The 72,089-nt window shown below is 36.0% G+C and overlaps 4 protein-coding genes across 4 annotated transcripts in view; 3 read left to right on the top strand and 1 right to left on the bottom strand.

Moving 5' to 3' along the window:
- Window positions 1–4,445, top strand: part of LOC132304974 (uncharacterized) — a 7,256-nt gene extending 2,811 nt beyond the window's left edge. The window contains exons 2-3 of the mRNA XM_059802668.1: window positions 3,420–3,684; window positions 3,814–4,445. Of these exons, the coding sequence (XP_059658651.1) occupies window positions 3,420–3,684; window positions 3,814–4,445 (897 nt within the window). The remainder of the gene's footprint in view (window positions 1–3,419; window positions 3,685–3,813) is intronic.
- A 12,938-nt stretch (window positions 4,446–17,383) lies between these two features.
- Window positions 17,384–44,649, top strand: LOC132303260 (protein S-acyltransferase 11). The gene is made up of 4 exons (XM_059800448.1): window positions 17,384–17,714; window positions 23,251–23,473; window positions 34,591–34,889; window positions 43,954–44,649. Exons 1-4 carry the CDS (start codon window positions 17,706–17,708, stop codon window positions 44,446–44,448), a joined length of 1,026 nt encoding a protein of 341 aa, XP_059656431.1. The 5' UTR covers window positions 17,384–17,705; the 3' UTR covers window positions 44,449–44,649.
- Window positions 44,650–46,567: 1,918 nt separating this feature from the next.
- LOC132303259 (uracil-DNA glycosylase, mitochondrial) lies at window positions 46,568–61,971 on the bottom strand. Its single transcript, XM_059800447.1, has 7 exons — window positions 61,479–61,971; window positions 60,733–60,977; window positions 56,316–56,474; window positions 53,284–53,314; window positions 49,422–49,557; window positions 47,904–47,987; window positions 46,568–47,068 (listed from the first exon to the last, which is right to left on the bottom strand). The coding sequence occupies exons 1-7, from the start codon at window positions 61,786–61,788 to the stop codon at window positions 47,002–47,004; spliced, it is 1,032 nt and encodes a 343-aa protein (XP_059656430.1). The 5' UTR covers window positions 61,789–61,971; the 3' UTR covers window positions 46,568–47,001.
- Window positions 61,972–64,857: 2,886 nt separating this feature from the next.
- Window positions 64,858–67,746, top strand: LOC132303258 (protein COFACTOR ASSEMBLY OF COMPLEX C SUBUNIT B CCB3, chloroplastic). The gene is made up of 2 exons (XM_059800446.1): window positions 64,858–65,056; window positions 67,020–67,746. Exons 1-2 carry the CDS (start codon window positions 64,940–64,942, stop codon window positions 67,545–67,547), a joined length of 645 nt encoding a protein of 214 aa, XP_059656429.1. The 5' UTR covers window positions 64,858–64,939; the 3' UTR covers window positions 67,548–67,746.
- The last annotated feature ends 4,343 nt before the right edge of the window (window positions 67,747–72,089 follow it).

Genomic DNA, 72,089 nt, shown 5'->3' with positions numbered 1-72,089 from the left:
TTAATTAGGACTAATTACTTTATTTTATTCTTCAATGATTTATTTTATTTTATTGAGTGCTAGATTAATTATCTTATTTTAATTAAGTTATATTTCGTGATTATGTATGATGATTGATTGTTTGTGTGGTTGATTATTGATTGAATTATTAGTGTGTTGATTTTATTGGTATTGTGTGACTTAGTTGTAAATTCTTGTTTGTTTATGTACTTCATGTAATTAGTTATTTTAATTTCAGTATTTAATTAATTATCTTATTTATTTAAATTAATTGGATTGGGTTTAAGGAAAGTTGGACCAAAAGACGTGGTCTTGGGCTTGTATGAAACCTTATTAGGATATTTAATGAAGGCCCGTGGTTATTTAATTATTTAAATGATCACTTTTTGTATTAATTATAAATATATATATATATATATATATATAATTAATTAATAATTGTTATGGAATATATATATAGATATATATTTATTGATATATATATGTATATATGATTTAATTAACTAATGGGTTAATTATGGAAGGAATATATATTTATATATATATATATGTAATATAATATATGTTTATAGATATAAATTATTTAAAGGTTATAATTTTAATTCATAATACAAGCTGGAATAGGATTTGGAATTTAATGTGTATAAAATACACATAAAGCTTTAGGGTTAAAGGTTTTACACGTTAGAAAAATAAAATAGACAGAGAGAGAGGAAGAAGAAGGGCTGACAATGAGGAGGTCGGATCTGAAAAGGAGGACGTCGGAATTGGAAGAGATAATTAAAGCTTGAAGCGTCGGTTTCGTTTCGAAACCTTCAGGCGAGTTCTTCTCTAACTTTCCTCTTAGAACTCATAAGGATTTCATGTTAAGTATCAAAATTTAAGGTTAAATTTATTGATTAAATGATGGTTAGAACGGAATATTTAAAATATGAATTATTATATTTTATTTTTTAGAATTTTGGATTTTTATTGTTGTATATATGTGTTGTATATTTTGTTTACATCAATCAATAGGCTAGATCTAGACCCAAGAGGGTTAATTAGTGTTTCTAGAATTTATGGGAATTTTCTGTAATTTTCTGGAATTTTTCTGGTATTTTTCTATTTTTTTAAAGGAATTTATTAGATTTATTTTCTTTATTTATTTGAAATATATATATATACCCTATTTATATATTTTATATATACGGCTTATGTATCGGCGTATGAACAAGGTATCATAATCCTATGTGGCGCGGCATACAGTAAGTTGGTGGGTAAACTGATCTGGGCCATTGAGTTGGAGTTGATGATTGGAGGATGATTTGGTGTGTTGCGGTTCCATAGAGACTCAGTGCACCACATAAAGGGATCCTAGATTAGATCTGATCAAAGGAATAGGATCTGGTGCGGTGCGCACCATCAGAGTTGATGCACCAGTGAATCATAGTACGCCACGTGTCATACTTTAATCCAGTGCGGTTGCGTTCACAGTAACCATTGAGCTCAACATATTATTATTCCTGTTTTGTTATTCAAACTTGAAACAGTTATAACTTAATCATTTTAAATCGAAATTGGGTCATTCTTGAGCTCAAATTCAAGGATTTTTCGTCCTCTTTCCAATGGTACTAATTTCATTATCAGATTCTCATCCTAATAAGAGATATTTACGTTTTAGTGAGACGGTGTCGGAAAACTATTTAAACCGGTATGGAGTATTTAGGGGAAACTATTTCTGACATATTTAGTAGCATTAATTTGTGTAAATATAATAAATTAATAATTTATTATGGAGGGAAGTGTGTGTGGGTATATATATATATATATATATATATATATATATATATATATATATATATATATATATATTTATATATGCGTATATAGTTTAATTCGTTTATGAGTTGTATAGAAGGATGAATATATGTATATATATATATATATATATATACATATATGTATATTGATTTTTTAAAAAAATTAAGGATTATTAAGGAAGGTGTTAAACACACATATATATATTAAATAATATATGTGTAGGTATATATATAAATATATATCATTTAAAATGATTAATATTATCATTCTTATTTGTTGTATCTTGATAGGTTGATTATTAAATCAATAATGTGCGTATAATATGCATGAGATAGTTATGTATGATTTAGCGTATTGTTAAGTTTCAAGTGATTCATGGTTAAGATGTAGGCATGGATGAATTGCCAAAGGATTAAAAATATTACATAAATATTTGTATGAATATAATACATACATGGGACGCATGGATGAATTGCTAATTAAATGTATGAATAAATATACCTGTGGAGGCATGGTTGAATTGCCAATGTATAAATATATATACATGGAGGTATGGTTGAATTGCCAATGTATAAATATATATACTTGTGGAAGCATGGTTGAATTGCCAATATATAAATAAAAATATTTGTAACGGCATGGTTGATTTGCCAAAGCATAATTACGTTATTATGTGTTAGATGATTAAAATATCATCTATGGTTGTTGTATGTATGGATTGGATTAGGGTTAGATATTCTTAAATGAGAATAGTTTAGTACTTACTGGTTAGTGTATTATTTTACATTAGTAAAATAATATTGGGGAAGACGTGGATGATTTGTCAAAACTTGGGTTTTGGATATGTGATTTAAACAATTAAAATCATTATCGGGTTGGGATTAAATAGAGTATTTCTTTTATTATAATTTGTTGTTTAAATGATTAAACAACTGACTAGGATGGGATTAAGGTCAAAGGAGTTTTTATAAAATGAAATGGTAGATTGGTCTAGGTATGAATATTATTTTAATAATTATTTAATAGGTATGGAAATTTAATAAACCTATTAATGGATGTGATTAGTATAGTATATATAATTATATATAGACATGTATATCGTGCTTTATTAAAGTTAAAACTTTATTAGGTTTGGTTTTGATCAGAGATGATCTGCTTATTAGTTTTCAGAGGCCTGGTAGAGTGAACTTGCTCGTAGGGTTTAACCCACGATTTATTTTTCAGGTTATTAGAGGTTCCAGTCTCGAGGTTGAGGATCCGCATCTGGGAGACTGTCATTCGTCTATTCATCTTGTGTACTTTTAAATAGTATTGGATTATTGGATAATGTTTTAAGGGGTCCTTGAGTTATGGGATTTCCGAATTGTAATTGTTGGAGAATCATTAAGTAATATTTATTTATTAGTTTTCTTCAGCGGTTTATTTATTCTTTATTATTCTTCTTTGTATTTTGTGCTTGTTAAATACTTAAATTGTTTTGATATCCCTTGATTTTGTGCGCGGACTTGATCAATCCGTGTTCCAAAATTAGGGGTATCACATATGCAAATTACACTCCTTTAAATATGCCAATAGATCAAGTTTTCCTGCAAATCTAAGATGAACCATATCTGAAGTGGCCACCAAAGTTGAAGTCGGATCTGACGAGAAGACCTCGTGATAAGTACTGTAGGCTCTACAAAGACCATGGGCACGCCACAGAGGATTGCTTCGACCTTAAGGATCAGATTGAGAGTTTGATCCGAAAGGGACACATACGAAAGTTCACTGTAGGGAATGACAAAACCGACACTAATCCACCAAGAGCAGGTCGAGATAACCGCCCCCCTGATCAGCAACCAATGGGAGAAATCAGGCTCATAGCCGGGGAATGTGCAAGAGGTAGGGAATCAAGCTCAGCGCGTAAGACCCATGCCAGGAGAATGCGAAGCTAATCTAAGGTGTGCGAAGTTGGAGTACAGATTCAACATCGAAAAATACCTCGTCTAGGTGCCTGTTATCACATTTTAGATGAAGATATTAAGGACGTGCAACAACCCCATGACAACCCTTTCGTTGTCACCATGATGATCGCTAACTATAGTATTCGACGGATCTTGGTTGATAATAGAAGTTCGGCTGATATCATTTTCCTTGATGTATTTGACAAAATAAAGATTGGTAAGGAGAAACTCAGACCTACTAGGTCACCATTGGTGGGATTCTTGGTAGATAATGTCTATCCTTTAGGAGCGGTCATTCTTCCAGTCACTATAGGAACCAGCCCAAAACAAGTTACTGTCATGGTAGACTTCCTGGTGGTGGATTGTCCATCTGCTTATAACATCATCCTAGGAAGGACGACTTTAAACTCGATGAGGGCCATCACTTCGACTTATCACCTCTTGATGCGCTTCCCCATAGAACATAGCGTAGGCGAACTAAGAGGAGACCATACCACTGCTAGAGAATGCTATGTTACATCTCTCAAAGAAAAGAAGCAACAAAAGGCCTTGATTGTTGAAGAAATTGAAGAAAAAGAGCGAGACCGAGCCAAACTAATTAAGGACTTGGTGGAGATATGCCTAAATGACAATGACGTAACAAAAAAAGTGAGTATAGGGTCTCTGCTCCCCTCAGATCTCACGAATGTTCTTGTATAATTCATCAGACATAATCAAGATGTGTTCGCATGGTCACATGAAAACATGCCTGGTATTAATCCAGCTACAATCGAGCATCGATTAAACACGGATCCCACATTCAAACCTGTCAGGAAAAAACGAAGAACATTTGTTACAAAGAAGAACATGGCTATATCAGAAGAGGTGAACAAGCTTCTGAAAGCTAATTTTATCCAAGAGGTTAATTACCCTGACTAGTTGGCCAATATTGTTTTAGTAAAAAGGCCAATGGAAAGTGGAGGTTGTGCGTAGATTTTACCAATTTAAATAAGGCGTGCCCCAAAGACAGCTTCCCTCTGCCAAGAATCGACATGTTGGTAGAAGGAATGGCTGGCCATGAATTGCTCAGTTTCATGGATGCGTATTCAGGGTATAACCAAATCTCATTGCATCCATCAGACAGAGAGAAGACATCTTTCATCACGGACAGAGGTGTATATTGCTACAAGGTGATGTCTTTTGGGCTCAAAAATGCTGGTGCAATATACCAGCGGCTAGTCAACTTGATGTTTAAAAACCAAATCGGAAGGAATATGGAAGTATATATGGCTAACATACTCGTAAAAAGCTTGAAAGCTCAAGACCACCTAGATGATCTACAAGAGACATTCTAAGTCCTCAGGAAACACCAAATGAAGCTCAACCCAGGCAAATGTGCCTTTGGTGTCTCCTTTGGGAAATTCTTTGGTTACATGGTAAACAGGAGAGGGATAGAGGCCAACCCCGAGAAAATCTAGGCCATTCTCAACATGCGGTCTCCAGCATCGACCAAGGAACTTCAAAGACTGACGGGAAGAATCGTTGCTTTGAACAGGTTAATTTCTAGGGCAACTGATAGGTGTTTACCTTTTTTTTCGTGTGCTCATGAAAGCTTTTTCATGGACACCTGAGTGCGACCAACTTTTACAGAGCTGAAGGAGTATCTCACTTCACCACCGTTACTATCACGGGCGATGCAAGGAGAGCAGCTGTTTTGTACTTAGCAGTTTCTCCATCGGCAGTAAGCTCAGCCTTAGTCTGCGAAGATGAGGGAATCCAAAAACCAGTATATTATACTAGCCGTGCATTCAGGGGGGCAGAAGAGAGATACCCAAGGATAGAAAAGTTGGCATTTGCTCTAGTTGTCTCTGCAAGGAAACTCAGGCCTTACTTCCAAGCGCATACAATTATAGTATTGACAGACCAGCCACTTAGGCGGGTCCTCCTCAAACCTGATACTTCGGAGCGACTCACGAAGTGGTCGGTAGAACTTGGAGAATTCAATATCCAATACAAACCCAGAACGTCTTTAAAAGCTCAGGTACTGGCAGATGTTATAGCAGAATTCATACCAGAAGATGAGCACAAGCATGGCTTAAAGGAGTAAGAAAAAACTGAATCTACTTGGACATTATATGTAGACGGGTCAATCAATGCCCGTGCAAGTGAGGCAGGGCTAGTAATTTTCTCCCCAGGGGGGGAACGCATCAAATTCGCACTCAGGTTTGGATTTAAGGCAACTATCAATTAGGCGGAATATGAGGCCCTCCTGGCCGACCTCAAGATGGCTAAAGCCCTAGAAGTCAAGCGACTAATAGCGTAAACTAATTCTCAACTGATAGCTGGACAAGTCCAGGGGGAATATGAAGCCAAGGATGAGAAGATGAAGACCTATCTGCATAAGATAAAAGATATCAAGAGTTGTTTTAAGAAGTTTTCCATTCATCGGATCCCCCGAGAAGATAATAAGCAGGCAGACACCCTAGCTCGACTAGCAACCGCAGAGGAAGATAAAGCCATACCTGTGGAACATTTGGATGAGCCTAGCACAGTTTGGGATTGACGACAGAAAATACACCAGGTGATCCAATGCATGGAATGGGCAGAACCCATTATCAGGTACATAGAGAACGAAGAGCTACCCCAAGATCTCATAGAAACACAAAAGGTCAGGATGCGTGCAGCAAAATATTCCCTCATTGGTGGGGTTCTCTATAAGAAGGGATTTTCTCTACCCTACTTACGTTGTGTCTCCGTTGATGAGGCAAACTACATTCTAAAGGACAAACATGAAGGCCTTTGTGGAAACCATGATGGGGGCAGATTACTAACGCATAAAGCTATCCGACAAGGATACTTTTGGCCTACTATGTAGAAAGATGCACTTGATTTTGTGAGAAAATGTGACAAGTGCCAAAGATTCGCCAATGTCCCAAAATGACCCGCAAAAGAGTTAACTCCTCTTACAGGGCTGTGGCCTTTGGCCCAATTGGGAACGGACCTTATCGGCTCCTTACCCCCAGGGAAGGTACAAACTAAATACGCAATTGTGGCCATCGATTACTTTACCAAATGGGTGGAGGCTGAGCCATTAGCTCATATTGGAGCGAATGAAGTAAAGAATTTTTTTGGAAGGCAATAATCTGCAAGTTCGGAGCACCAAGGGTGATTATGATAGATAATGGGAAGTAGTTTGATAGTGAACAATACAATCATTTTTGTAATGAGCTTGGGATCAAAATTCGTTTCTCTTCTCCTGCCCATCCCCAAGCCAATGGGCAAGTTGAGGTCACGAATAGGATGATACTGAAGATGATCAAGACGTGCCTAAAAAAGGCCAAGGGCTTGTGGCTTGAAAAGATACCTGGAGTTTTATGGGCCTATCGCACTACCGTGAGAACCCCCACTGGGGAGACCCCCTTTGGGTTAGCTTTTGGAAGTGAAGCGGTGATCCCGGTAGAGACAAAAGTTGCCACCTTCAGAACCAAGTATTTTGAACCTTAACAGAACGAGATGGAACTGCGATTAAACTTGAACCTGGTAGAAGAAAAAAGAGAGCAGACCCAAGTCAAGGTTGCAGCTTACCAGCGGATGGTATCTAAGTACTACAATGCTTGGGTCAAGCTAAGGAGGTTCGAGCCAGGAGACCTGGTGCTTCGCGAAATTACCTCGGCTACTAAGGAAAAGGGAGAAGGAAAGTTAGCTCCCAACTGGGAGGGCCCCTATTGAGTAACCCAGAGTAACAGACCGGGGGCATATTGGTTAAAGACACTTGGTGGAAGCTAACTTTCCCACCCATAGAATGTTAAACATTTGAGGAAATATTACCAGTAAGTACTTATGCCAGGCTATAGTTTTTTATTTACTTTTATGTGATCTCACTTTTAAAGTGATAATATGTTTTTAGCTTCAATAACGCGGACCAGTATTTAATGAATACTGATGATCGACTGTCGAATATTATTTTCGATAAGGTTTTTTTAATAAAAATAATTATTCGTTTTTATTTCACATTTTTCTACTGCTGACGATATTACTATTGATTTTAATAAGTTATTAAAGTACTAGTAAAATGTTAAGTCCATTTCTTTATTAAAAGAAATAATTGACATTCCCTTATTAAAGGGACGAACTGAGTGAAGCTCGTAAAAACACATTCCTTCAGAAGAAGGACGGGCTGAGTGAAGCCTGAAAAAGTGTTCGAATATTTCTTTAAGAAAGATGTATTCAATACCATAAAGGGAGAGCCGCATCAATAGAAAAGAAATTACGCATAAAGAAATAATAAATATGGAGCAACATCATGAAAGACAAAATGTCAAAAGCAACACAACTATTTTCTAAATTAAGAGAAATTCTGAAAAGTTTTTAAGGGAGCGACATGCTAAGAAAGTAAAAAACCTAATATATATATATATATATATATATATATATATATATATATATAACTATTACTATGGAACTCAATCTTCCTCTTCGCTCTCAACTTGAATATCATACATAGAAAAATCTATGTCTGGACGATCTTTGCTGACAACGGCTTTGAACTGGTCAAAACCGTCACAGCAAGCCTTGCCTATGAGCACCTTAAACTCTGTAATACTCCTAATTTTAAAAAAATAGTATCGGTATTTATTTATTTGTTTTAATTATGTTTTTAATTGTTTAATTGATTATTTGATCAATTGCTTATGTGTTTAATTAAATTAAGTGTTACTTGATTAATTGACTATTTGTATTATTTGTTTATTTGATTGTGTACTTAAATGATGTGTTTGATTAATTGTACTTAATTGTAGATTAAATGATTAAATATTTTATTTTATTTTATGGTTATGGTTAGTAGTAATGGCCAACCAATTAGATTCCATGGATTATTTGGATAAGAGGTTTGATGGGTATGAATAATTATCCATGGATAGTTGTATATGTATATATATAGATATATATGTATATACATATATAAAAGGAAAAGTAATTTATTAATTACTTTTATGGTAACTTTAGTATTAATTTTTAATCTGATGTATATTTTATATATTAAGGATATATATAGATTTTATACGTATCATGTTTTAAGTTACCTTTTGATATTATGGTAACTTAAGTATTATTAAATAATCTGTTAATAAATAATCTAATGTATATATTTTATTTATTTAATAAGGATATACATAGATTATATACGTAACATATTTTAAGTTACCTTTTTAATATTTTAATTTTATTTATTTTCTTTATTAAGTTGACTTGGATTGGGAAAAGGAATATGATTATTATTTAACCTATAAATACATAACTATAGGTTGGAAAATGGGGTTAAAAATATATCACGTAATATATTCTAGAGAAAGAGTTAGAGAGAGAAGGGGGAAGAAGAAGGAAGGAGAAGAAGATCAAGGAAGAAGAAATTTAACTTTCGATCCGAAAGTTTAAGACAAGTTCTTCTTCTATCTCTCTCCCTTTGATTTGTGTTTCTATATATGCCTAAGAAATTCCAGGATTTCTCAAACACATAAAACTAATTAATTATGCATGTTTAATTGGATTAAAACATAGATTTTATGAATTTGGTTCATATTTGTTCTTGTTTTATGAATTGATAAATTCATGGATTTGATTTGATTCCTTTATGAATTTTTACATGTTTAAATGATGTATTTTCATATCTGTGGATTGATGGAACCTATAAACATGCCTTAGAATTCTTAAACAGTAAAGAATAAATTCACAATAGGGTTTCTGGGTTGTTTCACGTAATAGTGCTTGATTCGCTATTACAGTGCTCGTGCCTTGGAGGCAAAGCTCGAGCCTGAAAAGAAAAGCTCAAGCAATTAGGTGAAAAGCCCGAGTCTGAAGAAGGAAGCTTGAGCCTGGGATGTAAAGCTCGAGCCTAAAATAGGAAGCTCGAGCATGAAGTAGGAAGCTCGAGCCATGGATAGGAAGCTCGAGCAATTAGGATAAAAGCTCAAGCCTTACCTGGAGAATTTACATAAAAGCGTTTAAATTAATCTTAATTGATTTTGAAGGGTCCTAAACATTAAATAAGGACTAGGGATGAGTTTAAATAAATTTTAAATAAACTTAAATGCAACAACACATGCTATTTGAATTCTTGGAGGAATGAATGGATTTAATCTTTATTTTGTTCTCACAATTAAGATTAAAAGTGTAGCATGAATTTTATATGGAGAATGCTTATTTGGCTGTATATCAGCATATTTAAGATTCAGTTTGTGTAGGATACAGGATGTAGGAAGCTTAAAGAAGTATTAAGTTATTCCTATTTTGTGATAGCATGATATTCTATTATTATGTTAATTGTTGGATTAATTGATGTATTATCGTATTTGTTACATCAATTATTTGATTGTGTGGATGTAGTGCACTAATATGAGATGGTGGCACTTTAGGGACGGATTAACTTATCAGTTAAGTCCTACCTATTTTGTATAAGGAAATGAATTAACTAAAATGTTAAGTCCTACTTATATTCAAGTCAGGTCAGCTGAACAAGTTGAATGACTTATAGAGGATTACTTGTTGATGATTACTTTATACTGGAAATGATGATTACTGGATTATATATATATATATATAATTATGGTGCTATGATATGAGCTTGAGTCTCAGGATCAGTGGTTAAGGCGCGTATATAGCTAGGGATGTGTAGCTAGATATAATGTAGTTGTGTGCCCTAGTAAGTCTAGGCACTTATGCCCACTATATGTGCATTTTGCATGTTGCCTACTATTCAGGTTGATGCAACCCTATAGTCTAGTGAGGTTCCTTTAGTGTGTGTGTGTGTGTGTGTGCGTGTGTATGTACGGACTACTAGTTATTGTTGGATTGACTAGGATGTATACGTGTATCGGATTTCTGCTTGGACTATAGTAGAGTAGAACTTGTTTGTTGGCCTGACCCACCATTATTTTTCAGGTGTTCTTTAAGTGTAGAGGATTGTTCATGCTGAGTAGGGATCAGTCTACTTCATTCTTCCGATTCTATATAGGAGATTCTTTTATGCCTCATTTTTCAGTTGCAGCTAATTATTATTGTCACTTGTTCAAATTGGTTTTTAGGGGTCCACATAATATGGATTCCCAAGTTGTATTAATGGAGGAGTTATTGTATTAAAATGATTTTATTATTAATAGAAATTTATTAAGAGGTTTTATTATTGGATTATTCTTTTAGTTATTTTTCAGCAAATTATTTACTCCTATTTATTCTTTTGTACTATGTGTTCGTTTATTGCCGATTTGTTTTTGATATCCTCGGATATTCAGGCGTGGGCCTGGCCAACCCGCATTCGGAAATCCGCAGGTATCACAAACTCATCAGAATTTTTAAAGCTCTCCACGGCAGCTAGCTTCTCAAGTTCAAGCTTATCAAAGTATTCTTTGGTAAGTCTCACTTTCTCATCTTGAAAGCTTAATTTTGCATTAACCAAGTAATCTTCTTTAATTTTAAGTATAGAAGTAACATCTTCATATTTAGCCTTGAGGGAAGTTATCTCTAGGGAAAACTTCTCATATTCTTTTGCAATGACAATAGAGTATGTAGTGCCCTATCAATAAATAAATAAATTATGGCAAATAGTTAAAAAAGAAAAAAGAAAAAAAAAGGATGCACATGATAAGAGTAAAGTCTCACCTAGCTAATTAGATGAAGAAATTTCCGTGAAAACTCAACTGCCGGTAGGTTCTGCAATCTGGCTGAGTCATCTTTTACCACCATTTTATGTAACCTATCATATGCGACACTAACGTTATCAAGAATCGATTCCCCTTGGGAAAAGGCTTGGTTGGTGGAAGTCGACACCGAACCAAAACTCTCGAATCCCGTAGGAACCCCACCAAATTTACCGAAACCTAAAGATATAGGAGTAGGTCTTAATAACACTCTAGAGCTTGAAAATCTACCTTGATGTTCCTCTCCTACCTTGCGTAATTTTTTGGAAGCATGAGTTGAGGGAAGATTACTTGACTGGACTTGGGCCAAAAGTCTTTTACTAAATTTCTTGCCTACATAAAAAGTAATAATAATAATAAAACCAATAAGTATAGGTATGGGTACCTTTATTTTTCTTACCTTTCTCGTGAAGGGGTGAGAATTTCAATTGAGCAAGTAGCTCGTACATACAATTGTAAAGCTTTATCAGTCACAAGAGCACTAAAGGTCTTCACTGGGTAAGCAAAGGCATTACCTACGTATTTCTCCTCTTGGGCTGAGAGAACTAGTTTCTCCTTGAAGTCTGGAAAAGAATTGTAAGTTGCAATTCTCTAAATGAATAAATAAAATAAATTTCCCTCAAGGTTTTAAATAAATTAATTAATTAATTAATAAAAAAAAAGTTAATATTTTTTTACTGTTCCCGAGGGAATAGTGCCAAGGTCTAAAAAAATATTTTAAATTTTTTTTACTGTTCTAGTGAACAGTACCCGCGGCACTGTTCCCGAGTGCCAAGGCTTAAAAAAAAATTATATATATATATATATATATATATATATATATATATATATATATTTACAGCACTACCAAGGGTTAAAATATATATATATATATATCTTTACCTGCAGGATCTGAATTACTCCAAAAACTTGAAAATTTTTTGTACGCACCGGAAATAAAAAAGAAACGACTCTTCCAGCCTTTATTGTTTTCAGGAGCTGCAACAATGAGGAATATCTTCTTCGATCTGCACTGGAAGTACCAGAAGTTATCCTTTTCTTGGGATAATAAAAATGTAAGAATTGATTTATTGTTAGGCGACCATTGCCACACCTTCCCCAAATAATCAAATAGCCTATAATAATTCTCCATGAATTAGGGGCAATTTGAGAAGGAGCTATCTTCAGATGGAAAAGTAAATCTTCTACAAATGGATGAATCGGAAAACGCAAACCATCAGTAAAAGTCAACTCGAAAAAGCATACCTCACCCAAACGAATAGAAGAACATCTATCTTCTGATTTGAGTTTATGAAGGTGAATAGATGAAGGAATGGAATATTTTAAATCTAAAATTATCTAAATTATCATCCCTAATTGAGGATTCTCCTGCACGTGGGAGTTGCTTAGAAAAAACAGTCATTGGTCTTGAGGGGTAATCAACACTAGATTCGCCAGCATAATCAGGATCAAGTTCTTCAACACTTTCAGAATTTGAGTCTTGAGATTGGGATTCAACATTCAAATTATCTTCATGCACAAGCATGATGAGATTGTGGATATCGTGAAAATAGCGAAACCACTCTGGAATTACACCAACAACCTGACAGAGACGGCTGGACTCAACTACGTATCTCGCAATTGAGGTTTGAAAGAATCAGAGTAAAAACAATAATAACTACAACAATCCACAAGAAATTCAAAGTTAAGATCCAGCTTAAAGGATTTTGGACCAAAAAAAAAAAAAAAAAGGGAGGTAAATAAATAAATTTATTTATTTATTTTTATTATAAGGAAATCCTTTTTGAGTAAGAATGAAATTCTCTTGAAAGAGTCCTACTAAAATTTGGAAAGGGATTTGTAGTGAAAATGAAATAAATAAAATATAAGAAAGTACATATACATATTAATCACTATTTCCTTGGTCCGAAACGTATCAGGAAATAGGGGGTAACTGATAGGGAAAAATAAACCTACCTTGACATAACGATAGAGGCAACTAGGCGTTGACCAGCCGCCAAACTTCTTCAACTTTCGAACCGTGACAGAGTCTACGATAAGAACGACGTCATTCGGTTAACAAGGATAAGGGAAGTTGTTATTAAAGATAAATCCAATCTTTAATAAACTCAACCGACTATATCAACAAAAAACCATAAATATGAGACGACTCGGGAACAAGGTATACACAAAAAATCCTGCTTGAACTATTACAATAGCATTTCTTTCTCTAGAAACCCCCACTAACTTGATCGTCAGAGGGTCTACGGTTGATACCACATTGGTGTTTGACTTAACCGTCTTTGTTTTGCAAGAAACGGTATCGTACCAGATCACGGCGAATTTCAACCCCAACAAGTTCAATAACCAAAATCTACTTCATATGCATATTTCATCATTGATAACATAAGTTCAATAACATAACACACAAGAGAAAGTCAAAAATATAGTTTTCACACATCCGCAAATATAATTATTCTGATTAAAAAAAAAAAAAAAAACATTTCAATTTATTTTACTCCTAGGAATGCAATAAAAAAAATTTAACATTTACACGAGTCTCCATTCTTCGGATATATGCTTTTCTGTTAAATAACATTTGAATTTTATTAATTTGAAAAAGAAGGAATATTTGCATTAAAAGTTGACTTTTTTCATCACATTTTTATTAATGAATTACCTGTATCTCAAGGTCTCGTCGCCTTATAGGTCCTCCAAACACACAATGGCTTTCGCTACTCAACAAATAAAAAATAAGGGAAATTTTAGACGATGAGGTGGATCATCATTCTCATCTAGGGGCAGAGCTTCATTCAAACATAGGACATGGTACATGTTCCTACAAAACCTATTCATGATTATCAACAGCAATGAAATTCATTCCCACCAAAACGCAGTGGAAATCATCCTGTTATATGTCAAATCTGTAGAAATAAAGGTCAAGAAACATTGAAGTGCTGGTATCGATTTGCTACTATGTTGTGGTAGGACATGGAGATAAATTACATATCACCAATACCGGTGAAGGAGAAATTAAAAATAACAAGCATCAGATTCCTTTCCGAGATGTGTTTTTGGTGTCCTCTATTAAGAAAAATCTGGTTATTTGTCTCTTAATTAACTTCTAATTATCCTTGTTTCTTTGAGTTTGACAATGATCGTTTTATAATAAAGGATCGCCAAGACACAACAAAAACTCGGAACAAAAAGTAAGCATGGAGGACTCTACACTTTTGGAAGGCCTAAAGCTCAAGTCTTTTTCTCAAATCGGTTTAGGAGTACAGATGAAGATGTTTGGCATCGTGGGTTGGGTCATCCTCAATCCTAAGTACTAAACTATTCATGCTACGTTTGTTGTGGAATGGTCATTCTATTTTATTGTTTGGTTGTAAATATGAAATTTGTAGGAATGAAATAATAGTAATCATTCTAATAGATAGTTGGATCAATTTAAAATTTAGAATGAAATAAATTTTTAATTGAATTCTCCAAAATATCCCTCTTAATAACGAATAAATTAAATTAAATTAACAAAATGATATTCTCTAATAATTTTTTTTTAAAAAATGGTGGTAATGACAGTAGTGAATGGTGGAAAGCGGTACTAGTATAGGTGGTAGTGTTGCAAGGCGGAGATGGTGGCAATGGTGGAAATTGGTGGCAATAGTGGTGGTGGAAGGTGGCAATGGTGTTGGTGGAAGGCGGTGACAATAGTGTGGTGATTGTGGTGAAAGAAAATAGTGGTGTGACTATAGTGATGGTGGAAGGCAATGGAAGTGGCAGCGGTAGTAATAATTTCATTTCAATGGAGTAATAATTTCATTTCAGTCAATAAGAAGTCTATTGGACTTTGTATGAATTGTCAGCTTAGCAAAAGTTGCAAATTGCATTTCTTTTCTACAAATTATATGCCTCTGAAACCTTTAAATTAAGTTCATTCCAACTTATGGGGAACATCACTCTCCTCATCTATTCAAGGCAAAGGCAGACAGAGGGGTAGGCAAAGGTGGGCTCTACCCCACTCAAAAAAAAAAAAAATTTTTTTTTGCTATACTAATATTAGCTCAACTCAAAAAAAAAAAAATACATATATATATATATATATATATATATTGTTAGTATTAGTCCACCTCAACCTCCCACCCAAGCACAAAACGTGTTAAAACAACAATGTGTAGCATGATTAGAAATGAATTTCTTGCTGACTACATTACCATCAACCTTGAACGGGAATTTGTTTGAAAAATTGACTTAGAGTTTATTATTGACGAATTCGTCGAACACAACTTAGATAGATATTTTGTAATCTTTGAATTCAAATATTTATCTATATTATGTTATAATTATTTATTTATTTTTTTAAGAAATTTGTTATTAAATTTATGTTTAATATTAGTCCACTCTAACCAGAAATCCTGAATCCGCCCTTGATTTAAGGATTTTTGTATTATGTCGTATTTGCAGATGATTTTTCGGGCTTCTGTTGGTTCTATCCTCTAAAGCATAAATTAGATTTCTTTTATACATTTGTTAATTTTCAAAAGATGGTTGAAAAATAACTCGGGAAAGAAATACAAAATTTTCAATCGGATGGGGGTGGTGAATTTTAAAAGAAAGCATTTTTAGATCATTTGACTGAAAAAGGGATAGTAAATCAGCTTTCTTATTCAAGTACTCCTGAGCAAAACAGTGTTCCAAAAATGAAACATATGCACTTGGTTGAATTGGGTTTTGTAATGATGCTACAGAAATCAATTCCTCTAAAAATTTGGTGGAAGCCTCAAGTTAGGAAGGTTTCATTGCTATTTTTTAATAAATCATGTGCCTTAAAAAAAATGACATGTGTATTAAAATATTAATATAATATTAAAAATTAAAAATACACTAGAATCGTTTTTTAACGGGTTAAACCCAACTGAAAAAGTTCTCTTTCTATCAAATCTCCATAGCCAACTCTAATTCCTCTAATCCCTGTCACTCCTCACCTTCCACCACCACCGCCGCTCTCCCCCTTCTCTCCATCTCTCTTCCCACCTCTCTCTCTCTCTCTTCAATTCATAGGTAATTGCAGTCTACATAGCATCTATATGTATATAAATATTTTTGTAGCAAATCAAAAGATAGTCTCCTCCTTGAACGATGTTGTTGACAATGTCGACCACCTCGTTCTCTTTCTGATAGAGGTTATCCTGATTTAGCTTGAGATAATGGCATCCACGAGGGTCGATGTGGCCTCCCTGCTCCAGTAGTTTTCAAGCAATCAATGGTGTGTTTTACTTGGGTATCTCTGAAGAGAGAGTCACAATAGAGAATTTCCCGGTTAAAGTTGACCTGATTCATAATTATTTACTTTTTTAAAAAAACACGTGTCAAAATATTATTGTGACACCTCACCTGTAGAAGGAAGTATATGAAGAATTGTTTATAGGGTAGAAGGCAACTATTTTACTTAAAAATATTTGAATACTTTGACCTTTTATAATTTTTGTAGCATTTTAAGGGTCATAAAGTCATTTTATTTAAGTTGAAGGGCATTTTGGTCAGCACATTAAATTTTTATGACTGAGTTGACGTGTCTAATTAAATCACACTTTAAGAAAAATCATTATAATTTACCTTTTAAAAAATTTTAATACCATATGAAGAATTGTTTATAATAAATAAAAAAAAAATTTCATTGATCCATTCATTTGGAAACAAAGCAAGAATCATGTCCATCTAAAGGACTAGGGTTAAAATACAATTTTAAGTTTTGTAGTAGTAATATCTTATTAGACTAGTGATTAAATTTTTTTTTTTGAAAAGTCTATCACACAAAACCTTTGCAAAATTATTGTTGATGTATGGATATCTATTAAATTGAGTGGCTAAGTTAAATGAAGTAAGAATAAAATTTAAAAATATATATATATATATATATATATATATATATATATATATATATATATAACGTAATAACGACGCCTATTAAAAAAAATTTTGTGACATAACTGTGATGGCACATCGAGGTTGAGGATTTTCTCTGTAATTTCCGTCCGTCCTTTCTTTGTCCTTCTCGTAATACCATAGTATATATACACAATGTTATTTGAGACAACTTGGTTTCAGAGAAGCTTCCGAGAAAGGAAAAAAAAAAAGAATTTGGTTTCGGTGGACCAACGAATTTAATAGTCAAATCATGTTCAGCTTTGTGTTTCTCTTCTTCTCTATTTTCAACTCTTTCTGTGTTCTCTCTTGATCTTCTTGCACTTAAAGAATCATCAGCATCGGATTGAAGGAGGGAATTCGAGGAGAGTAAAGCTTCAACATGTTGCAGGTAATTACCCAGAACTCCGATGATGTCTGTACAAACAGTAGAACTCTTTGAAACCCTACACTTTTGGGTATTCCAGATGTTCCAAGCCCTTTTTGTGGTGTGTGTTGGTGTACCCATAACTCCATTCTCTTGGCTTGTGGTCATTTTGGTCCCATTTGTGTTATTCTCACTCCAGATAGAATCAGTTTATACCCTTTTGTTGGCTTAATGGTCATTGCAATTGACTCTATATAATCATATGTTGGTTTTGCTTGGCTTTCATTGTTGATATCCAACTGTTAGGGCTCAAAGAATTGTTTTTTTTGCAATTAGGGTGACTCTACTTTGTGGGGATTCGGGGAAGGATTTGTTTAGACTGAATATATCAAATGAGGATGAATTTATAGTTAATCAGGAAAATGAGTTTCTAAATTGGAAATTTATTGTTTTTAAAAGGAGGTTAAATTGAATAGAATTATGACCTTTTGAGTAATGACCGGGTTGAGGAAGGGACAAAAAATGTTACTGCTTCAAGACTTTGATCGGACACTCTAATACCAACTTAAAATATGATTCTGTTGTGATCAGGGTTGAATGAGAGAAAGGGAGAATGAAAAGATGAGAGTTGTCAAGGAATAGGTTGGAGAATGAGAATACCTCTCGTTTCTACAACAATATATATTAATATTATTAAATGACCGATAATTACAAAAAATGCTCCATTCTAAAGTATTCTCGTTTGCTTGCATTTTAGGAGAAGCCATTTAAGATAAGGACATTGCTGATAACTTGTTACTGCAGTTGGCGGGTTTGGACTGAGGCAACTGTGTTTGATCACTAATGCTTGCAAAATGGGAGAAGTGGTGGTTTTATTATAATGGCTTCTTATGCAGATGACATGTTGGGTCTTTTATACTGATCAATAAGGTATTTTATAATTTTTAAGTGTAATGGAGCAAATATTTTCATGTGAAGGTTTGGGTGATTTGTGTTACTGATAGGAAACGCAGGGTTCCAGAAGGGAATCTCTCGACTTCCGTCTTTTAGAGAGGATATGTGATAGGTTCTTAGAAAGAGACAACTGTTGGGTGCAAACTGCAAATTATATTGAGAAGTCTAAAGTGCAATAGAGATGGGCATTCTTTATAAATATTTTTTCTGGTAGGTATACTTATGATTTTGTTTTCTGTTGTATCGGTGTATAAGACGGGAAGAGGCTGGTTTCTTTGATAATTTGTAACATTTAATATTGGGTGGGCAAAGAATCCAGTTTGAACATACTTACCTCTACCTTTACTTATCAAGAAAAAAAAAGAATCCAGTTTGAACATACATTGAACTCCAATAGTTAGGAAAAATAGTATGATACATAAAGAATCACACTGAGATTGCTTACTAAATTACTCAGAAAACCATGTCTATGATTACCAAAATAAGCATTTATTTTTCTTTAAAAAGTTTAATATGTGGCTAGAAAAGAAATTTTGTGCTGAATTAGTTTCTATCTTTTTTTCTTTTTTTTTTTTTTTTTGGTAAGTAAATTAGTTTGTATCATGGCTCCATTGGGTCACTTGTTAATGTCAATGAGTCTACTCCATATGCTAATACATCACCATTTTGTAGGATTTTAAAGCAAAAATAATTGGCAGGCACTCACCCACTGTATCTTCCTGAAATATACAAGACTCCTTTACAGATTCTGCATGTACATACTGCATCTGTTTGAAAACTTTTTTTCATTTTATGTCTTTTTACCAGAACCATCCATCTTAGTGTTCTCTGGCACCGCAGTTCTACGCATATTGCACGACACTTCTCTAGTTTAAGTTGAATCAAATACTTGGATCATTCATTATTGACTTAATTTGACTATTATGGAGTTAAATACTAACCGGATCACTTCAATCATGGCAATAAATTGGGTCTGCATTTGAGATCACCTACATGTTCATTCCTTCCAATCTAGTGATTAAGCGGTTTTATCCAATGAGTATGCATGCTATATGCAATTTTCCATTGCAGTATCATCATGAACTTGTTGAGGTGCATCTTTTATTTTATTTTTTTGAAAGGCAAGGCGCATTTTTTATTGCTCTTCATAGAAAGTTAGTTAGTTTTTATCGTTTGAAGTTTCATCTGCTTAACTAGCTTGTTACTATAGTCAGTTTATTGACAGAGTGATTTGCAGGATATAGTGATTATACGAGCAAGAACCCTTCTTTTCAAGGGGAGATTTAGTAGGATTCTGTGTTTTGCATACTTCCACATTCTCCTTCCAAAAAATCGGTTGTCTTTTAAGGTTTATACGAATTTCGAGCCATTTTGGGGAGGAGAGAGGTGGATGGTGTTCTCTTGCTGTTAGGACCCCAGGAGGTGTCGGTGTTCAGAAATACATTCGGAATTGTTGGGATGAATGTTCTAAACATATCAGATATGGAGTTCAGGATGGCAGGGGCACTAGTTTTTGGGAGGACTTATGGTGCGGTGATCGCCCTTTGGCTTGTTCTTTTCCTAGGCTTTTCAGGATTGCCGTTGATAGACATGCCTTGGTTGCCGACTGATAACGGTTGATAGCGGGAGGCTAATTAGGGATGTGTGATTCTCGAGACATTTTCAAGGCTAGGAAGTGAATGGCGCCGTTGTTTATTATTATTTTTTTTGGAGCTTTTGTATTGTCAGGTCTTTGATGGTGGAGGCCCTGATGCTCTCATTTGGGTGCCCTCTTCTCAGGGGAGATTTGATGTGCGCTCTTTGGTTAGATACCTCTCAGACTTTCTCGAGCATGTCTTCCTGTAGAAGGCGGTCTGGCGCACCAAGGCTCCTCTTGAGGTGGCCTTTTTCGTTTGGACTACTGTGTGGGGCAAGATTCCAACGCTTGATAACCTGAGAAGGAGAAGACAAGTCACTGTCAATTGGTGTTGCATGCGTAAGAAGGATGGAGAGTAGTTGACCATCTCCTTTTGCATTGTCCCGGGGCTTTCAATTATTGGGGTCTTCTCTTTGGCTTGTTTGGAGTTCTTCGGTCTTCGAGAGGCTTGATTGATGCTTGGAGAGGGTGCCTTGTGGGATCCCATGCTCGTGATTTTTGGAGGGTGGTGCCCCTATGCATTTGGTGATGTTTATGGAAGGAGTGGAATAGAAGATCCTTTGATGGATAGGAGTCTTTTATTGGGGCTTTAAAATCTCTTATTGTTAGCTCTCTTTTTTGTTGGGTTATGGGGAGATATTGTACTCCTATAGAGGAATTTGTTGATTTTTTGGGTTCTTTCCCTTTTGCCTTTTGGCCTTTCTGAAGCTTTCGGGATGCGTTCCCCTTTTGAACACTTTTTAATTAGTACATCTTTATTTATCAATATATATATATATAATTCAGCCTACTATAACAAATGCTATGTTGGGCCCACATGATTTTAAAGATGGCATTGATAATTATGAGTCTTTTGAAGGCGAAACTGGAGTTGTAAGTTTAGAATCTTTCTTCTTGTTTGACCTATTAAATTCAAATGACCTTGGACGAGATCTATGTGATTGAGTTGAACTTGACTAGTATATATTCCATAGTACCGTTCTGTGGTAGATTTGTCAAATTCGTTCATCATAATTAACCATCATGTACTTTTGCTGACCATTAGATGGGCCCAATAATAATTTCTTCGTCTTGCTATTCTTTTTGAGAGATATACTTATTTGTAGCCTTTAACTAGGATCTTTAATTTTTCTTTTTTGCCTTCTGTTTTCTGGAACATCTTAAAATCAGTTGATTGGGTTTAATCTTAATGTGATGCATTTCTCTCCTCTGTCATCCATCTCTGTGTTCTGCATTTTAGTCCTGAAAAAATAATAGATCCTTAGACACAATAAATGCTATGGTCTATCCAAAGGTCAATAAAGAACTTTGACTGCTTTTATTGGTGAACTGGGTTTAGATTTTGTTCTCTGTTTGTAAGTTTTGTTCACTTTGTTCGGCCTTGAATTACTAATTTTTCTCCCAGGAAAAAGTTTATTTATATCTTACATGAGAGTTAGTGTGGAAAGACAGAACTAAATTTGGCTGAGAGGTGGTTAATTTGGAAAACACAGGATCCACTTTGAGTTGTAGAGGGTGCCCTTCTGGCATCGTATTTGGTTTTACCACTTGGCTTGGTTTGTCCTTTTGTCCTTTAAGACCAAAGTGGGTTGAGATTTGGTAGTACAGAGTTTGAAAGGAGATTGGGGGCCTTGGTTTGTCCTTTAAGACCCAAGTGGTTTGAAGATAGCTAGGGAAAACAAAAGGTTGTTTGAAGATTTGGTAGTATAGAGAATTTTTTTTTTTTGATAAGTGGTAGTATAGAGATTTGAAAGGCGATTGGGGGGTGGAAGGGGCAATTTATCTCCATGGAAATTAAACTTTCTCCGATAAAGGATATACTGTTAGGACTTCCTACATAATGTCTTTTTGCATGGTTCCAGTCTCAGTGGCTAATAGGCTAGAGAAGTTATACAGTTTTTTTCTCTAGGGTGGTCTTGGAGAGGAATTTGAAATATCATATTTGCTAATTGGAAATTCTTCTTTTCATCTGATGCTAGTTGGGGGATTTTGGGTTAGAAGACTTAAGGTTCCAACCTGTTCAGAGAGGTGGTTATGGATAATTTCAAGATAGTGGGATACTTTATGGTGGAGATTAGTGGCTACCAAATATAGGAGTGGATGGGGTGACTGGACTTTGATGGAGGTTTCATGTTTGGAAAGGTATTATGAGGGTGGGATGAATCTTCATACATGTCAAATTTGTGTGGTGTTACTATGTTGTGGTTCTGGCGTTGGTAATTGGGTGGATATTTCTCTTTAAAGGAATCGTCTCTGGGCTTGTAACCACCCCTATTTTAATCCTTTTTTACCGAATTAAGATCAATATTCCGGGCTTAAATTGAGAATTCCAAGGAAATTAAGCTTTAAATAGAATTTTAGGAGTTAAATGAATAGGCAAAAAGGATTTAGAATAGAATCCGAGGTTAAATAGTTAACTCTGCAAGAAAGTGGAGTTCGATCGGTCGACTTGAATGGTGGCATGTTAGACACACTGGCAATGATGTAATTTGGTGGACTGTAATTGATCTACTTATGGGCCACAATTGATTGACATATGCCAGGTAAGCCCCCTCGGGACCGGGAAAAAAAAAGGAAAAATTTTCTCAAGGCTGCCTTTTTAAATATATGTGTGTGTGTGTGTGTGGAGAGAGAGAGGAGATTAAAGCATTGTAAAACGTATGCATCCCAAAGGGCATTGTTCTTATCGTGACTAATTTTGGTGGGTTTGGTTGCTGAATGCATTGTTACTTTTCTTATCATTGTCATTGCCCTGGTGCCTTGATGTTTTCTATCTGCTTGCTTGCATACTTACTACTTAGTTGTTTCACATAATAAATCATCCTTTGGTTAAAAAATCTTGACTATTATGACACATTGAAGAGGAGAAGAGGTGATTTACTTTTACGATATATAGATTTCCTATTCTCAATAAGTTTTGAAGACTTTTTCTTTTTGGTCTTGGCTGCTCATGTTTTTGTTCATATGTAGGAGCATTCTGTAACACCTGCAGCTGTGGATCATGAGACAACCTGCTGGGGCTGTGGATTGCGGCTTGTTCTTTCACCTTATGCACCCATTTTCAAGTGTGGGTGGTGTGGAGCTATTACTAACCAAAATGCACGGACACGTGATAAGAAGTACTTTTGTTGGAGGCGTTGGCGAGACTGGTGCTTTGTATCTGTCCTCCTTACATTTATACTCTTCGTGATATGTAAGTCACTAAAGCCATGATATATTTCCTTGGAAGTTATCTCTTTTCCATCAGCCGAAACATTACTTGTTTCTTATGACATGTACTTGGGCATAAACATTATTACTTACTACTACTACTTTGTAAATATTGAAGTTTAACTAGATGTTTGCAAATGAGTGTATGGTTCAAAAGAGAAATCTAGAGAATACTTGCATGTAGCTTTGGATTTGATGCATTTCATGGTCAACATTTGAGTAAATTTGGATATGTAGGGAATTTGAACTTAACGTATTTGGAAAGCTTGCTGATAGGGGTGCAACTTTGATGGGTTGGGTGGGTTGAGGGATGAACTCAGGCTTTACCGAAGGTATAAAACCTTCCCGAACCCGATCTACAACCCAATCTCCACTACATGAGCCCGACCTGCATTCACAAATTTGAATAGGTAGCATAAATTCCTTCCTTCATCGATATAAAGGATAATAATTCCCTTAATCATTAAGTTTTTAGAATCCTCACATGGAGACACGACACCTACGGGCTGTCATCAATCCTATGCGAGGTAGCAAGAATTCCTAATTTGCTCATGCTTATAGCCTTGTAGGTGGAGAGCACACCTATCCACTCTGACTTGCAGGTGGAGAGTACACCTTCTTTTCTCGAGGTCAAGAGTAAACCTTCTCTCACTTGCAGGTGGAGAGAGGATCTTTACAAGCCTTTCCCAAAGGTCCCTTGCCAAGTGTAACGCCCTTGCCTTGGTCTTTCGCTCTTTATAGATAAGAATTAAATGTTGAGTGTTGCAATGATTTCTCATGAAAGATAGATATACAATTTAAGCTCACAATGTTGTGACAGCAAAAGCGAACGAATAACAAAGACGATGACAAAACACAATATTTACGTGGTTCACCCAAAATTTGGGCCACGTCCACGGGCGAAGAACGACTAACGTTTCTATTCAAAATAAGAAGACTACACACAAACTCTCTACTCTCTCAACTAAATTCTCTCACAACTTTGTTCACATGCACCTCAACTCAAAACATGGTCTCTATTTATAAAGTTCCAAACCCAATTCCTTGTTAGACAAGTGTTACAATTCAGTAGAGCCAAAGACTTCTCTAAAATAGAAACCTAATTATTCTAGAATTTGAGACACATAACAAATCTCTACCTTGGCAAAATTCTTCACCTTGATTGAAAATCATCAACTCAATCGTCCTTATTTTTTGGGGTTGTCTTCGCCACTCCACCACACTAATCAATTACTAGCAAACCCTAAGTTCAGATAATTTGCGAACTTGCTCATTCACCACTCTAGTAGCTCTCAAAACGGCCTTCCACTGTGTCTTTGCAACTGCTCTACCTAATAAAGTATTCCCCAATAGAATATACAGATTATTAACCTTCTTTCCCACAAGCATAATACGTGGAACTCTTCTGACCTTCATAAGCCCATTCTTTGCTTCATACCAACAACCCTTCGAATCCAAGGCTCCTAAAGATAACACGTTCCTTCTAACACTTGAACATGATGTACACCAATCCAAGTCCTTACCAACCCATATGTTGTCTTGATATTGATTGTTCTAATCCCCACAACCTCATAAGAATAATTGTTCCCCATAAACACCTTACTGACTACCACAACTTCATAAGAAGAATTATTCCCTATAAACACCTTACTGACTAAAGGCTTGTAGGAGGTAAACCACTCTTTATGAGGACACGTGTGATAGGAACAAGCAGAATCAAATATCCATTCCTTAGCTTCTCCCTTGCAGTGAATGATTGAAAGGACTTCAATAACGTTTTCTTCTACATTAGTAGTCTCGGACACAACAACAGTACGGACGCACCCTCTTTATTTTTAGGACAATTCCATAGAAAAGTGTCATTTTCTCCATAATAGTAGCACTCCCGCTCCATGATTGGTGTCCAATTTCGTGAAGCTCCACCTCTCCATTTACCTTGTCCTCCTTGCTTTCCTTCAAACTTCTTCTCTTGAGCAACAAGGATTGAGACTGATCGTATTGATTATATCTTTCATTTTCACCATTCATCTCACTAGAGAATATAGCATTCTTTACTTGCTCCATCGTGATGGTATCTCTTCCATAAAGCAAAGTTTTGAAAAAATGCATATGAGTGGAGCGTACCGACGTTAATAAGATAATAGCTTTATCCTCATCACTTAATTTAACACCAATATTAGATAAGTCACAAATAATCTTGATAAACTCACCGAGATGGCCACGCAAATCCACACCTTTTATGCAAAAGGAGTACAATTCTTGCTTCAAGATTAGCTGTTTGGTGAGGTTCTTTCCCACATAGAAATCCTCTAATTTTTTTTTCCTAGGTAAATGTGGAAATTTTCTATAAATATAGAAAATATTGTACAAGGTAACTACAAGGGCATGCCCTTGGGAAACAGAAATGCTTCATAGTAGTGAACATACAAATAGATGCTTTGAAAAATAACAAACAGCTAGCTCAAATAGACTGGGAGCCATACGGGAAGAATTCCCCCATAGACATATCAGTTAACATCAAAACCTTCCACCATATCCCTCTAGCAACCTCCTCAGCAGTCCTGGCAATATCTAATTTTTTCCACATATCTGCCGCTGAAGTTTCTCCTATTATATCATCAGTCAAGGTCAATTGAATAGCACTCACTGCCTTCAAGTTTATCTTATCCCACTTCTTATCATCCATCCCCGTTGGTTTGTTGTCCAACGCTTCTTTTAAACCTTGCTGAATTAACAGATCTCACATTTGAACTTGCCAAACACTGAAGTTCTTTCTTCTATAAAACTTTTCGACTGCATACTTTACATATGTAGTAGTTGCCACGATGTCTCTAATACCATTTGTTGTGACAGCGAAAGTGAACAAACAACAAAGACGATCACAGAACACAATATGTATGTGGTTCACCCAAAATTTGGGTTATATCCACATGTGAAGAACGACCAACTTTTATGTTCAAAATATGAAGATTACAAATAGACTCTCTACTCTCTCAACTAAACTTTCTCACAACCTCATCCACACGCCCCATAACTCAAAACATGGTATCTATTTATTTATTTTTTTGATAAGTAATAATGAAATAAAAAGGCGTTCAAAAGGGGAACGCGTCCCATAAACAATAGTGGGACCGGGGCTAAAGCCCAAAGAATCTAGGAAAGTAATTAAATCATAAGAAGAGGAGCAATAACTCCTCTTCACATAATTGAAGAGAGAACGAATAATAAAAAGTTTCAGCGTCGCTGTAGACGACTTCTTCCCTTCGAACATTCTGTTATTTCTCTCCTTCCATATGCACCACCATACGCAATGTGGAACAACTCTCCAGTAATCACGTACATCTCTTCTCACACGTCATCCTCTCTAAGCATGAATCAACTCCATAGAAGAAAGTGGCATTACCCAACGCATGCCAAACAACCCAAGAATGAGATTCCAACAGTCGTGCGCCACAGGGCAATGCATGAGGATATGATCAATTAACTCACCATCTTGCTTGCATAGGTATCACCAATTGACAAAACAATTACCCCTTTTCCTCAAATTATCAATTGTCAGTATCTTACCCCAAACAGCGGTCCATACAAAAAATGCTACCCTAGTTGGAGCCATAGAACAACAAATGGTCTTCCACAGAAAGACAAGGGGATCAAAATTAGATAGACATAGGAATAAAGATCGCACTTCAAAGCGACCATGGGAAGAGGGAATCCATGTCAAATCGTCACTTCCTCTACCAACTCCTTCCTGCCGATACAATTGATCCAGGAAGACACAAACCTCGTTCAATTCCCAATCCTGAAAGGGACGTCGAAAGTGCACATTCCACGTAATCCCACTGCTATCAAGTCGATAACAGTCAGCTACATAGGCGTGCCTATCAATTGCAATACTATATAGTCTGGGAAATGTACGAGCTAATGGGTGATCACCACACCAAAGATCTTTACAAAACGAACACATCAGCCATCACGAACTTTGAATCTAATATGAGAAGAGAAGACGTCCCATCCCTTCCAAATGGATTTCCACATGCCAACTCCTCCCGTAAGGGTAACAGAACTAGTAGACCAGCCACCAATCTCTTCCCCAAACCGACATGAGACTAACGTTCACCAAGGATGATGTCTTTCCCTCCCAAATCTCCACAACCATTTGCCCAAGAGAGCTTGGTTAAAAGGAACCAGTCTTCTGATACCAAGACCCCCCAACTTTATAGGCTTGCAAACTTGCTCCCATCTGACAAGGTGATACTTAAACTCTTCTCCTCTTCCTTTCCAAAGGAAGTCCCTTTGAATTTTTTCAATCCTATTAGCAACGGAGCATGGGATTTGGAACATGGACAAAAAATATGTGGGTAGGCTCGATAAAGTGCTCTTTATAAGAGTAACTTTACCCCCCTTGGCAAGTATTGCTTCTTCCAACCTGCCAATCTCTTTGCACGCCTATCAATCACAGGGTCCCAACTGCCCACTCTCCTGGAAGAAACCCCCAGAGGCAAACCCAAATAAGGAATGGGAAAAGAACTCACCTTATAACCAAGAACTGCAGCTAAAGAAGAAATATCCTGAACATTCCCTACCGGGACAAGCACGCTCTTTGCCACGTTAACCTTCAACCCGGAAATTGCCTGAAAACAAGCCAAGATACACCTCAAATATTTAAGCTAAGACACATCACCGTCGCAAAAAACCAGGGTGTCGTCCGCAAAGAGTAAATGAGAAATCTCCACTTGATGGACTAGATCTCTTCCCACCGTGAAGCCCTTAATAAGACCAAGATCTTCAGCCCTTCGCATAAGTTTGCTTAAGCCCTCCATAACAATAAGAAAAAGGAAAAACGACAAAGGATCTCCTTGTCTTAAACCCCGAGAACACCCAAAAAAATCAGCGGGAGATCCATTCACAAGAACTGAGAACTTAACTGATGAGAGGCAAGTCTCAATCCATTTCCTCCATCTACTTCCAAACCCCATTCTTTGCAACAAATAAAGAAGGAAATTCCAGTTCACATGATCATATGCTTTCTCAATATCAAGTTTGCATAAAACTCCAGGAACACCACTACGCGACCTGGAATCCACACATTCTCCTGCAATAAGAACAGAATCAAGAATTTGCCGGCCTCCAACAAAAGTATTCTGGGAATCTGAAATAATCCCATCTATTACTTCCCTCATCCTCAAAGCAAGCACCTTAGCCATGAGCTTGTAAATACAACCCACTAAGCTAATTGGTCTAAAATCCTTAATATCAGAGGCGCCTCCCTTCTTAGGGATAAGGGCAATAAATGAGGCATTTAGCGACTTTTCAAAGACGCCAGTAGCATGAAACTCCTGAAATGTACCCATCACCTCGTTTTTCACTACCGCCCAACTTTCCAAGAGAAAACGCATGGTAAACCCATCAAGTCCTGAGCTTTGTCCCCATTACAACTAGATAAAGCTTTTAGAACTTCGTCTTCAGTAAAAGGAATCTCAAGCCGGTCTCTATCCAACTCAGAAATGGACTCAAAATGGAGACTATCCAGTTTGGGTCTCTAAGCTAGCGGCTCAGTATAAAGCTTCTGATAAAAAGAGATGATCCCATTACATACCTGTTCCTTCCTCCACAACTCCGCACCTTCCACCTAGATTCAACCTATGTGATTACTCCTTCTGTTAGCATTAGCTAGTTTGTGAAAATTTTGTGTTACAATCTCCCTCTTTTAGCCAAAGAGCCCGGGATTTTTGTCGCCACGAAATCTCCTCCATACTAGCAATCTCAGCAAAAGCAGCTTAACAGGAAGCTCTCCTAGAGCGTAGAGAGTCCACATCCCCGCCTGCCTCCTCAAAACGATCAATTTCGGAAAATTCAGCAAGGACTCTATTCTTCCTCCGTTCAAGATTCTCAAAAACATCCTAATTCCACTTTTTAGGATCTAATTTGAGAGCTCTTTACTTCTTTGTTAACATAAAGCTGGGCGAACCTATAACAATAACTCCCTCCCACTAAGAACGAATATTCCCTTGGAAGTCCTCCGCTCTTAGCCACATATTCTCAAATCGAAACGGGGATTTTCGAAAACACAAACCCCCACAATCCAAAACCAAAGGAACATGATCAGAGGTAACCCTTGCTAAAACCGCCTGAACGACATCCGGGAATTTCTCTTCCCATTCTCCAGAAATCAAAAATCGATCCAGTCTTGAAAGAGTGACTGGATTCCTGCCATTTGACCAGGTATAGGATGCACCTTCCATTGGTAAATCAATGAGAAGATGCTCGTCAATAAAGTCAGAAAACTGATCCATTTCTGAAGACCTCCTTGCCCCTATAGACCTCTTTACCAGGGATCTGACAAAGTTAAAATCCCCACCCAGACAGCGGTGGAGAGACCACAATTCTTGAACATGGCAAAGCTCCTCCCAGAAAATAGGTCGATCATCATCGACAACCGGTCCATAGACCCCAAAAAAAGACCCATCTAAAGTTATCCTCTTCCATCTTAAACTCGCAGGACATAGAATCTTCCCCTCCACACGTCCATTCTAGACAACCATATGTTATCCCACATAACTAAGATTCCGCCCGAAGTACCTATAGCATTCAAGGCCTCCCATTCCACAAACCTTCCTCCCCACAAACTCCTAACCACCCCATCAAAAATGGAAGCCAACTTGGTTTCTTGCAGACAAACAACTTGGGCCCCCACTTCCTTAAAGCCACCTTTACCACCCTCCTCTTGTTCGAGTCATTAAGACCTTGGACATTCCAAGTAATAATTTGTAGCTTCATTAAAAACCAGATAAAGTTATCTCCCCCCGTCCCTTCCTTATACTCTTACTTCTAGTCCTTCCCCTCTCCTTCACCACCCCTCTCTTCCCTTCATAATTAATGTAAGAGATGAGATTTTTGACCTCCTGTGCCCCTTTCCAGGACAATAAAGGCCTGGTGTTCATAACCTCATTAGTCACTGCCACCTCTCTTCCTTCCACAATTGCTCGAAGAATGGATAATGTCTGGTCATTATTTCCCTTTCATTAAAAACCAGATAAAGTTATCTCCTCCCGTCCCTTCCTTATACTCTTACTTCTAGTCCTTCCCCTCTCCTTCACCACCCCTCTCTTCCCTTCATAATTAATGCAAGAGAAAAGATTTTTGACCTCCTGTGCCCCTTTCCAGGACAATAAAGGCCTGGTGTTCATAACCTCATTAGTCACTGCCACCTCTCTTCCTTCCACAATTGCTCGAAGAATGGATAATGTCTGGTCATTATTTCCCTTTGATGAGATACCCAACAACTCACTGGTGACTCCTATGTTTTCGACAACCCAATCCTTTCCATATTGGCCATTATTCCGGAAGAGCCAGGTCGCATAACAGCCAATGGTTCCACATCTGAACAATCATTCTCAAACCAAGGGGCGAGCTCTTTAGAACGAACCTGTTGGATTGAACTCAAATCATCAATCACCTCATCTTCAATACATCGAGTCCGAATCTGTACCCTAGTCACCCATTCCATTATGCGTGAAACTAACAGACTCGTTCACCTCAACCCCTGCAAAAGGCAAGCAGTTAAAGCCTTTCAAGGCTACGCGCAGACGTAGCTCTTTGAGTAAAGCTGAAGCCTCATCACTGGATAACTGAAAATGGAGATCACTTCCCACACAGACCATGACCCCCTCAGGCTTGTCCTTAACTGCACAGTCCGCTAGATCAACATGCCCTGAAATAACAGACCCGTAGGTAGTCTTCCCTTCTATATTCGAGCAAACTCAGCTTCAGGTATCGAAGGCATAACTGAAAACTCACTGCACTTCTCTGTTGCCAACTAAACCTCACTCCTCAACACCCCAAAAAAAGGAATAGAAGAAGAAGAGGGAGTGTAGGGAGGGCTCCTGAGATGAATGGCTGAAGACATACCTGAATCAGTGCGTACCCACTTTTGTTTATCATTACGAGACCACCTGTGACTGTGGCATCCCTGATGAGAGACCTTAGTTGAACTAAAACTTCTTTCGTGTGGTAGAACAGAACCTGAAGGAGGAAACGCTGCAGGAAAACAACACGTATTGTGTCGAAAAGTCCTCTCATCCGCATTCAACCCATTAGTGCTTAACTACATCCACCTTCTCTTCTCCGTCGAAGACCACTCTCTGCTGTGACGACGACGCTGTGGAATTAAGTCTGAAGAAGCAGCTTGACTGGGCTTAGAAAAATGCTTTAGGCTGGGCATGTCATTTAAAAAAGAGACGGATAAATGGTCACTGGCCCCCAAGAAACAATCCTCTTAAGCCCCTTAGAATTCTGTTGCCCATTATATGTTAACCCATTTTCCGGCCCATTCTCCAAAGACAGACCAAAATTCAAATCAGGCCCAAACTTAGGCCCATCAGAGACTTTGGCTGGAAAGGCTCCTGTTGTGCCACATGTCCTTCTACATGGTTGGTGGCTAGCTGGGCGACCAAACTGAAGAATTGATGGGCACTGTTTAGGGGCGTTATGCGCACCGCTCGGAAGTCTGCTTTCCCTAGTCGCGGCAGGCGCGTGAGAGAACACGTCTTTGTCCTTGAGAACTCAGGTGGATCTGCAACTTCCAGCGACGTGTACCTTTGGTTGTTTCGTCAGACATGAGATGGGAACCCTCATCTATTCCATAATAGGACTTCGGTAGAATACGAGGTGAGATTTCCTCCAACAAATTAACCTTAAAGGCCAAACGCTGGTCTTCAACAAATACGAACTCCGGTACCCTACCTCCGACAGATACGTAGAGGAGAACTCTCTCACCTCCCGCCTTATCATCCGCCTCCACACCTCTAAATCCACCACACAAATCACCTATGGCCTCGAACAATTTCTGACACCAAAGGTGAAGAGGCAAGCCGTGAATCGCCACCCTTCTGATTTCTCGATTTTTCACTGCCGAAAATCCCACTGCGAAGTACCAAATATCGATGGCTAATGTAGCGTCTCCCCATTTCTTCTTCCCTAAATCCAGAACCCGTAGAGCCTCAACCTCCGAAGGTAGCCTAAACAGCAATAGGCTGTCTGGTAGGGATGATACCTTCACCCCACTCGAAACCTTCCAAACCTTCGTTGCCCACGACTTTATCCCCTCTATACATCCCACTTCTCGATCAAAACGGCCAACCAAGCAAGATTTCAGATCAGTTTCTCGTTCCATAATGCTTTGATGATCAACCCTAAAAACCATATCCTTGCCGATTTTGCAACTTGTGATCTCGCCATGGAAATTGAGGCGTGGAAGTGTCGCTACATTAAGATATGATCATATCATAACACTGATCCTTGCCAACGAGCCCAAGGATCCAACACCAAAACAGGTAGAGGACTCAACAAACGCTGGAGTAAGAGACTCCGGCGACAGAAAGGGTTGAAAGGGTAGAGAGAGTAGAGAGAAAAGTCAACATAGTCAACTCAACATCCCTAAAGGTATCTCTTTGAACTCAATAAACTTCAGTGAACTCTGTTACGGACATGTGATTTGCATTAATTTCATGTATATGCATATGCAGGCATTGGTGGAGTTGGAGTGTCAAAAATGGCTAGAGAAAGGGTTAAACGTGAAGTACGAGATGAGGAACAACAGAAACGGGTACATAGTTAACTGTTCATCTCACAACTCTGATCCACCCAACCCTCAACAAGCCTACATGGTCTCTATTTATAAAGCGCCTAACCTAATTCCTTGTTGGACAAGGATTACAATTCCTTGGAGCCCAAGACTTCTCTAACAAGTAATTACCTAATGAAATACAACTCTAAAATTGAAACCTAATTATTCTAGAATTTGAGACATACATAACACAAAATTTTAGAGTTAATACGTGAAGTATTCCATTGAAAGGTTCATCTCTAGAATTTTAACTACTATGAATGGTATTCAACTATTTTAGCTCAATAGTCGTTGCTACCACTGAAGGATATGCAAGGTTTAAGGCTTCAAGCTCATAGGTAGCTTCTACCAACTAAGGTTGATGATATATTGATATGCATGCATGGTGGTAGTTTTTCTCCCTTGTATATGCTCCTTACAAGGAGTATTTATAGTCCCATTACAAAATATAGCCATTAGAGACATTTAGCACACGTTGGGACTGTTGAACTAGACGTTAGATTTTGAAATCTGTCGAAAGTAGTCGACTGACACTAAGAACAATGGACTGGCTTGGCTTCATGTCCTTGGAGTTTTCAACTCTTTGGATGGAACCAGTTGACTGGTCCTTTGGGATCAGTAGGTTAAAAATGAGTCGACTGACATAACCAATTTAAGCTTCAAACTAGGGATGCATCTAGAATGAAAAAATGGTGCTCATTAGAGCAGTCAATTGAAATGGCCTGTCATTAAGATGTTCTCCTTCTTTTAAGTTTAACATAGGCTCAATTCCATTCCATATTTACTTAGGACTATAAGGATTTATGCAATCTAGTCGAAGAAATGCAAAAACATAAATGAAGGAAACTTGTAAGGAGCTTTTTGGTGTGGATTGAGTATCTTGAGATATTTTACTCGTAAAAAGAATTTTTTTTTATTTTTTTTAAAGATATCATACACATAATAAGAAATAAAAAAGAGTGGTGCTAAAACCATCTGACAATTTGCTTATCCTCTCGATCTTTGAATTTATGCAAAAGTGTCTATGTGGACCTGATAACTGCAAAAGTGTCTATGTGGATCTGATAACAAAAAGTGGTGTGGCTCAATCCCATTATTTCGGGAAAAAATTCAAGATAATGTATTGAAAATCTTCCAATTGAGTTCAAACCATACTGTCATCTGCAGATTTTTTTGGGTGAGATGAGGATGTAGTCTGTTTTGTAATGAAAAATATACGAACTCCAGCCTTTATGATGAAATTTACTCACACTATGTCCAAATGACCTAAAACAACCAACCATATAAGACAATTACTTCGCAAGCATAGTTGCAGCTATTGACTTTTATTTGCAACTAGCATCCTGAAGTTTACACCACATATTTTCCATCCATAGGATACATCTCACTCAATAAGCATACTATCCACTTCACTGCATTTATTAATATTTGAGGTTAATGTATATCTGTTTTCGTGCATTTTCTTAAAAGTGCAGGTGGCGGGGTGTGGGCGGTTTATCCTGTTGTCTTTTCTATCAGTTTATCCTGTGGGATTTTTCACTGCATTATAACGACGATACTGTCTGTAACTACTGTTTCTGCATTTAGCCTTGCTGCATATCGCTGTGCTGGTGCACCACCTAGCATACTTTGGGGTAGCTACCCAGCAGTTGGAAAAGGTGGCCTTGAGAACTACACATTCTGTCAGCTCTGTTCAAAGCCAAAGTCACCTAGGACTCATCACTGCCGTTCATGTGGAATGTGTATATTGGACATGGATCATCATTGCCCATTTGTAAGTGTGTTTACTGTTCGCTTTTCTTTCTTTCTTTCTTTCTTCCTTCCTTTCTTTCTTTATGGGTGCAGTCTGGAGAAAAAGGTCTGGCCCTCAGAATGTTATATAGTGGTCTTCTTTTGTCCCCAAAACATGTTTTTACATCTAGAAATTTTGACTTACCAATAGAATTCAGAAATTTCAGATGCTCGAAAACCTTGTTGTCAATAACCATAATACACCAGGCTCTGGACTGAAGTTTGACTTTGACTTAAGTTTTTACTCCAGTCAGCCTAGATGTGGAAGTCATTCAGTAAAGTTCATGAAAGTTGTGGAGGTAAGCATCTCACCTCCCAATCATGTTCACTGTCATCTGCAAGCAAGATTCTTGTAAAACCAAAGAACCTTGACACGGGTGTGGTATTGACCAAAGCCGTCAAACTTGCAATATATAGCACACTTGGCCTGTTGGTGCCACCTGTTCCTTTTAAGCAACTTATCCGCATTGCAGACGAGGATCATGTGACCTATGTTACATAATTCGGATATGTGTGTTAGGTTTGGGCGTGTGTTTTGAGCGTTCGATATATTAAAATTTTCTAATCTTAAAAAGCATGAAAACAAACCTGAGTGTAATGTGGGGGAAGGGAAGACCAAAATTTACATGGTAGAGTTAGTAAGGAAATATATGATAATATGTGGTTTGACTAAGGCTATGGTCTTAGATACATTGGAATGGAAAAATAGGATTGATGTAACCGACTCTGTGTAGATGGAAAAAATGCTTTGTTGGGTCAAGGACAGGAAAATAATAAAAAATTCATATTATTTAGTATTCCTCTTTCATATACTGTTGTAAAGCATAAAACGGAAGCGAATGGATAAATAAAACAAGTAGAACACACAAATATTACGTGGTTCAGCCACTAGGGCCTACATCCACGGCACAAAGAGCCCAAAGGGCTACATCACTTTTATAATACTTTCTCAATTCATATACAATACAATGGTGGATTCTCCTTTATATAGGAGAATAAATTATGAGAATGGAAAGAATTAGAAAATAGGAAACAAGGAGGATTTTTCTCCACTAATTCCTCTAGTAACACCAAATCTTCAATAATAGGAAATAACTTCAATTACTGAAAGATTTTTCTCCACTGATTCCTCCATTAAATCTTCAATACTCCCCCTCAAGTTGAAGCATGAATGTCTAACTTGCCATTGAGATGACGAGTAACAAGTGTGAATGATGAAGAGAGAAGAGAGAAGATAAAGAACAATGCTACCGAACACACCGACAGCCCAAACAAGTCAACCAAAAACTGCCGAAGACACGACAAAGGCGAGGACAATGCTACCGAACACACCGGCAGCCCAAACAAGTAGATAAAAACTGTCGGAGACACGGCAAAGATGAAGACAATGCTACTGAACACACCGGCAGCCCAAACAAGTCAATAAAAACTACCGGAGACACGGCAAGGACGAAGAACATTACTGTCGAACAAATCGGCAGCCCAAACAAGTCACGAATAACATCGAGAAACCCTTAGCAACATTTCTAAGGGAATACCCCAAAATAGGGGTCCGAACCTAGGAAGAGAAATCAGGCTTGTAAAGCATAAAACGGAAGTGAAGGGATAAATAAAACAATTTGAATTACGTGGTTCAGCCAGTAAGGCCTTCATCCACAGCACAAAGAGCCCAAAGGGCTACATCACTTTTATAATACTCTCTCAATTCATAGACAATACAATGGTGATGAGAATGGAAAGAACTAGAAAATAGGAAACAAGGAGGATTTTCTCCACTGATTCCTCTAGTAACACCAAATTTTCAATAATAGGAAACAACATCAATTACTGAAAGATTTTTCTCCACTGATTCCTTCATTAAATCTTCAATATATACTATAAAATAATGTACTCCCTCTGTCCCAAAATAAATGTCTCTTCCAAAAGAGACATTTATTTTGGGACAAAGGGAGTATTTATTTAACATAGTGTTAATTGAAATGTGATATTGACTCAGATTGGTTGCAGGAGAGAGAGAGAGAGAGAGTACGATGATTCTTCTCATCTCAACACCCACATATAATTATATTGTTAATTAACTAATAATAAGAAAAATACCCCATTCTGGAATATTCTAACACACCCCCCCAGTTGGTGCATATATATCCTTCGTGTCTTAACTTGCATAAAATGGAATGAAAATACCAATTACAAAGACTGTCAGTGAACTCATTAGCCAACTGTTCTTTGCTTTCTGAAGGGCATACATATTAGCCCATCATTTAGTTATTCCTTGTTGAAATATCTGTCAAAGTTGGTTTGCCCGCAGTCAAGTTTAGATGATCCATTATAGTAACTTCGGAACTTGGTTGCAAAATAGAGCAAATTCTTACCATTTTCTCTTTGTGATCTTTTAAAATTTTAAGCAAGTAATAACTATAAAAAGAAATTGCTTGATATAAATTTATTAGACCTCTCCATATTATTGAGACTTTTCAAAGCTTTCCACGTCCTTCAAAATTTTTAAGCTTTCCTCTTTCAGAATATCTCTCTTCACTATTTCTTCAAACAGTTTATTAAACAAATTCTGAAGTTTCTTCTAATTATCATTTTCATCACCATCTTTGTATTCTTCTTCGTTAGACTCATAATCACTCAAAATAGATGGATGAGATTACTCTGCTACTAACTTTTTAGGTCAATCAAAAGATCTAAAAAAACACCAACATTAAGAACAACCACAACAAAAACATTATGAGAAGTATCATCATTGAGATGAGAAGAATTATTAAGATGATAAGAATCAGAATCAGAGTTTGTCACATTCATTGATTGACTTCGGTGCTGTTTGATAAAACTGAAAATTAAGCACTGAAAATTTCAAGTACTGAATTTTAAGCACTGGAATTTTAAGTGCTAAATATATTAATCTGTAAACTTGTATTAATTTTAAGCACTGAATTCATTAAGATTGTTTGTTAAATGCAAAAGCTGAAATCTGAATGTTGTATATATTACATTTTTGGTTTGAATATCTTCTACACATAATATTATTATAAAAGATACTATATTAAAACACAAGACATATATATAAAATAATGAATTTCACCAAAGAAATATATCAATTTAACAATGGATATTAATGTCAAAACTGATCATAAAAATTTCAAAATCAACATATAAAATGAATAACTTACGAAAATGAAATATTTATGAGAAGGAGATTAGAATTCACGCACAAATGATTTGATTTTTATTTATATAGTAGATTTGCATTATAACAATGGTGTGGGAGTTTCATTGCATGATTGTTGATTATAAATTTGAGTGAACCATGCAGTGTGTGTGTGTGTGTATATATATATATATATATATATTTATTTATTTATTTATTTATATTTTGTTGAATATTATTTATATTTACATTATTTGAGAAGAAAAATACAATGAAACATGTGAGAAATTGGAGTAAACTAAAAAAAAAATCCATCGGAAGGGAATAGAAATGCAAAGTGGAAATAGAAAGTCCATCAATACGTTTAATTTCAAGAGTAGCATCAATATGTTTAATTTCAAGAGTTGAAAAAGTGATGGAGAGCCTAAAAATATAATATTTGAAGGTAACATTGTCATTAACAAAATATTTTAAAACCTAAAATTACTTACCGTCTTCTGCAATAAGCGTTAAGCAAGGTCCGTGACGCTTAAAATTTTGGCCTGTTTTAAGTTACTGCATAATATTTTAAGTGGTAACCTAAATGTTTTCAAACACGCTAATTTTAAAAGTTCGCTTACAATGTTCTGTGTTAAGTGCTGAATAGCGATATCAAACAGGCCCTTCTTCTTAGACATCCTATTCTTTTAAAGAAATTTATGAGCTATATGACCTTTCTCTTGATGATTCCAACATTACAACAACCACAACCACCACCACCACCACCACCACCACCAAGCCTTTTCCCAATTACTTTGGGTTGGCTACATGAATCCTATATTTTCATTTTGCTCTATTTAATGCCATAGCCTCGGTCAATCAACATGGTATGATTTCTTTCTTTACTAACTCTACCCACGATTTGGTCTACCTCTTCCCTAGTATTACCCTCAATGTGGACTATAACAGTTTTTTAATTGGTGCACTTAAAGGTCTTCTTTGCACATGTTCGAACCATCTTACCTGATTTTTTCTCATTTTATCTCTAATTGGTGCTACTCCAACCATCTTCCGAATGTGATCATTTCTAATTCTATCCGTTCTAGTCTTACCGCACATCCATCTCAACGTTCACATTTTTGCCGCACTCACTTTCTGCAAATGTTGTTTTGTAGCTTCCCTGGTTCCGTTAAGTATGGCTGGTCTAATAGCTGTTCTGTAGAACTCCCCTTTTAATAGTAAGGGAATTCGCCTATCACACAATATACTAGATGCACTCCTCCATTTAACCCATCCTATCTTGATTGTATGATTAATGTCATCTCCAATTTCTCTATCATTATGAATAATTGAGCCTAAATAACGAAAACATTCAATTTCTTTACCTCTGGATTCTCAATCCTCACTTGTTTCCCCTAGAGGTGTTCTAATTATAGTCACACAAACATCATACATGTCTTATATTGTGTCAATGTATCCCTTTGTGACTCCTTTCTTTTCTAAAACCTCCATATTAGTTCTTTAGTTACTTTCTCCAATTCAATCAAAACCATATGGAGATCTCTCTTCTTCTCTCTATATATTTCCATTAGTCTCCTTAATGAGTGAATAACCTCCATCATTGACCTACCCAACATGAATCCAAATTGATCCAACACTTCCATTTCGCGTCTTAGGTGTTGTTCAATCACTCTCTCCCAAAGTTTCGTAGTAACTCATTAGTTTAATACCACAGTAATTATTACAACTTTGTGCGTCCCCTTTATTTTTATAAATATGTACTAGAATACTTTGGAACCACTCATCCGACATCCTCTTAGTTGTTATTATCTTATTAAACAAGTTTGTTAACCAAGACAAGCGAACTTCTCCTAGACACGTCCACACCTCAATAGGAATGCCGTCGAGGTCCTAAAGCCATCCCTGGTCTCATCTTCCTTAAGGCATTCCTAGGACTTTACTTTGCTACTCTTTTAATGTATGTAGTCATCTTATTCCACATTAAGTTTGTTTCATTTTCTACATTCCATGTTGCTTATTTAACATCCTATTTGTAAATAATTGTACTTTCTCCCCTCTTAAATTCCACCACCTAGTCCTTGGGTTTATGGTTCCATTTCTCCTTTTAGGTTGTCCTTTTATACATAATCTAAAACAAGAAGCCTATGTTGTGATGTTAGACTCTCTCTCCGGGAATAACCTACAATCTTCGCTTGTTAATCTATCTACCTTTCTAGTTAAAAAGTAATCAATTTACTTTGTATTTGATCCAGTTTTAAAGGTTATTAAATGTTCATCTCTCTTTATAGAATAGGTATTCCTAATTATAAGATTACATGCGATCGCAAAATCTAAGATAGTCTCCCTGGCATCATTTCTATCTCCACCAAATCCATGTCCACCATGTACCATCTCATATTGTCCACTCTCTTTTCTTACATGACCATTAAAGTCTCCTCGTCCTATATACACTTTTTCTCCTTCGGGTATCCCTTGCATCAATATCCATAGGTTCCCAAAATTGTGTTTTAATATTGTCATTTGGTCCTCCTATTTGGGGTGCATACGCGCTAACTATATTAACTATGTTTCCTCCTAATATGAGTTTAAATAATATTATCCTATCTTCTTTTCTAATAACAGCTACCACCTATTCTTTTAAGGTCTTATCAATGATTATCCCTAGCTTTTGCACCTACCCACTTAGTTTCTTGTAAAAAAAACAAAAATAATTTTTTTTTGATAATAAAGATGAAATAGAAAGCATTCAAAAGGGAAACGCATCTCGGAAGCTAAACAAAGGCCAAAAGCCAAAAGGGACCCTAAGGACCCAAAGAAGCCAAAAAATCAACAAATTCCTCTAAAGATGTACAATATCTCCCCATAACCCAACAAAAAAGAGAGCCAACAATAAGATATTTTAAAGCCCTAATAGAAGACTCCTCTCCATAAAAGGATCTTCTATTCCGCTCCTTCCATAAACACCACCAAATGCAGAGGGGCGCCACCCTTTAAAAATCACGAACATGGGATCCCATAAGGCACCCTCTCCAAGCATCAATCAAGCCTCTCAAAGACCGAGGCATGACCCACTAAACTCCAAACAAAAAGCCATGGGACAATGCAAAAGGAGATGTTCGATTGACTCTCTATCCTTCTTACACATGCGGTACCAATAATTGACAGTGACCTATCTTCTCCTTCTCAGGTTATCAAGTGTCAGAATCTTGCCCCACACCATAGTCCAAGCGAAAAAGGCTACCTTAAGAGGAGCCTTGGTGCGCCAAACCTTCTTCCAAGGAAAAAGAGGTCCGGAAAAGTCCGAGGCATCTAAACAAAGAGCGCACATTAAATCTCCCCTGAGGAGAGGGCACCCAAATGAGAGCATCCGGGCCTCCGCCATCAAAGACCTGACGATACAAAAGCCCCAAAAAGCCAACAAACAGCCTTGGAAATGTCTTGCAGATAAGAGTCGCCAACCAGGGCATGTCTATCAACGGCAATCCTGAATAGCCCGGGAAAAGAACAAGCCAAAGGGCGATCACCACACCATAAGTCCTCCCAAAAACGAGTGCCCTTGCCATCTCGAACTTTGAATCTGATATGTTAAGAAAGTTCATCCCAACCCTTCCGAATAAATTTCCAAACACTTACACCCTCTGGGGTTCTAACCGCAAATGAACACCATCCGCCTCTCTCCTCCCCGAAACGGCTCGAAATAACCCTCCTCCAAAGTCTGTGGTGCTCGCCACAAACCTCTGTTCCTTTAGCCGCTTATAGTCCAAGTCCCTATCCTAAGCATACTATCCTGGGCTAACTTCTTTACCCACACTAGTCCAGAAAAACGCGGGAACCCTTGCCAATTTTTTACTGCACCCGGTTACTGATGCAGTGCCCATTGCCCATTTTTTGAAGCATCCGAAAGCTGATGCAACGCGCCGCTTAAGGGGAACGCCCTAGCATTTAGTTGTATATTCATAGGATTCATGTTCATATTGATGATGACAAAGATTTATGCCGCCTGTCAAGCTACCTTGCAACTCCCCTCCTTTATCCGGGCTTGGGATCGGCAGTGTAAAAGAACATAAGCAGAGTTACAATTCCAACATTCACTTTAATTTTATTGGTCATTCGATTTAAAACTTTTGTTCAGCTTTGACGATGTACTTGTTGATCTGTTTTTATTAAATTCCTTTTAAAACTATCGTGCATCTTATTTTGTATTGGAAAAATTATTAAATTTTCTAGTCAACAAAGCAATCTCATTGCTATCAAAATGATTATTTGACTCATTAAATTAAATCTCAATAATTTTCAAAGCAGTACTTTTATTTTTTGAAGATTGTGGCAAATTAAGCTCACAAGCCTTTAATGAACAAACAACTACTTTTTTGATTGAGTCAACATATTTGTTTTCTTCTAGAGTTGTTTACTTTAGGTTGAAATCTAGTAGGCAAAGTTCTCAGTATCTTTCTGACAACTCTATATTTAGGTATTCTCTCATATAGGTTAAACTCATCAAAGGTTTCATAGTCTTCCGTTATAATTACTTCAAACCTAGTTGTGACTTGTGAGCATTTGCAATTTTTAAATTTGACACTGGTGGTTTCTTCATGTGCAACTTCTAAAGTTTGCACATGGATTTCTAAAAAAATTCTCGTGCTGACCGTATTGAAATTTTCATCAAGTCCTTAGAGTTTGCATTCCTAGATCCACAATCATCTTTAGATCAATTTCCCCTCAGTTTTGTTAAGAGTCATATGGTTTGTAAATGTTCCTTCAGTTTTTGAATGGAGTGTTTAATCTGTTTCAAGAACAAGCCAAATGTTTTCACCAACTAACCCCTAAGAAAGGCTTCATCCGAGATTTGGAATAGGTATTATTGTTTCTGTTAATTAAAGGGGGTCGAAAAACTATTCCAACACTCGTATGTCAATCCATATTTTTCAAAACAAAATTTAAAACCATTAAAAAGAAATAATGAAAGTGTTCTTTCAGAAACTTTGTGAAGAACTGACACTATTTTGAGCAACTTGCTTTGACGCAAAGTGGAAGTTCTGTGCAGAAGAATGCCAAATGGATACACAGATTTAGTAAGTGTTCGTGGTCGCCAGTCCAGCTGAGCTACGGTCTTCTCACACCAATGTATATATGATTTAACTTGTTGCTTATTGCTCTCAAGTCTTAAACGACCAAACTACCTGATAAAATAAAGATAAATACTCTCGAATGTGCTCTAAATCTTTTAAAATACACTAGATTTCAATGTTATTTTATTATAATCTAAGTTAAGACACCATAATAGACCTTTTATGTTGTTAAGGAATCCTAATCCCATTTTAAATTGATTTTGGTACCTTTATCAAACTTGAAAACTGTCTTTTTCCATAAATACACCAGGGGGATTGGTCTTTGATGCAAAATTGATTGATCCAACCATATTAGGATAGAGCAATAATTGCTGTTTTTGAGAGTGTCATCACTCAACAACAGTGCTGGGAATGGTCCATAAGCTTTTGGGATTGGTCCCCAGGTTTTCATTTTGAAAATAACCCGAGATTTATCAAAATCATACTAGAACCCTTAGTTCTCAAGTATTTCAATTATGTGAAGGTATCACATTTAGATATATGGTCCACTCAATTCAACTAAAGTAAGGCTAATGTGTGTGTTTTATTTGATCATGTTACCTTATCATATTATTGCTTAGCAATCAAGATGTAATCTTCAATTTGTCTTTGATCATAGCAATCAAATTCAGTCTTCATTCTTCAATTATATCAAGAGGCAACTGACTAAACTAAACTTGACCAAACTAGAACAGTCCAGAATTTGACCAGTTATAATCATTTTGACACAAAATTGCCAACTCGGCGCATGCAAGTGCTGACAAATTTACTTTTTCTGTATGCAGATTGGGAACTGTGTTGGTGCAGCAAATCACCGGAGCTTCATTGTCTTCCTCATCTCAGCAGTGATTAGCACACTTTATGTTTCTGTCATGTCCACATTTGCAGGACTCCGAATCTGGCCGCCAGTAAAATACGGACCTATTGTTCTTTCTCATGCGTTCAACAGTGATACCGCTTTCAGGACTATGAAGGAAATTGTATATGCTTTTATGAGGTCCACTGAGTTTCTATCCACGAGAGGGCTCATTCTTGTTTACCTGTTTGTTTCTGGTGTTTCAGTGGGGGTCGGGATAAGTGTGCTTGTGTGGCAGCAGCTCTGTTATATATACGAGGGGAAGACTTACTTAGATCATTTAAGTTTGCAGGGGAGTAGTAATGGGATTGGGCAATCAGATTTTCGAAATATTTCCCGTTTCTTCGGTTTCTCGTATTCTGCATCCAGATATTTGCCGATTTCTTTTAATCCTAGGAAGAACCATGAGAAAAGAAACTTGTAGGGGTATGATGACCTCACTCTCTCTCTTTTTTTTTTTTTCTTTCTTTTTTTTTGTCATTTTTTTTTTTTTTGGGGGAAAGTTTCATGAAGTCTTGGGTTTATCTAAATCATGTTGTCATAGTAGTTGCAGTTGCAGTTGCAGTTATAGAATGTAAATTAAACAAAAATTTTATTAATATACTTTTTTGTCCATTCTTCTTTATGCTTTGATGTTTTCCACTTTCCAATGAAAATAGAGTGAACTATATAGGGTTGAATGGTGCAACTATTTATGAGTCTTAGATATGAATCATATTTATGCTGTTACTATTGGATTTTTTTTTTTTTGGTTAATGGACTATTGGATTTTTTTGTTAAACAAAATATGATCAGCTTTTGTTGTTTTGGCTTGAATTTACTGTAATTTGGAAGGGTTTTTGTGGGCTCTCGAACAAATTACAAATAATAAAATCAAATCAAATGATACGTTGTCATCTAACTGAACTAAGCAGGTCAAAGATGAAGCCAAATACTTCACTTTGACCTAATTTAATACATGATTAGTTTACAATCTTTGTCTTTTGAAATAAGAGGCTTGTTATGTCGCGGTTGGACCACTCTGTCCTCTCTTTGGGTGGGAGTCCCCAGATCTGAATACTTTTGGATGGACATTTGGCGTGAGACAATGAAACAAGTCGGGCATTTGGAATCCTATTCAAAAGTTTGAACTACTCTATTTTACTCGATCTTATAAGTCCTGAGACTGTCCATGGCGATGTGGATCAGACCTTAGCCCACTGGTGATTGTACAAAATATTTCCATATTATGAAAACGGCCTTGATAAAATATAATGATTTGCTGGTCGAAATGGGAAGAAATGAGGTTTTGTTATTAGTTTATATTTATGTATTTGTTTGTACACGATATATATGTATTTGTTTGGTGTGTCCGTTTGTACAAGGCTGTGAGCTAAAAGCAAATTATGTTTTTTTTTTTTTTTTACTTGGTTGACTGAAATATTTCAGTCAAAGCGCCTTTTAAAGGGTTAGTGGTACAATTAAATTGAATAAACTCCTTGACTATGGTGATTTTTACTTGTTGCACATAAATGGTCTCCTAATTGTATTGTTTTTGTAATTAAAATCGAAGCCACTGGCTCCATTTGTTTTGAAGTAAAATATTTTTGACATTTTCACTTGTTTGGTTGTGTTTTTCAAATCCATATTTTGGTGTTTTATGAATTTAGAAATACAAACAAAATATCGTTTCTTGTTGCAATGCTTAAGATTGGCAATGGCTCCATTTGTTTCGAAGTAAATGTTTTTCAGATTTTTTTTTTTTTTTTTTTTTTTTTTTTTTTTTTGGGTACTTTCCAACGTTTGATTGTATGTTAAAAGCATAAAAAAACATTTTCCAAGTAAATGAATTTCCCAACAAACTTAAATATTCACGTAAGTTATTTTTCAAATTCTAAATCTATGTTCTCTGACCCTATGCTGCTCAGAGGACTAACGTTTTGATCGGTATTGATTATTGACAACAATTTTGAACTTTGGTTCGATTTTGTCGAGCTTGGCTAAGGGGTCCTGAAGTAGTATAAAATTTGATTTATCTCAGTGTTTGATAAAATGTCACATTGAAAATTTTGATCGATATTTCAAGTCGAGATAAAAATCATTTGTCATGATTTCCTTGTTGAGGGCTGAGCTTTTACTCGAGCAAAGAAAATTATTAAGAAGACCCTGGTTAGTGACCATAATACATTTGTAACAAACAAACCTACAAAGATTGTCAAGCAGTAGTTTTTCCACACACAAACATCACACACATACAGAATGACTATACTAAATTCCCAAATCACTTGAATTTTAGGGATACCCTACCTCTCTCAAATGAATCATTAGGAATCATACCAGTGGGGATCACACTTTAAAAATAATAATAATAAAAATAAAAATAAACCTCAGGGCTCCATTTGTTTGGGTGTAAAATATTTTCTTATTTTTTGGTATTTGGTCGTAAAATATTTACAAAAAAATTATTAAAATCTAACAATTATAACTTACCCATCAATTTTCAGCAAGTTATACACGATACGCCCGATGGACTTAACCTAGAGCTTTGCCAAACACCGAAAAAATAAAAATAAAAAATATTTTACCTGAAAAAAGAAAATCTTTTCCAATGAAAATATTTTACGTGGAAACAAATAGAGCCTACCTATAAAATGCAACAGCCAGCATTGCAAAAAGTTGAACATGTGACCCAAGTGAAACATAAAAGACGTAGTAACAGAGAATGAATCCCTCCTTGACTTGCATGCTGTTGTAAGTTTTGCATTGCATCACAAAAGAACATCTGCAAATACAAATAACTAGAGCACATACTGTAATTAAATTACATGTGATTGATCAACTTCAAACCATAGTGGACGATTGTGTGATTCATCAGAACCAGTGACAAAAGTAGCTAGACAAGATGGGACATAAATACCTACTAAACCCTGGAAGTCCCGTCTACTAGATTAGCACGAGACCGATTTAGAAGTCAAAAAATTGGAGCTGCTCCGTTGGATTAAAGTTGCCAATCTACCGGAGAACTCCCCATTTTCTCCAAGATCTGGTTTGTGCGAGAAAAATGCCTGTACACAATTATCAGCAATAGAAAATTACCTCAACATTAACATTATGTTCATGCCCTTAAAACGAATATAATTTTCTTCCATATCATAAAACAACTTTTTCACTTGAAACTACAAATGTTAACACGGACCCATGAACACCAGCCTCCATTTTAAGCACAATTAATCTATGTGATCCCAACTCGTGAATAAAAGAAGGATTGAAGTAACCACACACTGAAGCATGACTGTGTGAATCCAATGACTTGAGGAAGGTCAGGATTCACTTGGTATTACTGTGAACCAGATTAATGGTAATAGCTGCTGCAAATGTGAAATCCAATGACTTGAAGGAAGGTCAGGATTCAGAGAGGATTACTGTGAACCAGGTTACTGGTAATAGCTGCTTCAAACTGAGTACTACCACTAAACTAAATCACAAAAATTCTCACATTCGTCTCCATTCCTGCTTCCATTTAGTTTTAACGAGCATAATCAATTTCCCTTTCCCAAATATGCAAGCTAACTAGTACTAATAGGAGGATGTGAGGTATTCGGTTTTCCGCCAAGACCTCATTCCTCTAATATGATTCACTGAATCAGCATAGAAGGACCTAATTTTGTCTCTTTTTTTTCTCCACTTATAAGAAAACTCTAGGAATATGGTTTATTTTCCTCTATTTTCTCTCCTCTTCAACCTTATCCTTTCTTTTCCTTTCCCTCTAAAACTCAACTCCAAAACGCGCTCGCAAGTTCAAATAACACTTGAGGTAAGCTTACATCTACATTTAATTTGATCAAAATTAATAGAACAGTGTAGACTTGATACAAAATATCATCAAGGGTATAAACAAACCTGCATCCAAAGAAGCCTCTGTTTGCAGAAAAACCAGAAGGGTGAGCTGCTTTGAGAACATGGTGCTTTGTCTCATCAATCAACCTGTATGACATTTTGCTATAAGAATAATAACAACAGTTCAATTCTTTCTGAAGTTCCTATATTCTACCAAATTTTCTCATTAAGGCAAGCAAAACTCGAAGTTATCCCTTGTTATTTAAATTTCCAACTTAAATATCATTCTTAACCTTTTTTATTAAACCGAGTTTAATGCTTTCTTCACTCTCAATTTCATAATATATTGTTGATAAATAAAAACTCATGTTATTTCATCACTGATATTTTAAGCTTTTGGAGTAGCTAGTTGTTAACATGGCATTGAAGCAGGAAAGGCCTAGGCTTGAATCTCACCCCTTGCAATAAGATAAATGCACGTACTTGACCATCTCACCAAGGGGAAGTTGGCCACATTTTGTCCATAGTTCTATGCAATCTCACTAGCTAGAAACAGAAAATTTGGCTACACATGAGGAGTGTTCATGATATAATTACACAAGTTTTATATATCCTCTCCAACAGTAAACTTCTTGAGCAGTTGGTTAACATTCGAGTAGAATAATTCCTGAATATACATTTCGAATATAAAAAATCTTCAAGTGGAATAATTCCTGAATCCACATTTCTCAAACAGCATGTCAATGTATTACTCTTTCTGTAGCACTTGTGCCAATTGTTTATTTTTTGCAACTTCAACTAGGTCGATCAACTGACCACCACTAGATCGTGTCACATAATGTGACGTCCCTCATCGGGTGAGAGAAGTTGCTAGCATTTATAAAGGGGATATCTCCTCCCTGTGTAGGCATGTTATAAAATCGTGATCTCCAAGAGGGTGCAAAGTGTGAGATCGGTCTCGACATATGGTATCAGAGACAATCCCCAACCAGAATATGGGGGGAAGTGTTGGATCCTGAGAGTGGGTGATGATGATGTCCCACATCTCGCCTGGGGGAGAAGTTGTTGGCACTTCTAAGGAGATGCCTCCTACCTAGTGAACACGTTTTATAACTCTGAGCTCCAAGAGGATGTAAATCAGACAATATCTACACAGTGTGAGTTGGGTCTTGACACATAACTCTACTACCCTATCTAACTGTTGTGCCGTTCAAGCCACCTTGTTTTATTCGATTACTCGGTTGAGCTCCACTAAATTTGTTGTTTTATGCCTTTACCCAATGAATTCAAGACTTCACAAGATTTAGAAACATTTTTGTGTATTAATTCAACATATCTGATTTTTTACAATATTAAATTTAGTTTCATAACCGTACATTGCCATCCTAACACTACAAGAATAGAGAAAATTTTCCGTGAATGATGTCCGGAGAGATGTTCTAAGTTGAAATTGTTCAATCAAGTTGATGCTTTTCTGCACATTTATCTTGTCAAGTGTGTTTTGGTATGCTAAATATATTGATGAAGCTTTTAATAAAGAAGTTCAGAGCCTCTGCAGCCAAGATTACTAAATGAAATTACCTGGATTTTGCTTGAGCATAATTTCCCCATAGAAGAAAAACAACTCCTCTCTTCTTTTGTGAAATTGTCTTGATGACAGAATCAGTAAATTGCTCCCAGCCTTTTTTCGCATGAGAATTCGGCTGATGCTGCCTAACTGAAGAAATTAAGAAAATATAAGTTAATGGAACAGAGTTAAAAACAGAAAACCACTCCAATATGCTAATGCTCTAGAAGAAATTGCCATAAAAATATTCAATAAGTAGCACAACTGTTGACTTACATGGACTTGGGGTTTTATGTTTAAATGTCAAACTCCTCGTACATCAATATTTTAATACAGGGGAACAGAGCTAAAATACCAAAGTTGTCAATTTTATTTTCTATGCCCCAAGTTGAATTGAAGCATCAAGCAACATAGTTTGCCCTGCACGGAAACTGTGCCCATTTTTTAATACTCGTGTTGTCTAAGAACATTTTGAGAAATTACACTTAGGATATGATCCAGGAAGAAATACCTTTGCTTGATCTAGCCATCTCAACCCCCAAGAAGAAACATAATGTAACCCAAGTGTTTTATTACAAATTCTCTAGCTAGATGATCCTTAAATCGGGAGACTTCCTTGGTATCATCTCATCAACTCAAACTATTAAGGCATCATGCCTCTCATTCACTTAATGAACACGGTATAATCTCCATGGCTGTTTGTAACTTTGTACCCAAATCTTATCATTGCCTTATGAAATTCTTTCAAACCAAGCCCTTGCAGATTGCTTCAACCCATAAAGTGACCTTTTAATACACAACTTCCTTTCAGTTGTTGGAGAAGAAAATCTTTGAGGAATCTTGTTCAGTGATTTAGTACTACCATCTTGGCAATTGTAGTTCAACAGAATTTTGAGTAGAAATGTTTGTCCATCAACACTTGGTGAAGTGTTCAAAGGTCAATCCAATGAAATAAAAGTGGATTTTGTTATGTCACAAGGACTTAGGTTGGCAATTTTTGTACAAAACAGAGCCTGTATTTTATTTTCTAAAATGAAGTTTAGTTAGTTAGCAATGTGTTAACTTTTGATCCAAAATACTTCAATGCAATTAAAGAATTTATCAAGATCAAAAAGGTAAAATCACTCTCAAGTACTAACTCACCAAATTAAAATATTTAGTTGAGCATTCATATTGTTTATGATGGTTGATTGTGTAACATGTGTGATTGAATGCATATAAAAAATATGTAGATTGAAGCCAAGTTTTAATTGGACAATGAGCACGCTCGGTTCAAATAATCAACCAAATTGATGAATCGATTGAACCTTGCAGATTTTTTTTTCCCCCAATTCTGGTTTCAAACACTAAACCCTAATTTTTCAGCTCACAAAACCTATTTAAACTCTCATAAGGCTTCAAAAGTAATAACTCCTGATCATTAGAGCATTTTTGCATCCTTCGAGAACATAAAGGCTTTGAGTGCTTTGTTTCTTTGTCTTTTCATTTTTGCAAACTTCACTAGATGGTGAGTTATCTTTGACTATTGATACTATGATCATTCAAGCTTCAAGTATATTCAACACCATGTTTCACACAAAGAAAGGATAAGAGGTATCTGGACGGCAGGAAGAAGCCAATCACGTGATGAGCGGATTAGTTGATCTACTGCAGCACAACTCGAAGTATCTGACATGAGTCTAAATTAAAGGTTACTTAGATGATTCTAGGGTAACAGTCTGATAACTATGATTCATAACCTTTTCTACATAGTGATTGGTTTTTCCTGGTCTAGGGTCTCATAGTTTCTTCCATAAAGGCTTTCCCCACAAAATTTGTGTGGGATTTCCATTTTATTCTTTGCTTTAAATAAAATAAAAAGAGAACTGAAATTTCAGTATATGTTACAGCAGAGAATTATTAAATTCCCAAGGAATTTGAAATTTCTGTTATAGTTAGTTAAAAAGTTGCAGAAGACTCCCCACCCTCCCTCTTTTTCTATATCTAGTTTGGGACTTAGCTCATGGAGTATGTGAACTTATTTGGATTTAGACCTTGATGAGTGATTTGGGCATTATAGATGATGGACCTACCAGACTTTATTGTGACAACAAAGCAGCCATTAATATTTGCGCATAACCCGGTGATGTTAGATGTATTCTACAACCATTCTTTACATCCTTTTCTCTTGTTCTTTCTCTTATCTTAAAAGTTCAAATCTTCGGCATTTTTAGCGTTCATTGGGTAATGCCTCAGACCTCCATAGGATTGATTAATGCATGGAGAAGATGCCTAGTGAAAAGTCAAGCTCGTGACTATTGGAGGATAGTTCCACACCGTGTTTGGTGGTGCATATGGAGAGAGAGGAATAGCAAAAATTTCAAAGGAAAGGAATCGTCTTTGGCGACCTTGAAAATTCATATTCTTCGTTCTATTTTCTGTTATTTGAAAGGAAGCACTTGCTCCTCGACTGATGACTTAGTTGATCTTTTGGACTCTATTGGTCCTTAGGTTCAATTTTTGCTTTTTGTATTAGGGACGCGTTCCCCTTTTGAGCTCTTTTCTAATCGACTTTTACTTATAAAAAAAAAAAAAAAAAAAAAGGTTCAAATTCTAATCATCCTAGACCTAAATTTCAACTATTATCTACAAAAGGATTCGATAGAGTCAAAATTTGAACAGGAGTAGTTATCCTGGCTACCAGCTTTGTTCTCCATCTCTTTGCCCCAGGTCCCAATCTCCGACTGCTCCATCCTTCCACTCACAAATCCTCTGCTCTCAATCAAATAAAAGTTCTCCTAATCAGTATCAGAGCTTGTTTAAACTTCTCAAGAGGTATGGAATCATATAAAAACACTTGCTAGGGTTTTTAAGAGACATATACATACACACACATACAGACATAAACACGATTGGGAACTTGAAGGCTTGCAATTGAGTTCTCTGCCTATATACCTTTTCCAGCAAGATTTATGTTTCTTGGTTGTTTCACACACCCTAACACTATCTTTGGTTGGAAGGAAGAATGGAAGAGAGGAGGGAAAAGGTACCCTACAAATATGTAAAACAATTTTAACCTTTAATTACTAACAAAATCACTAGTTAACCCCTATCTCTCACATATATAATAAGGGTATATTGGAAAAATATATAAAAAAAACTCTCCTTCCCTTCCTTCCAACAAACAAAAGAAATGTGTCACTCATTCATCCTTTCTACTATCCCTTGCATTCATGATTCAACCAAACAAAAAGTGAGGGAGACGCCTAACCTCCCCAAGGATGTCATATTCATCCCCCCTCCTCTCCCTTCCATCCATTTTTCCATCCCTCCAACCAAATGGAGCTTAAGTGATTTAGATGTACGTATGAATGTTGATTGGTATTGACATTATTTTTTGAATTTATTGATTTAGTAAAGATCAGAAGCAAAAACTTATACTTCTTGCATGTGTTTGTGTGGATGTTTAGCTTTCAGTCAATGTGGAAGTTGGTGGGTCATGTGGAGTGATTGTGTTAACAACAGCAGCATTCGAACTCGAGAGAGCAGGCGTGAGATGACTCGTCAACGGTACAACTCTTTTGTTTAGTCAGTGTAGGGTATCAGTCTTTTATCGAAGTACTGAGTTTCTACTTCTTTGCTTCATAATGGATTAGTTAACACAAGTCTCCATGATTTTCCCAAAAAAAAAAAAAGTGTCTCTCCTATTCTTGATTATTAATTAACTGCTTTGTGTGATTGTGTACTATTCAAGTCACTTCACTTTAAAAATGAGTTGCAATATCTAACTATAATTGAGTCGATAACAAGATTGTGAGAGAGAATTGATTAAGTAAAAATTAGAGAATGATGAAGTTCATGAAAGATCAATGGTAAATGAAAAATGAAATATCTTACCAGTAAGAACAGCGTTGAGCAAGAGCACACCCTGCAATATTGCAGTATCATTGTCATTCTTAGTTTTTAAGACATAATACTATGACATAGCATGTCATATCAGATTAAATAAGACATATAAAAATGCAACAAATTTGATTTAGTAGACAGAATTATCTAGTAAAATAAATATCAGCAGCACAGCAAATGGCATATGCAATACAAGTTCACAATGCCTTTCTTGATGTCAAAACTGAACAATTACTTACTTCGAAGGCATTATTCAAATAAAGTGACAGCTTTAAAATTTTAATTTTTCATACTGCTGACGGCCTTTTTGAGATAGAAATGCAGATACTACTATATCATTAAATGGCAGATCAGGTAATTGACATCATTCTCTGTAAAGATTTTGTCTATTGTAAAGCATTGCTCCTTGGATAGAGATGAGATAGTCTACCCATCAGGGTAAATTTGATGCAATTGTTGATCGCAATCATATAAAATAAAAAGAATATAAAAACAATTAGTTTAGTGGGACCAAGAGATGCAATCAATTTCAATCAATTATTTGGACACTTAATGAATTGCATGAGCAATTTTCCACACACACACACACAAAAAAAAATAATAATAATAATAACAACAAATGGAAGATGTCAGGGTAATCATAGAAATCATGATGAAACATTAATTATAATATAAGCAATCATGCAAATCAAATCGACTATGAGAAAGAAGTTTACAACTAGGTTAACAGTTCTTAAACCATAGAAGAACCACTTGTTACCTCTTGACACAGACTGATCAACCAAACTCTCTACTTGAGTATGTTCCATCAACAGATCTGCTCCTCACATGATCTGTTTATCCAATCAGTGATTTGAACTCTAATGCTAGTCATCCAACCTTTCATGTGTAGGTGTTGTCGTTGACCAACCTTCAAATTTTCAATGAAACTCTTTACTTTTTTCTTTTCTTTTTTTGATACATACTGAAACTCTTTACTTTAAGAACTCAATCACAAATTAATATAGGGTAGTGTCTGAAGAACTTCACTTGTGATTGAAAAACAAAGCTCTCAATCTCTCTTACACTTGTTTAATTGTTCTCTTGTGTTATTCTTATGTTTAGAGAACCCTAGATTATCTTTCTATAGTGTTGATGTGATTAGAAAATTATTACTAATGTTTTAGAAAGTTTAAAAACCTTTTTGGACTTGGAAATGTTTTTTTTCCAACTTTGGGCGTCCATTCAATTGATCAATGCATTGGTCGACACCTCGTGTTTTTCTCAATGGATTAAGCTTTTGGTCAAGCTATTCCAGAGTAACTTCGATTGAAGGACGTTCAGGTTTGATCAATTAACATTTTTTGCTGAACCTGACAGCACATAGCCTTACTTTGAACACTTCGATGGGCGGTAAAGCAGGCCAAAAATTAGGCATATAGTCTAGTTTCTGAATATATAAAGCTCATAAAGAAATTCAAAGTATTTTATTTTATATGAAATTTTGAAGGTCAGTTTTCCCAACATGAACTCCTTACCAAAAACCACTTTTAAATTGGTTTTCAACTTAAAACTCAAAATTTAAGCTTTCTAACCAACATTAAAGTTTCCAAATTCATTCTTAAATAAATAATATTCAACTTCATAATTATATTTAAAACTAATTATTAATTAGTTTTAAAATTTCTGAAAATTAGTCTTCAATTAAATCAAACTTAATTCAAATTTAATAATAATCATAAGAACCTAATTTTAATTGATAAAATTTTTGTTTATTATATTTATGAAAAAGAGGGAGGGGATGGATGATGGGAAAATACGAGGGAGAGAGTCGATTACCATCTAAGAAGCATAGACACAGATATGACATGGACGCGAGTCACGACGACACAGCAAATCGTAAAAAATTAAGATATAGACACCAAGACACAGCGGGGACACGTTGACTAATAAATATATAGTTTTATATATATATATATATATGATCCTGTATTTTAAGAGTAAATTGAGTCAATAATGAGATTGTGAGAGAGAATTGATTAAGTGAAAAAATGAGAGAGAGAGAGAGAGAGAGAGAGAGAGGCGATTACTTTAGCATCTTTTGGATCCAAAAAAAATCAATGGGGGCAAGAGTATATAATAGAGTATTTTCAAAAATTGAGTGGGGGCATTTTTTTAATTTTAACAAAATATATAGATAGTAATACAAATTAAAAAATCCCATGCCCCCACTGGGCCTATGCTAGGTCCGTGGCTGATCCTATGGTCACTTATTTCTTTATAATGTGTGATTGATGAAGCAAGATGTCAATGTAGTCTTTTGGCTCAATCTTCCTTCAATCTACAATCACAACTTCAATATCAATGTGAACCTTCCACTAGAGTACACAACATATAGACCATGACACAACTTTTGCTCACGGAATATGCCTACACGTGACATATTGTTCTTTCTAAAGAAGACCTTGTAACGTGCTTTGAGTGGGCTTAGAGTCAATACATATGTAGGGTTTTGTATCCCGCCAAAATTTGACCTTTTTTCCTTTCTGGAGTTATAGCTATTTTTAAACTTAATATTTTGTAATAATCTTTATATGTCCAGAAAGTAGACTCCACAAACTTTCCAATAATATATGCTTGGTTAGGACTTCATTTAACCACTTAATGAAGCCCCAGAATCCAAGTCTGTTGTGAAGTCTGCTGCTAAACACAGCACAAGAAATTTGTTCCGATACAACTTCCTTAAGTACCAGGACAGCATGCTCAAGATAGTCAAGAACTAGTACTAGTCCCTAGTTCCACCGGTATTTGTCAGGGCAGCGATTTTAATAGGGATTCACACCGATTTGGAATTTAACTCACCCAAAACACGTCGAAAATATTCCAAATCAATTTGTAATCATTTTAGAACCTGAATAAGGGTTTCTAAAGCTTATAAAAGGGCATTAAGGGATTACATAACATACACACATACACATAAGATTGGTAGCTACAAGTATGGAGTAAAAAAAAAAGGCATGGCAACATTATTAGATCAATTTTACCTGTATAGCCCATTTTTCCAAATTCCCATGGGAAGGAATCGTGCAGCATAGATCCTGGAGAAGTTCCTTATATATGTTTACCAGACTTGAAGGAACTTTCATGCCTTCAGGCACAGAGAAAGAAAGGCCCATTGCTTGACCAGGTCCATGATATGGATCCTGACAAAAGAAAATACCAAACGATAATTCTATATTTATTCCTTCAACATTTTTTTTGATAACATATTTATTCCTTCAACATTTATGCTAATAATTATTTACAAGGAAAAGCTATTGCATAACCGTATTGCCATTTTCATTCCATCACCAAAAAATGCATTTTTATGAGACGCAGCAATATTTTAGTAATATGCTAAAAAGATTATCAGATCACAAAACAGAAACCCTATGAACGATGTGACAAGTTTGGCAAATTAAAGCAATCAATAATAAAATGTTCCTTTACTGTATAATCAGGAAACGTCATGGTGACCAAAAGGCTTCAGCACATAAAAATACCAAGGAAGAACAAGAAGAATGTGCCCCAAAAAACACAACAGCGACAGTCCAGAGTTTTCAAAAGCAACTCCAAACCCCACTCCAAATGATTAAAATTACAGCATGGAATATCAGGGCTTCAAAAACCCTTCTTCTTTGAACTAAAATTGATGTCTTAAGCAACAACGAGACTAGAATGAGACAAGTTAAACATGGACACTGTCCATAAAGCTATTTCTAGAGTTGGCCTTTTCTTCAGGACTATAGTTGTGCAACCATAGATAGATCCCGGAGTCACTGGAATCCCCCCACAGTTCATGTTTGGAGAATATAAAAAACTGATCAGCCCATGTTTAATATCCTTCTAAATATTTCAATTTTTGATCAGATATGGAGAAATTCCATCCCACACTTCGAAAATCTGGAAACATAATATCAAGGAACTGTATACATTCCATATTGCCCTACCCAATTAAAAGTTCAACCAAATCCAAACATTCTCAAACCGAAAAAACATAGACAGCACGATAGCCTCATATCAACTTCAAACCCCAAAATTTCCCAAACATTCAAAAATTCATTCAGAACAACCCTTCTCGACCACCTTTAACCCTCTACACAAAGCATTTGAACAATCCAATTACAAATCCATGGTCGGTTCTGAACTTAATAAGTAACCTCCCATTAAGAGCGCTCCAAGCTAACCATTGGACATGTAGTCAACCCTCCAATTTCCAACGTTGACTGAAATTTTCATAACTCCATTGGCCTCAATATAAAAAATGAACAATGAAATGGATTCAGCACATACAAATTTAGGGGGAGAGCTCAACAATGCAGTCACAATAAGTCAATGAAAAAGTAAAAAATAAGCCTATTCATACATATCCAAATTTCGGCCTCCAGAAAAGTGTCGAGTGCAAATATGAAATGATTTTTCCCAGCATTTGGAGATCGTGGTCCTTAATTAAATTGATTTTTCAAGATTTTTCATTAGAGAAATCACTACCATTTGAAAGTTGGAGAATTTAAAAGTGCAAAAGCTTAATTTTGCTCTTAAGGAGGGAGAGTTGACTTTTATTCCTTTGGTATTTATTTTTATACTATTCTTAAGGAAGTCAAATGGGGGTGTTTGCTTATTTACATGTAATGACATAGAGAAAAAAAAATGAAGATAATCCAATATGAGGATATTTACTAAAAACTTATTCAGGTAACAAAGCACGGGAGTGTAATAAGCATGTTAAACATGCTCAATGAAGAAAACAGTCAAGAGCGGTGATGGACATGCACACTGGCTAAAAATGTACAGTTCGCAATTCCCTTTTGTGCACTAGTAAAAAAACAATGAAAAATAGCACATGAGTGGCACCGTCACTCGTAAATTCAATTGGGAGCACAGCAAGCCCCCATAAATTGCCACATGTCCCACATGATCTTGAATTTGATGGGGACTAAAATTTTTAATTTACGCACAAAGAAGTCACACACCAAAACAGCCTTAGTTTTCTATACATAAGCAGGTCGGACACACTCATAAGTCAATTATACACTGAGCATGTCAAAACAAATTTACATGGTGAGTAAAATCCTTTAAATACACAAAATTGCCTACCTTGATTCACCACCCCTAGGAAATTTTAAGTGTGGCAACTCATCAAAACTGTCACCAGCACGATCTAAATGCCCCAACGTACCCCAAAGTTCCAAATATGTCCATATTAAGTTATTTAATATTCCCAAGCTACCCTCATTTCATCCACATACACACTTCACCTCCTCTTATTTCACAAACTTAAACTCCCTCCCAAAAATAGACACCCCTGCCCCTTTGCACTATCACACTTTCCTAGCGTCCAAGTCTTATTAATTCCAAAGCTAATCTAAGCAAACCAAGGAAGAAGGAAAAGTTGAAGACAAACCCAATTTGTGGGTGTTTGAGCAGTTTCCATTTTCCCCCTTCAACACATTAAGTAATCTATTCTACTTTTAATGCATTATATATTTATCATTTATTGCCTTCTACACATATTATCTTTTCAATACATACATTATGCACTAATACAGGTTTGAACTGCTAAATAATATACGTTTCAAGTGGAAATATCACAAGTATCATCTCGCCACGATGATTGCAAGGAAACCATCAGAAAAATCCTTTTTATATCGCATTAACTTTGAAACACATGCATATAAATTACCTTTCACTATGATCAATGTAGTGGATTGTAAACCTAGAAGGAAATTATGTTTACATGGAAATGAAAGAATCTGTAGTAATTATGAACGAAATGTTATGGAATCAGAAGTGGTTGTAGCTTATTTTCAGATAAATGAATTGTCAAGAGTTCGCATTAGAGTTGATTTGATTTGTCAACTTTTTCACTCACACCCCAACAAGAAAAAATCTGCCTTACACGAAGTTGCCTGTTATACCCTCTTCAAAAACAACTAATTCACCTGTCATTACTTCATCAGGGCCATGAATATGAAAAATGCCACCAATTGTTGAACAATGGAGTTGTAATTCACTAGTTATTACATATACTCACCAAATCTAGACCAATATATGTGTATACACACACACACACACACACGAGGTTATTTGTATTCCCTGGAAACCTTCAGCCACATAACCACTCGATATTTCTTGGCCCTCTATTTGCCAAATATAGCAGGTCAGGCGCTCTTGGCCCTCTATTTGCCAAATGTAGCGGGCAAACGCTTGCCCTCTAACCCAAAAGCTTATGCTATTTGGTAGTGTTATATACCCATCCATTTATTCCCATTTCACTTTCCATCCAGATCCAATGTGAGACACCTCTAACATTCTCCCCACCCGAACTCGCAACGCCCTTATTGCGGTCGGGCGAACCTGCCTAACCGGGGTGGTACACCTCCGGGTCAAGTGCTTGGTGTTACACCAGATCAAAAATTGGGTCTGACTCTGATACCAACTGTAACAGATCAGGGACTTGCCCCCTAACAGTCTAACTCAAAAGCTTAAGCCATTGGGTAGTGCTGCATACCCACCCATTTATACCCATTTCACTTCCCATCCAGATCCGACGTGGGACACCTCTAATACCAAACTACTTACAAAAGGAAAAAAAAAAAAAAAAGAAAGGAAAGAAGAAGAGCTACAAGAGATCTTCCCAAAATAGTTCCTTTTCAAAATATCACCAAATTTAAAAAGTTAAAATACAATTAATCATGGAAGTTGATATGATAAGATGCATGTTCTAAACATAATTCAGTGTTACAAGAAGAATAGGTTGGGAATCCTAAATCAAACAAACTAAAAAGTAGAGTTGAGGGACGGGGACTAAAGCAAAAGAATTGGAGTTGCGATATCATTTAGAGAGAAAGGGATGTTTTGAATCCCCAACAAGATGGTGGTAAATAATCTCGTATACTCCTATAATTTAGTGCCTTTCAAAATTCGAATGAAACAAACCCTTTTTGGGGATCTTGTACTAATGTGGATAGAACATCAGGGCTGCAACAATCATGTTTTGTTCAAGACCAATTAATGGAAAAAGAAAATACAATTACATCATACTTCTTTAATAAAATATTCTGAGTTAGTTGGGTACTTGCACCAAGGTCATGGCTTTCTTTTTTCATTATCATCTATTTATGTTTAAAAAAACAGACAGAGAATAGAAGATGTGGTGTTCTATTTCATTATGGAAGAAATGGAGAAAATTTTGAAAAACAAAACCAAGCTTTAGGTCTCATACTTTCCATTGTCCAACATTAGTAAACAAAACTTCCACTCAACTGAACGTACTAAAATTATGTGAATAATTATTATCAACCAATATGGCTTAGTTGACTAAGCTATTGTTTCATCCCTTTACAAAAGAAAGCATATAAAAGGTAAAAAATGACAATTGCTTACCAAAGAAATGCGGATGCTGGATATAGACTAGAATACCTGTCCGATGATGACAACCTTGACCCTGTCGAATGGGGTGGTGTTAAGGGCATTGAAGATCAAGTGCTGGGGAGGATAGATGGGTATGCGGCTACCACCACCACCACTACTATCACCACATATTTCACTCTCAACAAATGTGCACAACTTCGTTGCATAGGGCTTCTGAAGCTCTCCCGGAAGTGCTTCCAACCACGTCTCCTCCACCAAAAGTTCTTCCAACTTCACATAACCCACACCTTCAGCTGATATACACCAACATAAATATAATCCCATCAAAGGATATACATTCAAATACTACAGACACACACACACACACAACCCATATACCATCAAAAGACATATATGCACATAATGACATAAATATACACATACAATATAACCCATCAAATGATAAACATGAAGAGAATAAATTAACAACCCAACAAATGATGAACAATGAATAAGGAAAATAAAATAAAAACTGAAAAAAGGGCTATCCTAGTGTATAAAGCTCCCACTATTGCAGGGTCTATTGAGATCAGATGTACACAAGCTTACCTCCACACCTAGATACACTATTTTTTATTTCAAATTGGATGTTAATATACCAGGCTTACCTCCACATGCCGATATGCTATTTCCAGTTTCAAACTCGTGACTTCCCCGCCACAATGAAATAACATTGCTCAAGGAAAAGAAAATAGGACCTCAGAGGAAAACAAAGAAGGACATATAAATTACAGCAGAAGAATGAGCAAGAGTACCTGTGGTAGACTTGGACACTCTCTCGGAACAGATTCTGAGGTTTCTTTTGGCTTTGGCCAGAAATTGGTTCAATTCAATCCGCAATTTCTGTTGATGGGTGAGGCTGGCCGAGGAGGAAGAAGATGAAGAGTCGACACCGGCGCCGGCGGCAGAGTCAGGGTCAGATGATCTGCAGATGGATGAAGAAACGGCAGTGGTCATAATCTTTGGAAGTGATTGTGATGTAGATGAATCTTTCTTCAAACGTTTAGCGGGTTGGAGGAAATCCATTAGGGTTTTGGTTTTGGTTTTGGATGAAGCCATTCTCATTCCCCAGTGCTGGCACTTTTGCGACAACCGAAATACATATATGAAAATTGATCGGGAATATATTATATATAAGTAGTGTGTTAAAAGAGTTTAACGTTTTTGGCGGGGAAATGAAATGCCTCCCCTCCTCGGTAGAAGAGGAAGTAGTGAAGTGAGAAGTGAGAACTGACTGGTCTTGAAGAGGAGAAGAACTAATTAAAAATAAAATAGTTATTGTGGTTTAAAATAAGGTAAAATTATGGATAAATACTTTTATGTTAATGGTTACAATTATAATTTTTTTTTTGGCTCCATTTGATTAGATGGAAATAAGCAAGAAAAAAAAAATAGAAATAAAAAATAAAAGAAAAATGAAGTGAATAGAAAAAAAATTATTTTCCGGCCTGCATTTGGTTAGAATAAAAATTTATTTAAGAAAATTGTAGAAAAATAATAATTTGTTATTTTGAATAGCATAAAAGTGAAAAGAAAATGATTAAAAATACTAATAAATAAATGAATTTGTATTTGTTGATGTCTAAAGAAATAGTAAAATAATGGATTATTAAATTTAATAATATAATTATTTATATTTAAAATAAGACTTCATAATATTTTTTAAAGCAAAAGTATAACTAATTATTAGTGTATGAAAAATGAAACTTAAAAAAAACACGTATTGATGGCAATACTTATTTTTTTAGAGAGATTTGATTGTATTTTGTTGTTGTCAATTATATATGAACTTATGCAATAAATAAAATAAATAAATAAGTTGTTTTGAATAGAATTTCCCTCTTAGAAATTCAGTACAAAAATAAAAGAAGAAATTATTTTTCATGATTAAGTTAATGGGTAAAATAGGAATTCCAAGTAAAAAGGCAAACATTTCACTGGGAAAAAATTATTTCCCTGTATTTTGTGAATGAAAAGTTTTGAAAGAAAATAAACAAGTATAAAAACAAAATTTTCCATTAGTTTTCTCTTTCTTTTTAAACTCTAAAAAAGTTTAAAAATTTTCTCTTTCCTTTCTTTTCTAACTATTTCCAACTAACCAAACAAAGCCTTTAAGAAAAAAAAAATCTTGCTAAAGTAGTAATAGTTTGTAAAACAATTGATGAAAAAATTGACTTATTATTTAAGCGCTAAACTTTAAAAAGTAACAAAAACAATTCTAGAAAAATATTAAACATATTAAAATAGTTAAACATAAAATAATTTTTAAAAACAAATCAATTATTTAACAAAATTACAATTGCAAAATTTAGCTTCAATTTTATAATAGTATAACTGTGTAATAGAAAAGGGAGAGGTGTAGAAGTTATTGGGGAAAAAAATGTCTAGAAAACCAACATTTAATGGTCAAATTAAAACTTTTATAATAGTTATTTGTAATTTTATTTAGAATTAATTTCATAAAAATTTTATTACTTTTAAATTTTGACCATAAATGTCCAATCTATTTTAAAAAATTCCATATATCTTAAAAATGATCAAATTGCCTTTTACTGAGCTATAAAATGACAAAATTGACTTTACTTTTAAATGTAAATAAAAATTTGAAAATTATTATTTTAAATTACAAAAATATCCTTTTTCTTACCATTCATCTTCTTTACTTTATTGTCACCGACAGGAAAAAGGGTCAGCATGTTACTACCGAAGTCTTTACTCCGGCGTTGACTTGCCGATCTGAACAGAAAATTGGTTGTTGCACAAGGCAGCGACCTGGAACCGTGAATTGACCTCAGTCACACGGACAAAATTCACAAATCAGAAAAAAAAAAAATTCATTTCCAAATCACAGACAAAATTCAAAATAAATAATTATGGGTTTGCGAAATCCTCAGTCAATCACGTGTGCTCTCCACCAATCCTCTCGATCACCGTCGATGGCGTCAAACTCCATCTCTCGTGCCCAGATTGAGGAAGAGCTGACCTAAGTGTTCAAGAAATTCAACGTGAACGGCGACGGTGAGATCTCGTTGTTGGAGCTCGGCGCAATAATGGGCAGCTTGGGCAACGACACCACCGTGGAGGAGCTGGACATGATGATCCGTAAGGTGGACGTTAACGACGACGGGTTCATTTACTTGAACTAGTTCCTCGAGCTGAACATGAAGGACATCGACTCCGGCGAGGTGCTAGAGAATCTGAAGGAGGTGTTCTCAATGTTCAACATGGATAAAAATGGGTCGATCTCGGCGAAGGAGTTGCAGAACGTGATGAAGAACACTGGCGATCTTCATAAAACCCCCTCGCTCGCTGATGCTGTGGTCTTTGGCAAACACCACACCCTCCACACAATTCCCTTGAACAATCACCAATTGTCAAAGCCAATTTTGTTTGAAAACCTTAGACAAGTACTTTGACTGAAAATTCTAACTCAGTTTGAATTCAGTCACCAATCTCACCAGCAACAAACCCAAACACACAGGTGACAGTTTTACAGAGAGATGGAGGGGATTGAAGAAGAAGACTTAAAAGGCTATTTTTGTAATTTTAATTTTTTAATTTAATATCAAAATAGTAAGATTAAATTTATCTTTTGATAGTCCGGTCCGGTTAAAGGTACATGTATACTGGGGCAACTTGATTAATTTTTAAAATATAAAAAAAAAATTTTAAATAAATTGAAATTTATGATAAAATTTAAATGTGATAGAGTTTTATGAAATTAAGTCTTTTTTTTTTAAAGTATATTTTAAAAACTTTTTTATTTTGTTTGGGAAACTGATTTATAGACAATGTTATTTTATTTTATTAGCAAAGCAAGAAAACTCCCTCTAACTCAGAAATACTCTAATTATCAGATTGTCTTGTATTAGCATCTGTATTTTTATTTATTTATTTTAAAAAAATTCTTGACAAATTAGGGAGGGAAAGTTGAAATCAATTAGGCGATAATGTCCATTTATTCATGCAAGTCAAATTGTGCACCATATAATAAATAAATTTTTTATTTTCTTAACCAATACAGTAGTCCGTAATATTTATTGATCACTTGTTTAAAAGTTTCATTTTTGAAAAAAAAAAATTTCTTACTTTAAAACATGGACAAACTACCGTCCAAATCCGGGGGCTTCTTAAAATAAAACCACTTCTTTCGTCTTCAGAAAAGGATAAGGTTCTGCTCAAAGCTACATTCTTGTGTACTTCCCATCGGAGAGAGATGGAAAAGTCTGGGCTGTTAATTTCAAGAAGAAACATAATCCAAAACCCTTTTCTCAATGGTGGCTCAACAACCCAGAAATTACCGAGCAACACCTCCAAATTCAGAAATTCTTCGGTAAGCTCTGAATTGAAACTCTATCTCTTCCCATTGATCTTTACCAGTCAAATAAGCCATCATTTTGTTCCGTTAATTTCAGCAGAAAGTACTCAAAATTATGTTCCCATTTGGAAAAAAATAATATATTTCAGCTATGCTAGCAGTTTAAATAAACCCAATTTCCTATAGATGTTCATAAGCAATTTCATGTTTAGTTCTGTATTCAGTAGGTGTTGATCTATTTAGAGTACAGATTGCATATATGTATAATGATTGGCCAAATGGGGAGTGACCCATATTCGTGGTCTACTGTATGCCATGAGGTGCAAGTTCTAACCCATATTGAAAATACTTTCAGATGCCAAAAGAAGAAGCTTCCTGTAATTGTCCTGATTGATTTACTATTGGTAACAGCTTTATGTTCATCGTCATCATGGTTGCCTTAATCCCCAATTTCCTACAGATATTCAATATATGTGGTCATGAGCAATTTCATGTTTAGTTGTATATTTAGTGGGTTTTGGTCGATTTAGAGTACATATTGCATATTTGTTTAATGATTGGCCAAATGGGTGGTGACCCATATGCCATGAGATGCAAGTTTTAACCCATAATTAAAACACTTTTGGATGGCAAAAGAAGTAGCTTCCTTTAATTGTTCCTGATTGATTTCCATTCATTATCATCGTCATCGTGGTCATCCTTGTCTTAATCCCAATGGAATGAATTCTCTTCTCGCAATCGCATTTTAACATTATTTAGTTTTAGTTCGTGATATTTCTGGAAGGAGGCTTTCTTTCTCTAGCAAGCTTGTTGCTGTTCTTCATATTACCTTTCTTATTAGTTTCGAATATGAAACTGAACAGCTGGCTGAAGGCACTGAATTGCTGTCATTGGTTCCGTCATCACCCAAATTCTTTTTGGAACCTAAAACTAAAGGAACGTGTATAAATAACTTGTTAAGTATTTATATGATCTTTCGAAGTACTGGTTTCTGTTGTCGTTAACATACTTAACCTGTCATATCCCTCTATATATCCACCATTCTCTGTTCATGTACCTTGCTGGTCTTTCGTCGTCGTGTCCTTGCCTTAATCTCATTGGAATGATGTTGGCCACATGAATTCTCTTTTTCTAATCACATTTTAACATTATTTAGTTCTAATTCTTGATATTTCTGGCGGGAGGCTTTCTTTTTCTAGCTAGTTTGTTGTTGTTCTTCATATGACCTTTCTTATTAGTTTCAAATATGAAACTGGACATCAGCCTGAATGCCCTGAATTGCTGTCATTGCCCAATAAGGATATGTGTCCTTAAACTACTGGTTTATGTTGTCATTAACATGCTTAACCTGTCCTATCCCTATATATAATTAGTTCATGTGACCTTGTTGGTCTTTCATGTTTAGGTCTCATACCTATGAGATTAATCTATTCAATGGTGTTTTTTTTCCATCCGGATTGACAATTAGTACTAATTTATTTCGATTATCATTTCAATGGTGGTCCATATCCATCACCTGATCACCTTATTTGTTTATATATCAATATTGCATATGTTATTGATAATCACACATTTTCATTCAATCAACCCAATTGGTGGCTTGGTTGAAGTTTTGATCAACTTTGACTGTATTATGGAAAGTTTTTCCTTTTTCCCCTTCTCTTGTTCCACTCAATATCTAAAAGGGGAGATCGGTGTCATTATGCAGGTCTCGGGAGAGGTCACTGTATCTATCCTCCCCCATTACCACACTTGTTATAAATTCTTGAAAAGGTCAGATTGCTGACCTTTACATAATGTATTTGTTTAAAACAATAGAGTTAGGTATTGTGTAATAATTTAATGAAGTTGTTCTTCGTTTGAAAAGTACATGGGATTCTGATTCTCATGTTTTATCGTTTTACAATCTTCATCTATGTTAAATGATTAGTCAAAAAGTACTTGAACTTCATTCACTGAATATATTTCTTTGTTGTAGGGAAAGCTCCAATGTCCCACCAAAAGGAATCCAAATTTGAGCTTGCAAAGCAGGCCTTGTTGTTCCCTGGGAGTCTCAGTTCATTCCAATTTTGATCTTTCACCCTCGGATTTAACAATTTCCGAAGAACCTTTCCATATGCATGGTGTTACTAAGATTCTCGGGGTTGACATATCAGAGACATCGCATGTTGCGTTAGACTACATGCAAAGATTGGTGCTGTTAGATTTAGACCCTGCCACAGCAAAGTTGGTGGCTGGGTTTCTGGGGCCTTTCCTCTCGGCATTTGGTTTTCTGTTCATTGTGAGAATAGTGATGTCCTGGTACCCAAAAATCCCCGTTGGAAAGTTTCCGTATGTTATAGCATATGCCCCTACAGAACCGCTTCTCAACCCTACCCGTAAGTTAATTCCGCCCCTTGGTGGAGTAGATGTCACTCCTGTAGTTTGGTTCGGATTGATCAGTTTTATCAGTGAAATATTAGTCGGCCGACAAGGACTGCTTGTCTTGCTATCTCAACAGGTTTAGCTGTTATGCTGTGAGGGATACACTTGAATGTTGAGGAAAAAAGTTAATTTTCTTTAGGAATATATGTTGCCATGCTGAGAAGCAAATTGTTTTCTCCTTTTCCTGGTTTGCCTTCATTATTTATCAGCTCCTTAGTGATTTTAAGTTGTAAATGACTTTAATTTTTCATATACTAATTCTCTGCGTTATGTTTCGGTCCCTCTGATTAGCTTCATAATATTGTAGATGCCCTTGTTTTAATGCAAACAGCTACAGTTAGTTAAAAACAAGCAGGACCAAGTCGAGTGCCAACTGACCATCTTATTTTTCATTTTTTATTTTTCTGAGTTGATGCTCAAGGAATTGTTTGCACCCAAGAGGAGTCGAAACTTATTAGCACCAGCAATTCCACAGTTAAAACCAACTGTCTTATTGCGCTGCTACTGTCTTATTGCGCTGCTTGTTGGTAACATCCTTATGGAATTGCAGAGCTTGCAGGCTTCACATAACCTCAATTACAGGAGCTTGGTTGGTTCTTTTGATCAATCGCATACAGGTTTGATATGGAACTAACTGTGAGCAAACAAAGTCGGATACAATTGAGGGCTTTCAGGAGATGTCTAGGGTACTTTGTTATCTTTTTCTTCTTTTTGTTTTTCCTTGTGCTCTCATTTAGCGTTGCAAGGCTTAATCTTTTGGCCATGTGCATGACTGCAGGAGCATCTTATTTAGGTCAAATGTCCACATTACTTGGAAAATTAGTTTTTTTTGTTGTTGTTGTTGTAAATGCAAGAAAATAAACCCAACGATAATGGAGAGAAAAATAGGATCTCAAATGTTATTGACTCTCTCTCTATCTGGTTTCGATGTTCGACTCGGTCGGACTACCACCTGTAATGGATACTATAGTATATAATGGGAAAATGGCCATATATTTTTTAGGACAAATTACAATGGCCTCTCCTAAAGTTTGGCCTAATTGCAATTAAACTTGATATTTGTTTTTTTTTTTTTTACAAAGACTCCCAATGTAAGATTTTGTTATGAATTTACTACCCTACCCTCATTATTATATTACTAAAAATAATCAAAATATCTAAAAATAACAAATGACTTTTTTTGCCCACAAGCACTTACCCAATATTCCTCTTTCCTCTCCTTCAATCGCCGCTAGTTTTCACGTTACTGAATTTTTTGGGCTCTTCACCGAATTTATTATTGTTGAAGCTTCAGGCTCTCGGTTTGTGTCTTCATGTTGCTGGAATTCTCGTTGAGGAAGTGCTTGGAGGTTCGGGGGTTGTGGAAGCGGCAGACGACGGACTAGACGGCGGAAATTGGGCGACGATGGTCTGGACGACGGCGAAGCAGCACTAGTTGGGTCCGATTGCGTGGGTGTGGTCGCGTGACTGGTCAAGGACGGTGATGGAGAGAGGGACGCGCCATCTGTTTCGAGACTCAAATTGGGTGTAGTCGTGTGAGATGTTGTTAGGGACGGTGATGGAGAGGGGGGCACGACGCGGATTTCCTTGAGAGTAATGGTTCCGTTGGCGCCTGCGCGTGGTTGTGATGGTGTTGGTGCTGTTGCCCAGGTCGTATATGCAAACCCATGAAGAAAAAGTCTTGATTTGGGGCTTTTCTTCGCTGGAACAGGAACAGGAATTAGAGAGAAATAAAGATGGATGGGTGGGCGGGTGGTGGTTCACCGGAAAAATCAAGCTAAAACTGCAAGATTGATCAATCAAACCTCAAATCCATCCATATTGATTGATATGTACAAAATCAATATTTGTTCTCAAAATTAATCAAAATCAAACCCTAAAATTAATGCAATATATTATTACATTGATACAATATTGAATATAAATGTATGTACATATATGTCAGCTAATGAGAAAAAGTTACGTAGGAAAGAAGACTAGTTTGCTGTTTGTAGGCTTGTTGACAGTTTGACTATTTGAGAGGTAGTCTCGTGAGCATGTCATTACACGAAGATACGCTATTATGTTTTTTCTGGGGTTTGGTTTTGTATTGACATTTTGTGGATTGTATTGTGAAGGAATGGCTACCAGGGAGATATAGGGTATCTGATTGTGGGTTTAGTTTCTCTGTGGGTTTGTTTGGCAGCGATGGCGGCTACCGGTGGAGTGGTGGTTGCTCTTGCTTTTAAGCATGACTTTTTTTTTGTTATTCCATATATTATAAGGGCAATATAGTCTTTTACACTTAGTTGATGGGCATTTTAGTCACTTCAACCAAATTTTTTGACAATGAACTTTGTACGGAGGGGAGGTGTTTGCAAAAAATTGCAAACCTTGGGGGGACACGTTGTAGAAAAATGGCAACATTCAGGTTTAGTTGTAATTAGGTCAAACCTTAGGGGAAGTCATTGCAGTTTGCCCTTTTTTTTAAGTTCCGCTAGTTTATCTTATACATAAATCTACATGCGGTACAGAGTACTATTTATGCTCGCAAAGCAGAGTGCGCGGGCATATAATCAAAATCCTCTCCAGTGCTGTAATCTTCTTGTCCGAGCCGGTGAACATTGATTGCCTCTTGTTGAGCCATGTCGCTGCCCAAATAAGTTAGAAAAAAATTCACCGCATTAAGTTACTTATTATACAAATACATAAATAAATATATATTGTTGCAAACTGATATATGTATTCCCCTTACTAGCATCCCAACAATTTCCTAACGTGTATCCCAACATTTTTTTAACATATATCCCAACATTTTCTTAACGTACATCCCAAATATCCTCACCGACTGGAACGGATCTACTATCCCAACATTTTCGTAATGTACATCCCAATATTTTTTTAACGTATATTCTAAGGTATCTCAAATGTATTCATGTCATAAGTTGCATCTTTCTCTAGACACTAGTGTCAATAAACTTGTGTTGTGTATGTCATAAAGCTTGGAAGCGCTTTGGTTTTGCTTTAGACCGATGAGTATACTTTGTAATCATTCTTCTTTAAAGTTTGTGTAAATAGAGATTGTAGAAAGAGAAAAAAAAAACATAAAGTCAAAAGTTGGTCTGGTTTTGATTGAAAAATAGTAGACTGAAATTTGTCTGGAATTTTAAAGGCGGTCCTGTATTTATGTGTGTATGTATATACAAAAGTTTTACTTTTTTAATTTTTAACCTTTACCATTTTAACTCACTGGATGGCACTAGTTCTTCTGTATCACAGGGGAGGATTTTGTTCCGCGGGCATAACCCATGCATGCTGTTAGACATACACGAGCATAGTCAATGCACACACCAACAACAAACGAAGGCATGGCTATAAGCACACCACAGAGTGCGTGGGCATGATTATGTGCACACAATATAAGGGGCATGTGTTACAGAGGTCTGTATGTAGTCACCTCGAACATATTGTGAGTCGCACTATACGGAATTGGTTGTAAAATTTTATTTTAAAAATATTTAGGGCATGTTAGGTACGCTTTTTGTTTTGCACGTTTTGTTTTAACTTAAAACAAAATAATTGTTTCGAATAATAATCGGAAATATGTTTGGTAAAGTCCATTTATTGCAAGATTTTTGGAAGCAAGAATATAAAAACATGTTTGGCAAAAAAAATATTGCTAAGTTTAAAAAATATTATGGTTAGTTTTAAAATGCTATTTAAGACTTTTTGTTTTAAAAAAATTATTGTTCATCGTTACAATACCAAACGCTACAGTGCGGAAACATATAAAAATACTAAATAAGTGTTTCAATTTTTGGCCACTATTCACAAAACATTTCGGCACTGTGCAAAACAAAACAGTTTTTACAAAACACGTTTTTCCCACTGTTCACTACTATAATACCCGACAAAAACAAAAACACCAAAAACAAAACCCATACCAAACAAGCCCTTAATGGGGTGAAAAGTGTAGCTTAATTATCTTCTTCCCAAATTTTTACTTATTTAAAATTTATCGAAATAAAAAATAATCATCACCCACAAAGCAAAAATTAAATATAAGTAATGAAAAGTGTGAGTAAGAGATGACACGAGGTTTTTGTGTGTGGAAATCCTTGTTGAAAGAAATTCGATCAACCAGGATGAAAACCATGACTTTGGCCTGCATTTGAAAGAGGTAATGGTAAGTGTTGAAATATGCACATTTCAACCCATATCCTTGCATAAGTTAGCACCTTAATCTATCTTTGCTTTCCCGTTTTAGTCTTAATTTGTTTTATTTCTCATTTTCAGGTACTTATCGCCAAACAGGTTTAACTCCAGTGCTTTAAGTGATCAAAGATGCTTAGCTTTGGAGGGAGTTGAAGAAAAGTTGAAGAACCAGCTTTCTATGAAACCCAATCGATTAGATCGATGTTTGGATTCCGATCAATCGGACACTTAATCTGATCGATTGAGTGCATGTTAGATAGTTGCGACTTCAGATTTAAAGCCTTCTTCAAGGTTACTCGTGGTGCACTTAGCCAAGGGTCCTTATGTACGGGTTTTGACCTCTTTTGTAGCCCAAGGGTCATCTATAAAAGACAATTACAAAACATTTTTTAGAAGGTGGATTTTGGTTAGCTCTTGGGGTCTCACTCTA

This window comes from Cornus florida, unplaced genomic scaffold, assembly GCF_030987335.1.
Source record: "Cornus florida cultivar Cherokee Brave unplaced genomic scaffold, ASM3098733v1 CherokeeBrave_3.0.0_Hap2_Chr04, whole genome shotgun sequence".
NCBI lineage: Eukaryota > Viridiplantae > Streptophyta > Magnoliopsida > Cornales > Cornaceae > Cornus > Cornus florida.
The sequence above is the reverse complement of the archived record's forward strand: the minus strand, read 5'-3'. Positions and strand labels throughout refer to the sequence as shown.

Excerpts from the sequence above, each read along its gene's own strand:
- LOC132303258 (XM_059800446.1), top strand. The coding sequence starts at position 64,940 with ATGGAAAAGTCTGGGCTGTTAATTTCAAGAAGAAACATAATCCAAAAC. Across the intron at positions 65,057-67,019 it reads CCAAATTCAGAAATTCTTCG|GGAAAGCTCCAATGTCCCAC; the intron begins GTAAGCTCTGAA and ends TCTTTGTTGTAG.
- LOC132303259 (XM_059800447.1), bottom strand. The coding sequence starts at position 61,788 with ATGAGAATGGCTTCATCCAAAACCAAAACCAAAACCCTAATGGATTTC. Across the intron at positions 60,978-61,478 it reads AGTGTCCAAGTCTACCACAG|CTGAAGGTGTGGGTTATGTG; the intron begins GTACTCTTGCTC and ends GGTGTATATCAG. Across the intron at positions 47,069-47,903 it reads AGAGGCTTCTTTGGATGCAG|GCATTTTTCTCGCACAAACC; the intron begins GTTTGTTTATAC and ends AATTGTGTACAG.
- LOC132303260 (XM_059800448.1), top strand. Across the intron at positions 23,474-34,590 it reads ATTTATACTCTTCGTGATAT|GTGGCGGGGTGTGGGCGGTT; the intron begins GTAAGTCACTAA and ends TTAAAAGTGCAG. Across the intron at positions 34,890-43,953 it reads TGGATCATCATTGCCCATTT|ATTGGGAACTGTGTTGGTGC; the intron begins GTAAGTGTGTTT and ends TTCTGTATGCAG.